Raw genomic sequence first — 72089 nt, 5'->3', positions numbered from 1 at the left:
ATGAGGCAATGCCCCAGTCAGCAGTTTATTTCGTGCACAGGGTCTCATTATATACTTTTCAGCCTGCAATGGCTGACGTCAAATCATTACAACAAAGGGGAACAGAACATTGCAAGCCTGGGGATCAAGATAAAACTAGTACATAAAGATTTATCCAAAAAATCATAAAACAAACAGATGACCTTTTCTACTTACAGGAATAAGATAACATTTTACAACTGTCAAAGCAAGCAATAAATCTTGAGGACAACAATTTCAAATGGCATGCGAATAATCACAAGCTTCAGTGAATACTTGGTAAACAAAGTGATAAAACTAGCCCAGTACAAAAACTTCAAGAAACACAACGTCTAATAAAACCACACAGCCTTCACCCAGCCATAATATTAGGTCAATGAACCAGAAATAAACTTCTGCAAAACAAATCTCCTTCAGCTCCTTCTTTCCCTTAGCTCGACTGCTCCCAGTGGGGAGAAACATGTCTGGGCTCAAACTCCATTATGGCGGAGACACTTAGGGGTCTCAACGCTGGAGTGATCCCCACACTATTTATTCTTTTTTATGATGTATGTTGAATTTCTGATTCAGATCATGATGTTTTTTCTTACTTTTTTGTATTGCTTATCTGTGTTCTTTTGTATCTCACTCAGGTTCTTTCAGAGCATTCTTTTGAATTCTTTTTCAGGCATTTTATATATTTTCTTTTCTTTGGGGTCTTTTACTGGAGATTTATTGTCTTCCTTTGTAGGTGTCATGTTTCCTTGCTTTTTTTGTGTGTTTCCTTTATCCCTATGTTGGTATCTGTGCATCTCATTTAACAGACACTTCTTCTATTTTTATGGAGTAGCTTCTGTAAGGAAATACTTTTTCTTATTACACGTGTGTCTTCAATTTTGGTTGGGTAGGTTGCTTTGGCTTTGGTTCTTGGTATGCACCATATTGTAGCCACTGTATGATTTCTTCTGCTATTATCAGTGTCCGTATTTTCTGTGAGTTCCTTAGTGGCTTAGGCTGCAGTTGTTTGCAGATGCTGTGACTAGCCTTTGCTGAACATGGGAACACAAGGCTGACTGGTGCTTAGGCCTTTTGGTGGTGTGTGCAAGTGCTAGCAGCAGTGGCAGTGAACCCTCAGTAGGCCAGTCTTTGGGCCTCTGAGTAGGGCACACAGATGCTAGCTGTAGAAGCAGCATGCGAGGCAGGTTGGCCCTCAGGCTCCTGGGTGAGGTGTGTAGGTTGCAGTGGGCTGGACATACCACTCCTCAGCCTCTGGACAGTGTGTGCAGGTGCCTACATGTGTACTTATGTGGATCTCTCATTTAACACATGAGAAGGGAAGTACTTCCTGGCTTCTAGCCCATCCAACTGGCTGCTTTACTTCCTTTTCCATGCTGCCATCTTGAGTTTCCATACCTTGAAGGGTTCCTTTCACTTCCCTCCTAGACGTGGTTCTGGGTCAACCAGAACCAGCATTGATTACAACCAGCATTCTCTCCTAGACAGTGTAGTCAACATTTAGTTATTTACTTACTATTTCAGTCCTTCTGTGTGGAATAGGTGACTACTGGGCACTTCTAGTTAGCCATCTTAATGACAGCTGTCCAAATTATATCAGTGCCCTATTTTTCTGTAATATATTTTAATTACCAAGGAAAAACTGATCAAAAACCAGTATGTTTAGAAGACTGGCAGCAGTAAATTTTTAAGAAATAATAGAATTAGAAAATTCACTATATTAATCATCTATATTGGAATTGATTCGGGCAAGAATCAGCCATGGATGATAAAACCACTGGAAGAAGAGTTGTAAGAAAATGAGATATCGTCATAATGACAAGATTTTAACCTCAAATTATCTATTCTGTATTTACAATAAAATGAATTGATGGTAGCCTCCCTAATCTAAGTGATCAAAATTGGTATCAATAATAGTAAAATAAGTTATGTGCCTCCCGACATGTTGCAATATGTAGACTACATCATCCTTGAAATATTCTCTTTAAAATATTTAAACTGGAGTTTAATCAAGCCTCAGAGCTAACTTCCAGTTTTCAGAAAAACAGAAGATAGAATAACAAATAATACCACATGAAAAAACACTGAACAAATAATATGAGACATTCTATAAGAGACTGAAGAGACTGCTCAAAAAGTCAAAGTTTGGGGGCAAAATGACCAAGAGAGAGTCCTAGATTAAAAGAAACTAAAGATGCATTACATAGTCACAAGAACATTGAAAAGTATATGGTATCCAACAACAACTCTCATCAAAGGGGAAAAATAACTTTTGGAGAATATAATTTTTTAAGTTACTTAAGGGTATAAGCAAAATGAAAGTAGTTGGACTATATACTGTGTACAGAGATCAGAAGACTCAGTAAAGGTGTTCATTCTCCATAAGTAACTATTAATGTTTTATTTGAAGTCTTAAAATAGTTCAAAAAGGAACTTCAGTTTTCAAAAAATTCATATATACAACTGAACAGCCATGAAAATTAAAACAATTTTTAAGATGAAAAAGTAAGTAGAGTAATGGCTTCTGAGATAGAAACATTTCTATAACATTATAGTCATTGAAACAGTAGGGCTGTTTGGAGATAGAACATGGACCAAAGGAAGAAAACTTAATCCATTCATGAATGGTGACCAAAATATGACAGAGGATAAATCATATGTCACTAGAAAAGAAAGGACTAGAAAGGAAAATGATGTAGAAAAAAATAGAATTAAATATTTTTAAAACCCACCTTACACTACGCATACAAAAAAATAAAATTCAAATGAATTACAAACCTAAATATGCCAAAGTTCACATCCTGACTGACAAACGTTTAACTTTTATCTTTTTCATAGTAGCCATTCTAACAGGTATGAGGTGATATCTCATTGTAGTTTTAATTTGCATTTCCCTTATCTTCAGGGATGCTGAGCACTTTTTCATATATTTGTTGACCATATGCCTTCTTTTAAGAAATAGCTATTCAGGCCGTTGCCCATTTTTAAATTAGGTTATTTGTTTTCTTGCTATTGAGTTTAGTATCTTATATAATTTGGATATTAACTCTGTATCAGACATATGGTTTGCAAAACTTTTCCCCTAATTCAGTTTGTCTCTTCATTTGTTAATTATTTCTTTTGCTGGGCAGAAGCTTTTTAGTTTGATGCAATCCCATTTGTCTAATGCTTTTGTTGCCAATGTTTTGGGGTTCCTATCCAAGAAATCATTGCCGAGACCAAAGTCATGGAACTTTAATTCATTTTGCATTGATTTTTGTATATTGTGTAAGACAGTGTCCAATTTCATTCTTCTGCATATAGTTATCCAGTTTTTCCAAAGTACTCAGCATGCCACGCTGTCATACTTTGAGGTATCATTTTCTGAGCCCAAACATAAGCATTACTGGTGTTACTGTAGAAGATATTTTTATATTTTTCACATGAATAAATAAACTAAACATATTAAATATAAACAGCAGAGAGAAATTCTATTACTTCTTTTCTATCTCTTAAATTGCTTTGCACAGTCATTTATTCTCAGTGATTTTCTAAAAAACTCCTTATCAATGTGTCAGGACTTAGAATACAACTGCAAAATATGACTGTAGGAGATCAGAACATGTGACCTCAAAGTACACTTCTTGGGCAAATTTCTAGCAGGTTACTTTGAGAAACTGCACACATAGCTACTTTTCTATTGTTTTTAAGAAGTATATCTATAGAGAAAATCTATGTTAGTAAAAGTATCTGTATCAGGAAGAAGGCTGCTGAAAGGCAAATTTCATTATCTGATATAGTTTTCATCTACATAACAAGACAAGATGTATGCACAACACATTGTCTCCCCTCATGCTCCCATAACCTGTCAATGCTATGCTCCAGAAATCCTACCCACTAATCTAATCTATAGCTAAGCATGTTATATAATCCACAATCATATGGCCCTTCTTTGAATATCATATTTTGTGGGACTCCTGTGTATATGAACATTATTAAATATAGTTTTTCTCCTGTTAATCTATCTTGTGGGAATTTAATTTGTAGCCCTGTCAAACAACCTAGAAGAGTGAAGGAAAGCTATTATCCCTCCCCTACAAGTACATAGATGGTAATACACCATAAATTAAAATGTAATTGTATAGAACAATTACAAGTTTGCAAGTGAATTTTCTAGAATTCAGAGAAATATTTCTATAGAAGAATCATGGCATGTATTTTCACTCTTCTAGTTTTACCTGAGCTCAATCAGCCTAAGTCTTCTAGAAGCATCCTTATAGTCTAGCAGTCAGGTTTACTGACTCATGGACGTGAAGAAGGATGCAAACCACAAGGATCACAGGGTGTCTCATTAAATAATGTAAAAGACAATTATTTTAAATTTGGGAAAGGGTAAAGTTAAGGTGAAATTTAAAAGAAGGAGTGATTTTACAGGCTGAAATCAAAGAAAGCTGCTTGTGAAGGGTCAACATCTGATCTGGACTCAGATGTTCTTTTTCCTTAGAAACTATAAAATTAAGATACATGAGAAATTTTGTGTTCAGAAACTTTTTATCTGAAGCTCTGCTCCTGGAATAGAATAAGAGGTTGTATGTCTCTGTCAGCGTGAATTAGGTACTCCCAGAAAGGGTGCCATATTTTATTCTTAGCCATATAATTAAAAACAACAAATTTTCTGATATTGAAGATTTTAAATAAGAAAGTTTCTCACTCAGTGAGAAAACAGTTCTCACTCAAAGAAGGGAGTCATTATGACAATGTACAACTGCAACATGTCCTTGGGTAAAATTATTTTCTGATATATTTATAACTGGCTTTCTGTTCCCTTGCTATTTTAGTCTGATGAACAGCCAGGCAGATTTCTTTTTTTAATTCAGAGATAATTTTAAACTTCTAGTTATATCATGCTTCATTTTGCTTAATTATATTTTTAGTTAAGGTCATTTCTCCAATTTTATTCTGTTTGATTTGTTTTAAAGAGCTTTTCACAAATTTGCTGAACTTACTAAATAGCTGTATTTGCTAAAAGCTCTCCACAAAACAAAATACTCAGATTAGCAAATGTAAAGCCTAAAGAAATATCCTTTTCCTGTTCTAGTAACTTTACAATTTAGTTGTTTAAATTAAATAACTGAAAAGATTCAGAGGTCATCCATTTGGAAAGATTTAGTACCTTTTTGGACTAGCCCTAGGTACCTGAGAGAGACTTCATCTCCCAGAAGATTCATCCATTCACAAGCAATTATTTAAAAGCAAGTAGTTTCCAGTGTGGAGCCAATTATGATGAAAAGAAGTAGAAAAAACATAAAACACCAAAAGGAAAGTGGAATAAAACTAGGACAGAGTGGGATCAGAGTATAAGAACAAAGGGAAACAGAAAAAGACTGAGCTTAAGCTTCAAAGACTATGAAAGTTTGAGTTAATAAAAGAGTAATGGATGTCAACAGAAGGAAGCACACTATTAAGTTGCAAGAAAATCAAAGAAAAACAGAGAGATAGAGGGAATAATTGCAATCAAAATATATTATTTTTAAATACAGAAAATCATAATTAAAAAATGAGTAAAAGTAAGGTCAAGAGACAAAGCTTTTGGTGTTTATGGCAGAAAGACTTGCAACTGGGTAAGTAGAAAGGTTGATTATGCTTTTGATGTGGTCTGTCCAGTGTTTCATCATTGAGCAATTTTTTTTTTTTTTTTTTGAGACAGGGTCTCACTCTGTTGCCCAGGTTGGAGTACAGTGGCGTGATCCTGGCTCACTGCAACCTCTGCCTCCTGGGTTCAAATGATTCTCCTGCCTCAGGCTCCTGAGTAGCTGGGACTACAGGCGTGCACGACCACACCTGGCTAATTTTTGTATTTGTAGTAGACATGAGGTTTCACCATGTCTGCCAGGCTGGTCTTAAATCCCTGACCTCAAGTGATCCTCTGCCCTGGCCTCCCAAAGTGCTAGGATTAGAGGTGTGAGCCATCATGCCCTCTTGATGGGTAAATCTGTAATCACAAATTTGTGGTATATGATTGATCTGTTATAGCATTCAATCAATACTGGAAACCTCATGAAATTAAGAAACAATTTTAATATAGGCATTTTTTAATAAAATATTGCATATTTCTATAAAAATAATTATGTATTTAAAATCACTTTTCAGATGTAAGAAATTAAAATTACTTATACTCCTAAAATTATTAAAAACTCAATTTACTTACATAAGAAAGATTGTTAATTAATTTGAAAAATTAAAAGGTAATTTATTTGAACCTAATAAATCAAAGTTTTTCTCTGATTTTTCTTTTAAGCTCTTGTTAAGTCACATCCACAAATTTCACTTCGGCTATCATAGAAGTAAAACTAAAAACACTCAAGTCTAGAGCAATATATACAGGTTTTTTTTTTTTTTTTTTTAATTGCATTTTAGGTTTTGGGGTACATGTGAAAAACATGCAAGGTTGTTGCATAGGTGCATACATGGCAGTGTGATTTGCTGCCTTCCTCCCCTTCACCCATATCTGGCATTTCTCCCCATGCTATCCCTCCCCAATTCCCCACCCCCCCGCTGTCCCCCCCACTCCCCCACAACAGACCCCCGTGTATAGTGCTCCCCTCCCTGTGTCCATGTGTTCTCCTTGTTCAACACTCGCCTATGAGTGAGAACATGTGGTGTTTGATTTTGTGTTCTTGTGTCAGTTTGCTGAGAATGATGGTTTCCAGGTTCATCCATGTCCCTACAAAGGACGCGAATGTGGGGCATACTCATCATGTGATTCAAGTAAATATTAAGTCATGGTATCTGACAAATTCAGCAAAATAATTGAAAGTAAAATTTGAAAATGCCATTATATAATTTGGTTCTGGATATTTTCTAATTTTCAGTTATCAAAATGATTTTTGAATTTTGAATATAGAAAATTATGAGTATAATTCCCTTATTCACATTAATCATAAAAGTTGAGTTAAGATAGAATTATTTCATACTAGATTTTCAAAACAGCTTTGCCCAGTGATTTCTACCTGAACATAAATTAAAATATTTTTAAAATCTGTTAATCAGATACCAGAGGAACCCATAAAAAATGTCTGAAAGCCTCAAGTTCAAAGTGCTTTGGCTCTAGAATCAGACATCTGGGATTGACAGTTATGGCTCCACTTTGAATAAATTCTTCAGTTTATTTGTGTTTCAGTTTTCTCTTTGTAAAACAAGTAGGATAAAAGCAAGCTAATAGGATTTACAAAGATCATGTTAGCTAATAGTGACTGGCAATTTACCATCCACTATGTTAGTTACTTTTTGCTGTTTTTACAATGCTCCTTGATGACCTTTTAAGAAAAAACTGGATTATACCAAAAGACATTAACAATTGACCTTGGCACTTGAATTTGAAAACAGTTATTACATATACTGGTTGGCTATTAATAATATATATGCTGCAATATATTAGCTTTAAGAAATTTGCAAATTTATTATTTAGTATTTAGTGTTAAAGAGCATCTTTTCTTTGTGTTTCTTATTCTGTCTCACCCATCAGTATTTAGGGCATTTTTTTCCTGTATTAGAGTAATGAATTTATAATCTAGGCTCCTTTACTAGTTCAGAGGGGGGAAAAATATTTTTCTTTTTCACATCTTAGGTTCAGTGGATGGAATCCTGCAATTTAGACTGACAAAAGACATATAAGCAAGAAAAGAGCAGAGGTTTATTAACAAGTGCATCACATATACACACGGGAGAACTCAGGGATAAGTAACTCAAATAAGTGGTTAGAACTTGGGCTTATATAGTATTTTAAAAAATATATAATAAATTTGCAGAGAAGTGACAAGACAAAGGAAGGGGGTTCTCAGGGGCACGAATAGTGGGAAGGTAGATATATGAGGAGATTAATGGAAGATACGGGTTATTTAAGCAAGGTCTGTTGAGCAGATTCCTCTATTGCCTTCTCCGGGATGATAAGACCCTAGAGTGTTTCTTGTGTCTCTCTATTGTTTTTTGTTTTTGTTTTTGTTTTTTTACAATTGTCTTCAGCTCAAAATAATCCCATGCCAGAGGAGCACATTTTGTGGTGGCATACTCTGAACTTTTCATTATCCAATCAAGCAAACCTTCGGATTTATTATTTTTTTATATATATAAAATGAGAAAGATGCTAGAACCTTGCTTCTTAGTGTATGGTCCTGGCCAGTGACAGCTGGAAACATGTGAAATGAAAAATCACAGGCTCTATCCCAAGGGTGCATTAATCAGAATTTGCGAGCCGGGCGTGGTGGCTCACGCCTATAATCCCAGCACTTTGGGAGGCCGAGGCGGGTGGATCACGAGGTCAAGAGATCGAGACCATCCTGGTCAACATGGTGAAACCCCGTCTCTACTAAAAATACAGAAAATTAGCTGGGCACGGTGGCACGTGCCTGTAATCCCAGCTACTCAGGAGGCTGAGGCAGGAGAATTGCCTGAACCCAGGAGGTGGAGGTTGCGGTGAGCCGAGATCGCGCCATTGCACTCCAGCCTGGGTAACAAGCAAAACTCCGTCTCAAAAAAAAAAAAAAAAAAATCAGAATTTGCATTTTGGCAATACCCTTAGGTGATTCATGTGCCCATTAGAGCTTAAGAAGCACTGCTTGGAAGCCCCTTCTACCATAAATGAGGTAAACCCAATGTATGTACCCATTTACTTTGTAGACCCATTTTATAGTCTAAATGTGCTTAGTGACATTGGATACATGCAATAAATTTGAATTTATACAGGAAACAACATTTGGCGTTGGTGAATACAAGGGTATGACACATGACGATGGAGAGGGAACACTCCTATTCATAAGGGAATTCCTAGAGTGAAGCCACCAAAGTCTTCACTGTCTGTCTCCTAAATATAGGTTTTGGTCACCTGTACGTTTGACAGGAATAGCTTCCCAATTGATCTTTTAGTTTATAAACTCGATTCTCAAAAGTAGTACTTAGAAATAACTATGAGAATTTTTAAAAAATGTTTTCAAAATGATTTTTTGCCCTTCATGGGCTTTCAGTGGACTCACTTGCAAATGGGCATCAGGACTTCCTAGATTGTTACCTTCAATACATTGTTCGATATGAAAATATGTATTTTTGATGAGAAGTATCTATCATATAATGTTTAAACATGAATTCATTAAGGGAAGACAAAACTCATTTTGAAACTAATTTTAAGGTTAACTTTGATGACTTTTAAACATTATTTTTGTTATTTTTGAAGACGAATCTTATGAATTGATCGATTTAGAAGCTACAACTGTGAAATATGGATGTGACTAGAACCTAGGTTTAGTGGGCCAATTTCTAAACAAAGACAAAATAACACGTTTCAGTCAGGGGCCATGCAGAGTCTAGTTAAAAAGTAGTAAATTGAGTCAGCCCTTTGTGGGTTTAGATGTAATCAGGGACTAAGCTGGAGCATTGCTCAGAGTGGGATGAAGGCAGAAAGACTGGAGTTGAATTTTGGAGCTGAAGTGTGGCTGTTTCTGCAGTCTTTCTAGAATTGCTCACATTCTTTGCACATTCATTTTTCTAAACTGATAATTGGTTATAATAATACATATCTTCATTGTTTCATTAAAATGACTGATATTAACTACGCCTTCAAGCACAGAGCAGGCATTTAATTATTGGAGCTCTTTCATGAATCCAGTTCTTTTTATCTTTCTAGGACCGTGTAACTGGGTTAAAGGGCTCAATGCAGGGACTCTGTTTTCTGGTTTAAGTACCACAATGGACACAGGCAACAAAACTCTGACCCAGGACTTTCTCCTACTGGGCTTTCCTGGTTCTCAAACTCTTCAGCTCTCTCTCTTCATGCTTTTTCTGGTGATGTACATCCTCACAGTTGGTGGTAATGTGGCTATCTTGATGTTAGTGAGCACCTCCCATCAGTTGCATACCCCCATGTACTTCTTTCTGAGCAACCTCTCTTTCCTGGAGATTTGGTATACGACAGCTGCAGTCCCCAAAGCACTGGCCATCCTACTGGGGAGAAGTCAGACCATATCATTTACAAGCTGTCTTTTGCAGATGTACCTTGTTTTCTCATTAGGCTGCACAGAGTACTTCCTCCTGGCAGCCATGGCTTATGACTGCTATCTCGCCATCTGCTATCCTCTACACTACGGAGCCATCATGAGTAGCCTGCTCTCGGCGCAGCTGGCTCTGGGTTCCTGGGTGTGTGGTTTCATGGCCATTGCAGTGCTCACAGCCCTCATCAGTGGCCTGTCCTTCTGTGGCCCCCATGTCATCAACCACTTCTTCTGTGACATTGCACCCTGGATTGCCCTGGCCTGCACCAGCACAGAGGCAGTAGAGCTTGTGGCCTTTGTGATTGCTTTTGTGGTCATCCTGAGCTCGTGCCTCATCACCCTTGTCTCCTACGTCTACATCATCAGGACCATCCTCAGGATTCCCTCTGCCAGTGGCCGGAGCAAAGCCTTCTCCACATGCTCCTCGCATCTCACTGTGGTGCTCATTTGGTACGGGTCCACAATTTTCCTTCACGTCCGCACCTCTATCAAAGACGCCTTGGATCTGACCAAAGCTGTCCACGTCCTGAACACTGTGGTGACTCCAGTTTTAAACCCCTTCATCTATACACTTCGTAATAAGGAAGTAAGAGAAACTCTGCTGAAGAAATGGAAGGGAAAATAAATCTCCTCCACCACAACAGATGTCCTGTAAATGGTCTCTGCATCTATACAGAGGTTCCAAGTAAGAATGTGGAGAAGGCTGGGCGCGGTGGCTCACGCCTGTAATCCCAGCACTTTGGGAGGCCGAGGCGGGTGGATCACGAGGTCAAGAGATCGAGACCATCCTGGTCAACACGGTGAAACCCCGTCTCTACTAAAAATACAAAAAATTAGCTGGGCACGGTGGCGCGTGCCTGTAATCCCAGCTATTCAGGAGGCTGAGGCAGGAGAATTGCCTGAACTCAGGAGGCGGAGGTTGCGGTGAGCCGAGATCGCGCCATTGCACTCCAGCCTGGGTAACAAGAGCGAAACTGTCTCAAAAAAAAAAAAAAAAAGGAGGGGCTTATTGGAGGTCAGGTAATTAATGGAGTTTTACCTCAGTCTGACTTACAGTGGGTCCAGTGGGTCTCTGGACTCATTCTGTGGCCATTTCCCCAGTGTCAGAGTGCATAATTGGCATAGACACACTTAGCAGCTGGCAGAACCCTGACACTGGCTCCCTGACTGTAAGGTGAGGGCTATGATGGCGTGAAAGGCCAAATGGAAGCCATTAGAGCTGCCTCTAACTAGAAAAATAGTAAATTGAAAACAATATTTCATCCCTGGAGAGATTATAGAGATTATCAATGACCCAAAAGGCTGCTAGTTTTGAGTGGGGTCCAGAATAGGAGAAGGCTCTGTCACAAGTCCAGGCTTCTGTGCCAGCTTCTCTGCCACTTAGGTCATATGACCCACCAGATTCAATGATGCTTGAAGTGTTTGTGGCAGATAAGGATACTGTTTGGAGCCTTTGGCAGGCCCTCATTGGTGAATCAAGCAGAGGCCTCTAGGATTTTGGAGCAAGGCTCTGCCATCTTCTGCAGATAACTACTCTTCTTTTGAGAGAGAGCTCTTGGCCTGTTACTGGGCTTTGCTGGAAACTGAATGTTTGACTAGGTCAGCAAGTAACCATGCAATGTGAACTGCCTATCATGAACTGGGTGCTTTCTGACCCATCTAGCCATAAAGTGGGTTACGGGACCAGCAGCATTCCGTCATCAAAGGGAAGTGGTATATACATGATCGAGCTTGAGCAGGTCTTGAAGGCACAAGTAAGTTACATGAGGAAGTGGCTCAAATGCCCATGGTCCTCACTCCTGCCACCCTGCCTTCTCTCCCGCCAGCCTGCACCAAAGGCCTCATGGGGAGTTCCCTATGGTCAGTTGACAGAGGGAGAGAAGACTAGAGCCTGGTTCAAAGATGGCTTCGCACCATATGCAGGCGCCACCCGAAAGTGATCAGTTGCAGCACTACAGCCCCTTTCTAGGACATCCCTGAAGTACAACAGTGAAGCCTCTGGACACAGGTTTGCCATCCTGCATTCAAGGCTCCTGCCCAGACTACCATCCGTGAACTCACAGAACTCTTATTCACTGTCATGATACTCCACACCGTGTTGCCTCTGACCAAGGCATCCATTCACGGCTAAAGAAGTGCAGCAGTGGGCTTATACAAATTGGGCCAATTTTATGTAAATCAATTCACCAAAATCTAGTCATGACTAATTTGCTGAATGACCAAATTCAAAGCAAACTACTCAAAAGGTGAATTTACGAATTTCTTATTTTATTTTTAAAAGCTTCACTTACAGAAACAGTTAACTGAAAATCAACTTCATGAGGTCAAGTCAAAAAAAGCTGATTTGCCAAATGACAAGTCTGCCAACATTTCAACCTAAAAACAAATTGGATATTGTTATCAAATATCCTTAAGGTTTATAGAAAATGATATTGCTTGAGATGGGTCTAACAGTTTTTGATGGTTTATTGAAATATGTTACTTCAGTTTGAGGCCTTATGTTATTTTCGGTTTTAGTTTATTCTGCTATTATGTATGCTTTACTTTAGTTTTAGTTTCACTGTAGTAATTTGCCCAGACATAGGCATGTGAGTTGAATGTGAATTTTGAACTTGGTCCAGACTTTAGACACTAAAGTCTTTTCAAAAATAAATATTTTCATTTAAAGATGCTCAGTTGAGTCAGTTAACAATTTTTTATGGTAACAAAAGCAATGGATTTTTTTTTTTTTTTTTTTTTTTTTTTGCAGGGCAATGTTTTATTCTTTTTTAAAAAAACAAACTTGAAGGACTTGTGCCTGAACAGTCCCTCCCTCCCTCCCTCTGTCCCTCTCTTTCTTTCTTTTCTTTTTTTTTTTAATTGCATTTTAGGTTTTGGGGTACATGTGAAAAACATGCAAAGTTGTTGCATAGGTGCATTCATGGCAGTGTGATTTGCTGCCTCCCTCCCCCTCACCCATATCTGGCATTTCTCCCCATGCTATCCCTCCCCAACTCCCCCCCCGCTGTCCCCCCCACTCCCCCGCAACAGACCCCCGTGTATAGTGCTCCCCTCCCTGTGTCCATGTGTTCTCCTTGTTCAACACCCTCCTATGAGTGAGAACATGTGGTGTTTGGTTTTGTGTTCTTGTGTCAGTTTGCTGAGAATGATGGTTTCCAGGTTCATCCATGTCCCTACAAAGGACGCGAACTCCTCATTTTTAATGGCTACATAATATTCCATGGTGTATATGTGCCACATTTTTCCTGTCCAGTCTATCATCGATGGGCATTTGGGCTGGTTCCAGGTCTTTGCTATTGTAAACTGTGCTGCAATGAACATTCGTGTGCATGTGTCCTTATAGTAGAACGATTTATAATCCTTTGGATATATGCCCAGTAATGGGATTGCTGGGTCAAATGGAATTTCTATTTCTAGGTCCTTGAGGAATCGCCACACTGTTTTCCACAGTGGTTGAACTAATTTACACTCCCACCAACAGTGTAAAAGTGTTCCTATTTCTCCACATCCTCTCCAGCATCTATTTTCTCCAGATTTTTTAATGATCGCCATTCTAACTGGCGTGAGATGGTATCTCAATGTAGTTTTGATTTGCATTTCTCTAATGACCAGTGATGATGAGCATTTTTTCATGTGTTTGTTGGCCTCTTGTATGTCTTCTTTTGTAAAGTATCTGTTCATATCCTTCGCCCATTTTTGAATGGGCTTGTTTGTTTTTTTCTTGTAAATTTTTTTAGCTCGTTGTAAATTCTGGATATCAGCCCTTTGTCAGATGGGTAGGCTGCAAAAATTTTTTCCCATTCTGTTGGTTGCCGATTCACTCTATTGACTGTTTCTTTTGCCGTGCAGAAGCTGTGGAGTTTGATTAGGTCCCATTTGTCTATTTTGGCTTTTGTTGCCAATGCTTTTGGTGTTTTGGTCATAAAGTCCTTGCCTACGCCTATGTCCTGAATGGTTTTGCCTAGGTTTCCTTCTAGTGTTTTTATGGTGTTAGGCCTTATGTTTAAGTCTTTAATCCATCTGGAGTCAATTTTAGTGTAAGGTGTCAGGAAGGGGTCGAGTTTCTGCTTTCTGCATATGGTTAGCCAGTTTTCCCAACACCACTTATTGAACAGGGAATCCTTTCCCCATTGCTTGTTTTTATCAGGTTTGTCAAAGATCAGGTGGTTGTAGATATGTTGTGTCGCCTCCGACGCCTCTGTTCTGTTCCATTGGTCTATATCTCTGTTTTGGTACCAGTACCATGCTGTTTTGATTACCGTAGCCTTGTAGTAGAGTTTGAAGTCAGATAGTGTGATGCCTCCTGCTTTGTTCTTTTTGCTTAGAATTGACTTGGCTATGCGGGCTCTCTTTTGGTTCCATATGAAGTTTAAGGTGGTTTTTTCCAGTTCTGTGAAGAAGGTCATTGGTAGCTTGATGGGGATAGCGTTGAATCTGTAAATTACTTTGGGCAGTATGGCCATTTTCACGATATTAATTCTTCCTAACCATGAACATGGAATGTTTCTCCATCTGTTTGTGTCCTCTCTTATTTCGTTGAGCAGTGGTTTGTAGTTCTCCTTGAAGAGGTCCTTTACGTTCCTTGTTAGTTGTATTCCTAGGTATTTTATTCTCTTTGTAGCAATTGTGAATGGCAGTTCGTTCTTGATTTGGCTCTCTTTAAGGCTGGTTCAATATACGCAAGTCTATAAATGTAATTCACCACATAAACAGAACCAAAGACAAAAACCACATGATTATCTCAATTGATGCAGAGAAGGCCTTCGACAAAATTCAACAGCCCTTTATGCTAAAAACTCTCAATAAACTAGGTATCGACGGAACGTACCTCAAAATAATAAAAGCTATTTATGACAAACCAACAGCCAATATCATACTGAATGGGCAAAAACTGGAAGCATTCCCTTTGAAATCGGGCACTAGACAAGGATGCCCTCTCTCACCACTCCTGTTCAATATAGTACTGGAAGTTCTAGCCAGAGCAATCAGACAAGAAAAAGAAATAAAGGGTATTCAATTAGGAAAGGAGGAAGTCAAATTGTCTCTATTTGCAGACGACATGATTGTATATCTAGAAGACCCTATCATCTCAGCCCAAAATCTCCTGAAACTGATAAGCAACTTCAGCAAAGTCTCAGGATACAAAATCAATGTGCAAAAATCACAAGCATTCCTATACACCAATAATAGACTTAAAGAGAGCAATGGATTTTTTGAAAATTTGTTTTAAAAATGAAAACTTCCCTTATCAATGATGTTTCAGACATGCAATTATAATAAGCAGAATAATGAGCTCTGAACAATGTCCACGTTCTAATCCCTAGAACATGAGAATGTGTTAGGTTGCATAGGGAAAGAGAATTAAGGTTTCAGATGGAATTAAGGTTGCTTATCAACTGACCTAAAAATATGGAGATTATCCTGGATGATTCAGGTGGGCTTGATATAATCACAACACTCCTTAAAAGTAGAAGGGGAGGCACATGTAAGAGAAAGAGAAAGCTGGCAGGAAGGACTTGGTGGAACATTCCTAGCTCTCACGTGAAGGAAGCTTATAATAGGCAAAGAAAACGAATGGCCTCTAGAAACTGAAAAACGTAAGGAAATCAATTCTATCCTATATTCTCCAGAAGTAAATATAATTCTGCTGACAGCTCAAATTTAACCCAGTGAAACCAATCTTGGACTTCTAAATTATATAAATGTATGTTAATAAATTTGTTTCATTGTTATTTTAAGCCACTAAATTAATTGTAATATTAATACAGTATTGAATTTAGTTTGTCATATATATCCTAGTCTTTTTCAATATAAATATTTTTATATTTTTTAATTTACAATATAAATATTTTTATATTGTATTTCTTTACAATAATTTCTATAATAAATGTGAATTTTTTGTTAGCCATGTTTTATTATATTGGCTTTTGTGTTCAGACAAGAATGTAAATCCTCAGATTGAAGTGATAATCTTAAAAATTCTGGTAGCTTCTGTAGTTTTATTTACTTTGCTATTTGAAATCATATTTGTTTCATAATTAATTTTGGTTTAGAGAGTGTGGTTTTGAACTAGAGTTATCATGTCCCAAAGGACTAATTAATTACTCCACAATTTCTTTCTAGATAGCTTACTTCTTTACTGATTTTAAATGCCAAAATTATTAAATACCAAAACATCATGTATGCTAGAGTCAATTTCTAAGCTTAAGTTTCTGTTTTATTTCATTTTCTCACTCACTATTAACAACGTTTTTATAACTGCACATTTGAACTGTATTTTAATACTGTCACACAGTGCAACAAATCTGTTCTTTACAAATGAGTATCATCAAGTTTTTCCCCATTGTTTTAATATGATCTTTCTGTTTTTAACTTTTTAAATTTTATTCATTGCAGTATTTTTATCAAAGCATAACTGAACATCTTCAGAGGGTTCATATGGCTATGGCACTTTGATACATGCATATAATGTGTGATTATCAAATCAGGATAATTAGAATATACATCACCTCAAACATTAATCATTTCTCTATGTTGGAAACATTTAAATCTTCACTTCAAGCTATTTTGAAATATACAATTAATTTTTGCTAACTATACTGTGCTACAAACAGCAGAAGATATTCTATCTAACTGTATTTTTGTATCCATTAAGCAACTTCTCTTCACCCTCTCCACCCTTCCCACCTTCTGGTAAAATATTAATATTATTAGATCTGCAAATACTAGTACATATAAAGGAATAGATAAACTGCCATACAATAAGAGCAGGGGACTTCTGTATTCCCTTTTAACAATGGACACATTATCCATCAAGAAAATTAATAAGAAAACATTGGACATGAACTACAATTTAGATTAAATGGCCATAACACACTTATACAGAATGTATATTATGTATTCAATAGCAGCAGAATACAAATTCTTCTGAAGCACACATGAAACCCTTTACAAGAATATCATATGTTTAGCCACAACAGAAGCCTTAACACATTTTAAAAGACTGAAATAATATCAAGTATTTTTCATGAGTAAATAATATAAAACTAGAAATCAAAAAGAGAATATATATCAAAAAATTCACAAATATATGGAAATTCAACAATATGTTTTGAAACAATCAGTAGTTCAAAAAGAAAATAAAAGGGAAATTAAAAATATCTTGAGACAAACAAAATGAATATACAAGATGCCAAATGTATGCAATTAAAAATGTACTAATAAGATGAATGTTTATAGCAAAAAATAAAAAATAAATTTAAAAAAAACCTATGTCAAAAAAAAAAAAAGGATCCCCAATTAAAAATATATAAAATTCCACTTTGAAGAACTGGAAAAATTAGGCCTAGAGTTAGCAGAAGAAAAAAAAAAAGAGGAGGGGGGAGAGAAAAGAAAAGAATAAGATTCAGAGCAGATTTAAATAAAATAAAGACAAAAAAATGGCAAAGTGCAACAAAATTAAGAGTCACTGTTTTGAAAAGATAAACAAATTTATAAACTTAGCCTAACAAAAGAGAAGACTCAAATAAAATAGAAATAAAAATGAGACATAGAAATAGAAATGAGACATTACTACTGATACTACAGAAATACAGAGGACGTAACAGACATGAACAAGGAAACATCAACAAATTCAATAAGCTAGGAGAAATGAAGAAATTCCTAGATACATACAACCTACCAGAACTAAACTGCACTCTAGAGCAGACATTTATAGAACATTTCATACAACAGCTGCAGAATATACATGCTTCTCAACTGCACATGGAACTTTCTCTAGACTAGATAATACATCAAGCCACATAACAAGTCTTAACAGATTTAACAAGATTAAAATTGTATAGTGTCTTTTAGTATATAAAACTATAAATCAACAAGAGGAGGAACTTCAGAAAGTTCACTAATACACAGAAACTGAACAAAATGCTTCTGAACAACCAATGGGTAAATGAGGAAATTAAAAGGCAAATTAAAAAAAAATTGAGACAAATGAAAAAAAAGTATAACATATCAAAATCTTTGGCATATAGTAAAAGCAGTTCTAAAAATTAATTTATGCCAATAAACACCTACATCAAAAAAGTAAAACCTCAAATAAACAACCTAACATTGCACCACAAGTAAATAGAAAAGTAAGAACACATTTAATTGAAAATTATTAAAAGAAAAGAAATAATAAAGATCAGGGCAGAAATAAGCAAAATAGAGACAAAAAATTATAAAAGATCAATGAAACAAATAATTGTTTTTTGAAAAAATAGACAAAATAGCTTAGAAACAAAAGACAAGACTCAAATAAATAAAATAAAAGCTTAAAGAAGACCTTACACAACTGAGGCCACACAAATATGAAGGATCATAAAATAATATTATAAACTATTATGTCAACTAATTGGAAAACCTACAGGAAATAAAATATTAAACATATACACCTACCATAACTGTATTACTTAAAAAATTGAAAATCTGGGCCAGGCGTGGTGGATCACGCCTGTAATCCCAGCACTTTGGGAGGCCAAGGCAGGTGGATCACAAGGTCAAGAGATCGAGACCATCCTGGCCAACGTGGTGAAACCCCGTCTCTACTAAAAACTACAAAAATTAGCTGGGTATGGTTGCGCGTGCCTGTAGTCCCAGTTACTCGGGAGGCTGAGGCAGGAGAATTACTTGAACCCAGGAGATGGAGGTTGCAGTGAGCCAAAATCATGCCACTGCACTCCAGCCTGGTGCCTGGTGACAGAGCAAGACTCTGTCTCAAAAAAAAAAAAAAAAAAAAATTGAAAATCTGAATACAGAAACAGTGAATTTAAAAAAAAAAAATCTCCCATCAAAAAAAGAATGTCAAGATCAAATGGCTTCAATGCTGAATTCTACCAAACATTTAAGGAAAACATTGATAACACTTATTCTCAAATGATTTCAAAATTGGAATAGAAAAAAATTATTGTAAATTCATTTTACAAGGCCAGTATTACTCTGATATCTCCTACAAAGCTATAGTCATCCAAACAACAACTTACTGACATAAAAACAAACACATAGACCAATGGAGCAGAATAGAGAGCCCAGCAACAAATACATATATTTATAGCCAATTGATTTTTGACAAAGACGTCAAAAACACACAATGGGGAAAGGGAAGTCTCTTCAACAAATGTTGCTGAGGAAGCTAGATATCCATATGCAAAAGAATCAGGTTAGAGCCTTATCTTACACTGTAAGCAAAAACGTATTCAAAATAGATTATACTCGCAAAGGTAAAAGTTAAAACTGTAAAACTACAAAAAGAAAACATAAGAGAAAGCTCCATGACATTGGTCTGGGCAATGACTTTTTTGGATTTGACCCTAAAATTTTACGCAGACAACAGAAACAAAAATAAATGTGATCACATCAAGCTACAGAGCTTGTAAACAGCAGAGAAAAAAATCAGCAGTGAAAAGACAACCTACGAAATGGAAAAAACTATTTTAAAATCATATATCTGATAAGAGGTTAAAACCTAAAATATTTAAGAAACTCAACTCAATAGCAATAAAGAAAAAAAAAACAAATAACTCAGTTAAAAAATGGTCCAAGGATCTGAATAAATATCACTCAAAACTAATCATACATATGGCCAACAGATATATGAAAAGCTGTTCAACATTATTAAGCAACAAGGGGAATGGAAATTAAAACCACAATGATACCACCTTCACATCTGTTAGAATGGCTGTTATCAAGAATATGAAAGACAAGGTAAAAATATGGTAAAAAGGGATCTCTTGCACACTATTTTTATAAATATAAAATTAGTAAAGCCAATATGGAGGTTCCTCAAAAAATTAAAAATAAAACTACCATATGATTCTGCTATCATACTACTGAGTGTGCATAAAAGGAAATGGAATCACTAAGTCAAAAACATATCTGCACTTCTGTATTCACTGCAGCATTATTCAGTATAATCAAGATACAGAATCAACCTAAGTGTCCATCACAGATGAATGGATAAGAAAATATGGTATATGTACATAATAGAATATCATTCAGCCATTAAAGGATCCTGTCATTTGCAACAGAATGGATGAACCTGGAGAGCATTACATTAAGTGAGAAAAGCCAAGCACATAGAGACAAATAGTGTATGACTTCACTTGTATGTAGAGTGTAAAAAAGTCAAATTCATAGAAAAAGAGAGTAACATGTTGATTGCTAGAGGCTAAGACAGTGTTGGTGCTGCGGTGGGGAGGCAGCTGGGGAGATATTTGGCAAAAGATGCAAAATTCCAGTTGGATAGAAGGAATGAATTAAATATATTGTAGAACATGCTGACTATAGTTAATCACAATGTCTTGTGTTCTTGAAAAACGTGGAAAAAAGCCACTAAATGTATATAAAAGCATTTGTTCTTCAGTGCCCTCTCCAACCATAAACTTGTAAACTTGCATACTAAGTGTCTATTGTAAATATGTCCCTATAAAAAGACACAAAGTGTGTAGGGGTGTGTGTGTGTGTCTATGTGTGTTGAGGGAATAAGAGATTGGGAAATGGGAAAGAAAATTTGAAAATGGGAAAAAAAAGACCTAGAGATCTAGCAGCAGGTACCTTGAATAACTGTGCCATTGAAGGAACTACCCCAAATTCCCTTTTTACAATACAGTAAGTTTTATTTAGTAAAAGTTTGATGAATCACCCACCAAAAATTGTAATACATAAGAAAAGAGAGAATTTCTTGTCAGCAAACCCATAGGTTTGCATTTAAAAAAGTTATTCAGGAACAAGAAAAAGGTCCTATGTGGGAAAAATGGGCAGAAGTGGAAGAACAATTAAAAAATCAATATAAGGGCACATGCAAAGGAATACAGACTGATTAAACAATAAAATTTACAAGTGGTGGGGTTTGAGATGTGCATTTAATTATAATACATTATAAAAATAATACAAAGAAGAGACTAAAGTAGTTAGTGTTTTAAAAGCACAGTATTTCTAGAAAGTGGTACAATAAATCATTTCTACTTGACTGTAATAAGTCAAAAATGCATAAACACTCAAAATGGTGTAGAAAAGCATGACTACTCAGCTCATCGATGGAAATGTGGAATAAAATAAAGTAAAATAAAACAGGGAGAAGAAAGGAACATAGATGAGCCAAGTAACAATACCATATACATAAAACAAACACAATGTGTCTGAAATTAAGTTAAATGCATACAAACTGGTGAAATTAAAGTACTAAGACTGACTGATTTTCTTAAAAAACAAAACTGTATTGCACTTACATATTTGGCTCAAGTATTTTAGCTTTTTTGTTTGATCAAATACCTCCTCTCAGCCCATTTACAAATACATTTAATTCCAGGTTATTCCGATTCATTGTCCAGTCATCACATCTTAAATTGTACTGTATTATTTTAATGTACTTGTTCAGAGTGATAAAACAATAATGTTTTGTCCTTGTGGAAATGAGTAGGTTATTTTACCTGTAAAAAATATTACTAAAGCAAGACAAATTATGTCAACTGGCTCAACAGCAAACACTCTTTAAAGGCAAATGATTTAATGTCTATTTGGCCGTGTGATTAAAACTACGTATCATTTCTGCCCTTTACTTCCTCTCATATTGACAGTTTTATATACTTAACTAATATTTATTAATACTATGCTTATAGTAAATGTGAAATAAGCATTTAGATCGCTGTCTGGAAGCTTTAAAAAGCTGTTAAAATGATCTGATATTTACCCAAGTAACCTTACTTTAAGATAAACAAATAGAAGAAAGAAATATATGGTAAACATAAAAATGTGTGTTTGAATTCTAATGAACATTTCAAACTACAAGGCTATTCAGGAAGAGAGATAGAGACTGTTAGGGTCACAGCAAGGCAAGCTCAGAGACCCCCTCCTAATTCTCCCCTGCTAAGCCAAGCTCACAACAAAAACAGCCTCAAGCCTTGTAAACAGGGCACCTAGGTTCCAGGATGTGGTCGCACCCAGCTCTCGAACCCAGGATGGTGACCCAATTAAGCAGAATGCTAGCACCTAAGAACTAAGATGCACTTTTTCTTAGAATAGCACCCGGCTACCTGCAAACCCCCTATATAACTCCCACAGTCTATAAGCCAGGCTGCTGCGTTCACTGCCTGTGGTGAGGCAGCCAGCCTGGCAGGTTGAAATAAACTTGCTAAACCTGACCCTGGGTCTGCCTCTCCATCCTTTTGGTCAACCTCACAGAGACAATGTTATTTTATTATGAGTACATCATGCAGATGAGATGCATTTGTGTTTGAGTATGCATAAACACCAAAAGGATGTAGAGAACAGGTTTTCAAACAATACAGAAAGAAATTTAGCTGAAGGGTTTATGTGGTACATTAAGCAAATGAAACAAAATTGTATTGCATAGTTTATTTGCAAGATCCTCCAATCCTGCAGAGTAGAGGACTAAATAAACTACAAACTTTGTTTTAACCTTCATCTTGGAATTCATTTCCTACCACTTTGCCTCTTATTAAACGGAACTGTTGGTCCTAAATCTGCCTGTGCACACAGTGAACTATAATCGAACTTAATGTATAAACAACCTGCAACCTAACTTCAGAGCATATACTATAACAAGTAGCAAAGTCTCAGCGAATCATAGCAGCCTAAGCTTCAGTCAACTGTAAGCCAAAACCTGAAAAAACATTCAAATAAGGCAAACATAGAACTATAGTCAATCAGATTATTTCTGCATGCCATTTCCATATCTCTGGCTATAAATATTGCCTGCACATGTTGTGGGATGAAGCTCTCTATGCTGCTTTTGGTCCTGAATGTTATCTGGTTCATAAATTTTTTTATTTTCTCTGCTCAATTAAACTCTGTTAAATTTAACTTGTCTAAGGTTTTTCTTTTAACACTCTCTAAGTTTATATTGGGAGAAGATCTCCCAAGCAGATGTAATTGCTTTTATAATAGTGTCCATTCATTTATTCTTTAAATCTCCCACCAGGATTTCCATTGTGTCTCATTATTCAGGTTTCCTACTCCATGAAGACATTATGTTGGGATACCTTTTGGTGTTCATAGAAAAAGGTTGACACACAAAGACCAAGTGATTGTACATCATAATTAGTAATTAGTTCAGGGTTTTAAAAACTGTTCCTCTGGGATACATTTTAATGTAACTAATAGCAAAGCAGTTCAAGATGCTCTTCCCTGGGGCCCCTTGTCATTGGGTCAGGAACCATGCTTTTCATTGATCTTAAGTATAAATAAACCATTACTTAAGCAAGTATGAAAGAGCTACTTTGATAGAAAACTGGCAAGGGCTCTTGTACTTTTAGTTTTTTCCAGTGATTTAATACAGGTCACCATTTGAACATGGCAATACTCTACAAAAAACTACAGTGAGTATTTGTGCACATACTGTCTAATTCTTAAGTTTACCATAAAATCATGGCCTGAGTTGAGATATTTTTGAGCCAGGTAACATATTTAATTCCTTTTTAGTCATAGCATTAAAAAAAATCCATCCATGGACTGTAGTTTAATTTAAAACAGGAGATTTTATGCTATGAATATATCAAAACATTGATGATGCATATATTTATATTGTCTGCCTTTCAAAATTTTTCCTTTCATATCAAATATGCAAAAGCTGAGGTTAATATACTTTACCAAGTTATGGGAATACTTAACGTGTGAGAAATTGTTTTAGAATATCTCCTTTCTTTAATTAGCATAAAGAGTTAGCTAAATGGTTTAAGAATTAGCTTGGAAAATTTCTCACTGTATCAGAATGTTCTAAGCTGCTTGAAACACCTCTCAAAAATAGGGCCTTACGAGGATTTTATTTATTCATTTGGTGTTCATAGTCTACCTATTATAAGAATCTATGACAGACTCTGTAAAAATGTGAGTGTACATTCAGAGTTGAATTAAAAAAAAAAATGATCTCTTTGAAAACTTAGAAAACAATGCAAATTTGAAAAATTATGTCTTCCCAAACATAGAAAATAAAATGCTTTCAGACAGGAATTGCACTGGCCTCGGATGTCCTAGGGTGACCAGCTTTCCCAGTTTGCCTAAGACTGAGAGGCCTCCTAGGATGTGCCAAAGCCTGGACAATCCCTGGCTAAGCAAGTGGTTGATTATCCTTTGTAGGACAGGGCCATGATTTGCATGCAGGTACTGACTCTCCTTAATCTCAACCACCTTTTATCTTTTTACCATTTATTATACTTCCTGTACACTGACCTTCCTTTCCTGCCTCTTTCAAAATTAAGAAATAGCTACTTTCACTTCTTTTCCAGTACTTCAACTGTGAAGCTAAGCTGAAGAGAATGTAACATTCTCCTTGAACAATGCTTGAATTAGAATCACCTCTGACTTAGCCCTACCTAATAGAAACTCGCCTAGAATGAAATTGTCTGACAGAAATCATTCAGGAATATGAGAGTACGGAGTAATTTGTATCACTCTGTTCCCATAGAACACAGTGGCTGCTGCAGTGAGTTCTTAGCATCTTGCCTTATACAACATAGGCCTTTAAATGTGTGCCAGTACTCTTTATTATGACAATGAAGATGAAAATATTTGAAAACAGAGATGATGATAATGATGTAATTGATACAGAAGAATAAACTGTGCTCTTGGAGTTGACATAAATATAACATTGGCTTAAAACACACCACGAGTGAATTTTGTCATTAGACTCCCTGGATTCAGATTTCCATGTGGCCAGTGTCTGACTGTGTGACAATGAGCACATTTGATAATTTCAACAACTACCTCATATGTAAAATAGTGACATGAATATTATTAATTCTTAAATGTATTCTCATGATTAAACAAAATAGCATGGTGAATGGCCCATAAATAAAGCATCAGTGTGAACTATTAGTAAATGTTTGCTGTTCTAGAGTAAGTAAACATAACGTGACCTCAATTCACTCTTTCCAGGAAATGGTTGCCAATGTTCATTTGCCAGTGCAATGCATCCTGCCAAAAAAAATGGTTTAGGTTTTTTCTGTATGTAGTTTTATATTTTGTACCACTTTTATCTTATTCTGGCAATTAATTATTACAAATAAACCCTATTGTTAAACATAAACTGATAATGTTCTACAGACCAATTGTGCTTGTAAACACTGTCTCAGTTTAAGATAGGCAAATAATGTCTCCCTCTGAATTCATCCTATATGATGCCTTCGGGGCTGGCTTTCTAATCACATACTACTTCCTCTGTCAGAAATCTAAAATTTCTCCCTTATTGACTACTTAATAACAAAATAATTCCTTACCTTTGAATATAATAATCTCAAGTAGTTCTATCTTCTCCTATTTTTATTTCATTAAGACAGGGTCTGGCTCTGTCACCCAGGCAGTAGTACAGTGGCACAATCTCAGCTCACAGCAACCTCCACCTCCCAGGCTCTGGTGATTCTCCTGCCTCAGCATCTTGAGTACCTAGGATTTCAGGCCAGCGAATTTTAAATTATTTGTAGAAACAGGGTCTTGCTATGCTGCCCAGGCTGATCTCAAACTCCTGGCCTCAAGTGATCCTCCCACCTTAGCCTCCCAAAATGCTGGGACTACAGGTGTGAACCACACACCAGGCTAGTTTTATTGGAAATTATCTTCTCTTTCCTTTTCCCTTTCCATTCACACTCCCCAAAACCTGTTTACTTTTGGAGACAATACCACATTTGTGTGGACTAAAAGCAGAGTTACTGATGAGAATAAAAATGCTCCCATATAAGAAAAGATATGCAGGAGACAAAAGAACAGTATAAATGGTAAATACAATGGTAAATATAAAGGAATATTGACTAAGCAATGAAAATCACGGGTGCTAGGGTTTCAGATATCACACTCATGTCTTTAGTTAGCCTTTCCATTACTTTATCCAAGACCAAATTAAGTGTGCTATGTTACTATAAAAAATTATTTTATACTTCTAATAATGTTCTTATGGTCTCAAAGCATATTAGTTTACTGTTCATTGTTTTATCACTGATGCTGAAATAACTGAGAATGTATATTACATTTTCTACATCATCATAATCTAATAGCATAACAATTAGCATAAAGTGTGACCTTTACATATTTATTGAATAAAGTCATCTTTATTATAATTATTATAGAATTAATTGAATTATACTTTATTGTCCTACTCCAATGTGGTTATTCTTTAATTATTATAATATTTATTCAATCTTTTCAAATATTTATGGAAATTTCTTCCATTAAATAGTAAAAAACTGCCTCATTATTAATGACTGAATACTCACACACTAAAATATGATTTTTCAAAATTATATATTTGGAACTCTAAATAATATTTTTTACCTTTGATTGGTAGCTCAGTAAGTCCCCAGAATAGGGTTAAAGATTCACATTCATTATTTAATCCTCAAAGAATCTTTGTGAGTTTACTACTGTTATTCCCATTTAATCAATGGGGATGAACAGGCTTGAAGAATGTATGTTAAAAATGCAAGGTCACAGACAGGGTCAAGATTAGGCCATATGTATTACCATGATTCGAACTAAATTTCACTGATTTTTCTTGCCTCCAGATTTTGGTCAATAGAAAATCTAAGCTAGATTAAACATAATTACTAAAGCTGAGTTGATAATTTCAGAGGAGATGACCAGAGAGGGACATGACCAGGAACAAATGGCTTTTTGATTTCCAACAAATAAAAGTAGGCTTTCTATTTCTGGAGAAATACACTTTCCTGCTGATGCAGGCAGGCCCTCTTCTTCTGGCTACTGTGGCTTTTCTGGAGCCTACCATAGCATCAAGTCAGACTAATATCAGTTGCAGAATTTCAAGAGAAACTATTGACCACTGTTTGGACACCTAAGTGTAGAAGACGGTATATCTCCACCTAAGCCAGTGGTGAACATCCTGTACAAGTTTTTCAGTCAGCAGACACCCCCTCCTCACAGTGAACTTGTCATAGTGTCATTCCAGGTTCAGCATCCTTCACATACAATAACCAGTCAAACCAAGGAACCAGCACTAAGAACGAAGTCAAACAAACCACTGTCATAACTCCAGTGAAGGAGGTGAGGGTATTACAAGAAGATAAGAGAAACAGAATCCTCAGGTTCCTTCACCTTTTTTCTTAACTTAGAGATGGTGGAACAGGGGTGTACTTTTCTGTCTCCTATAAACTTTAAGAATTGTGTGAAACTTGCCTTTGTGTACTTGGGACTGGGATCTCCTTCTCCATACCCTGCTTTAGGAAAATTGATCAGTAACAGTTACATGGATAAATAACGTTGATAAATTGCAGTACTTACATTAATAAGTAACAGTTCTCCAAGAACATATTCAATGTATAGTATTTTTTAAATTAGTTAATATCACTTCAGTATCAGATCTTTCAAATATTCAAATTCAATACTTTCAAAAACATTTGATTTTAAGAATCTATCTCGTCTATATTTTCCTCTTCAAAATCATCTCTATTTCAAAATAAAAATCCATATTCTTTCAGATCTCTCTTATACTTTTTAGTTGTGTACATTTGCCGCATTATTTGGTGTTTTGTCTGAAGGTATATAGCAGAGAGGTTAATAGCAAATTATTTGGAGTCAGATGATCTAGGTGTTAATCCTGGCTTTTCCACTTATGAGACATATAATCTACCTACTATTATTTCAACTCCCATGCATTGTTTGCGTATCAACTATATAAAGATAAAAATATTAAAGACTCAATATGCTTGTGTGGACAAAATTATATCACCTCTGCAGAGAACCTAACATAGAGCCTGTCACATGCCAAAGACCCAAATAATGGTGACTGTAACATTCCTTCTGTCTGGGTAAACTAATACAAAGAGATTCTGAAATAGATTATGGATTAAACAAAAGCTCTATTTTTTCTTCTAGTCTAAAGAGTTAAAGAAGAATATGTCAGTAGCTAAAATTTATTTAACAAATTCTTGAGTGTACAAGGCCTGAGAAAGAAAAACAGACTAAATTTGTGGACCCACATTCAAAAATTGTTTTTATTTATGTCTCTGTTTAGATATCAGAGGTACAACATGATCTCTGAAAACTTAAGAACATTAATAAACATAAATTTATGAATAAATTCACAACTACTTTGAATACTTTCACTAGATTCATCCAGTCATAATAGTTCTCAAAGCCATTAATTCATGTAACTGTCTGTGCACAAAAATGTACCAAAATAAATAAGCATGAAAGAAAACAGACAGCAAGCAGGTGCAGTGGTTCACGCCTGTAATCCCTGCAGTTTGGGAGGCCAAGGCAGGAGGATCTCTGGAGACCAGGAGTTTGAGACCAGCCTGGGAAAGAGATGAGGATCTCTTTTAGAAAAGAAAGTAAAAGAAAACAGAAAACAGAATGCTATAGAAGTTTTGGGGGGAAATAACATAGGACACACATTTCTCTTGCGTCCTAGCAATTATTTTCCAGAAAACTTTCCAGTTGCCATTTATCCTTGCGTATGCTTTAGAAATAGTGGCTCCGTCTAACATCTAATATTTACATCAATTTATTCAATTTTTAGAAATAATAAATTTAAATCTCATGGAGCTTAAATGGCCAGTTTATAGCTATAATGAAATGAAGACGCAACACTACATTTTATATTTTTAAATCCAATTACCTTGACATTATATAACAATAAAATAAATAGCTGGTTCAGTCCATTTTGGCAATGTGCTTCTCAAACTGATGAAAAACTATAGCACAGATATTTGGTTAAATTGTTTAGTATTTGGATTAGATACACTAGTCAATGTTCCCATTAATATATAGCCTCAAAATATAGCTTGGGCATTTTTCATCTGAAATATCCCCACTATAATTAGCCCTGTCAGCTTGTATTATTTCAAGTATCTTCACTCATATATACCTCAAGGACATTTAAATGTACCATGCAATTAACTAAATTACTGAGGTATCCAATAATTTGTATTATAGCTCCATTAAATATATATGTATATCCAGAATATATACGTGGGTGTGTATATATGTATGTATGTATGTATGTATGTATTTAGACAAGTTTCAAGTGAAGATATAAAAATATTTAAAGGTATTTTTAAAATATTTTTCTTCTCAACCACTGGCTTCAGTTTATCTGAGTCATCCATGGAGGAACATACATCAGAGAATGGGATTTGTCTGGAAAACAGAGGATATTGCCTGGAATACAGAACTCCATCACAGGGGAATTCATGCTGCAAAGTTGTGTCCAATCGAGAATTAAGTCCCTAAATACACATGCCTCTCATGTTATCTCCTAATAACAACACACAGATTCTTTCAATTTTCGGTTGTTCACTCTGTGCAAGTACTGCCATTCAGTCACCCAAGCAGGATGAATCACAGTATTGTAACTGAGTTCATTATTCTGGGCTTCACCAAAAAGCCTGAACTCCAGGGAATTATCTTCCTCATTTTTCTCATTATCTATCTTGTGGCTTTTCTTGGCAACATGCTCATCATCATTGCCATAATCTATAACAACACCTTGCATACACCCATGTATATTTTCCTTCTGACACTGGCTACTGTGGACATCAGCTGCACAACAAGCATCATACCGAAGATGCTGGGGACCATGCTAAAATCAGAAAACACCATTTCATATGCAGGCTGCATGTCCCAGCTCTTTTTCTTCACCTGGTCTCTGGGAGCCGAGATGGTTCTCTTCACCACCATGGCCTATGACCGCTACGTGGCCATTTGTTTCCCTCTTCATTATAGCACTATTATGAACCACCATATGTGTGTGGCCTTGCTCAGCATGGTCATGGCTATCGCAGTCATCAATTCTTGGGTGCACACAGCTCTCATCGTGAGGTTGACTTTCTGTGGGCCAAACACAATTGACCACTTCTTCTGTGAGATACCCCCATTGCTGGCTTTGTCCTGCAGCCCTGTAAGAATCAATGAGGTGATGGTGTATGTGGCTGATGTTACCCTGGCCGTAGGGGACTTTATTCTGACCTGCATCTCCTATGGTTTTATCATTGCTGCTATTCTCCGTATCCGCACATTAGAAGGCAAGAGGAAGGCCTTCTCAACATGCTCATCCCATGTCATAGTTGCATCCCTTTACTATTCCCCTTTGATCTACACCTATATCCGCCCTGCTTCCAGCTACACATTTGAAAGAGACAAGGTGGTAGCTGCACTCTATACTCTTGTGACTCCCACATTAAACCCAATGGTGTACAGCTTCCAGAATAGGGAGATGCAGGCAGGGATTAGGAAGGTGTTTGCATTTCTGAAACACTAGTAGTTTCGACATGGGACATCACCTCTCTACTCTAGAACCATTTTCTAGAGCATCTCAGATTTTACTGATCTTTCATAGTTACCTCCATTCCAAATTTCCTCTTATTCCTGCCTTCTTCCTAGCAGTCGTATTGTCTCCAAAATTCTGTACTCTTTATGTGAAGAATATTCATAAAGTGATATATGCAATACACTCACATATATATCATAATGTATATTCCAACATTTTCCAAAAATGTGTACATAACTTCTAATATTTATATATGCATATACACAAATATTTGCCTATAAGGGCATGAGCACATCATACATGCAAATATCACAAAACATTTTGTGTATTTTGTGCCGTTTATTTGTTGGTATGTGACTGTGAGAGGGAGAAAAGTAGTGTGTGTGATAAATTTCCCTTCCTGAATAGGCTGGGTTAATTTACTTAGAGCATTGTAATAATGAGGCATCTACTCTGGGATTCAACCTCATTAAGTTATTTAGATTTCATTGGAAAAAGTGTGGCACATATATACCATGGAATACTATGCAACCATAAAAAATGAGTTCACGTTCTTTGCAGGGACATGGATGAAGCTAGAAACCACCATTCTCAGCAAACTAACACAGGAACAGAAAACCAACCACCACAAGTTCTCACTCACAAGTGGGAGTTAAACAATGAGAACACATGGGCACAGGAAGGGAAACATCACACATCAGGGCCTGTCAGGGGGTGGGGGTATAGGGGAGGGATAGCATTAGGAGAAATACCTAATGTAGATGATGGGTTGATGGGTACAGCAAACCACCATGGCATGTGTATACCTATGTAACAAACCTGCATATTCTGCACACAGGTATACATGTGCCATGGTGGTTTGCTGCACCCATCAACCTGTCATCTACATTAGATATTTCTCACAGATATACGCATATATGTAATGTTTTGTTATATGATATATACAACAAACTGTAATATAAGCAAATATTATATGTCACTTTCTGCATTATACTTTTTTTTACTTAACAATCTAGAGATAACTTCATAATGGTCTTACAAATGTGCACTCACACACATAATATACCTATGTGTACAGATACACATATATGCACATGTGCATACATATATTACACATTCCACAATACTTGTAATTTTTTGACTCTTTGGAATTTATTGAGACTCATTTTTAGGGTGAAATAAATGGTCAATTTTTAAGTTGTTTTCTATGTGCTGGTAATAGTCTCCACTCTCTTACTGGGCGAGTATAACATACAGTATTAGTTTAATGTATGCATTTTCAAGTTTATTAAAGTATTTACATATTTGATATCTCTGCAAATAGAATACTATTGGTTTATTATTTAGGCTATTTTGTTAGGTTTATAAAATTTGTTGATCTTGTATTCTCATTTTATTTATTCTTTATGACATCTTTTTGTGATCAATTTGCATTCATTTCTTTTTATAATTAAAAAAACTGACATAAAATTTATGTGTTATTGTTTACAGCCTAACGTTTTGAAGCATAGATGCATTGTGGAGTGACTAAATTTAGTTAATTAACATTTGTATTACCTCACATAATTAACATTTTTATGGTAGAAACACTGTATACCCACTCTTTTAGTATTTCTAAGAGTACCATATATATGGTTTTCTACAGAGCTAGGAAAGTCACAGTGTAGGTCAGACAAGTAAGAAAGTTTTTTCCCTGAAAAAAAAAAAACAGCAAAGAAATACTGAAAATAATAAAATGTAAGGTATCTCATGGATCTGTGGGGAAATAACATAAGAAAAAGATCTACCATTCATATATTCAAAGCCCAAAAGAAAATGAATGTGAAACAGAAAAAGTATTGGAAGAAATCTTGGCCATGACTATCCAAGATTTGGTGGAAGGCATAAAATCTACAAATTCAATAAGATTAGAAAACCCCAAATAAGATAAACATAAATAAATCTGCAACAAACCACATCATAAGCAAATGTTTGAAAAGTAAAGACAAAGAAGGAACCCTGATGACCAACCAGAGAGAAAAGAGACATTACCTATAAGAGAAACACCAACTGATTTATTGATAGATTAAGGTTAAGGAATGTATTTTGTTTTGGTTTTGCTCCTGACAGCTTTTATTTTATATTATTTTTAAAATTTTGACATACTTTCAGGCTTATAAGAACCTCACAAAAAATTTTGAAGTATTTCTAAATACCCTTTATCCAGATTCAAAAGGATAGCTCTTGGTATTTTTCACCATGAAACACAAAGTTTAATGTAGGAATTTTTTCATAGATGCTGTTAATTAGATTAAGAACATATTATTATATTACTTCTTTCTAACTTTTATTTTAGGCTCAGAAATACATGTACAGGTTTGATCTATAGGTGAACTGCACGTCACAAGGGATTGGTGTGCACATTCTTTTGTCACCCAAATAATAAGCATAGTAGCTGACAGGTAGTTTTTCAGTCCTCACACTCCTCTCTCTCTCTACTCTCAAGTAGTTTCTGTTGTTATTTTCTTTGTGTCTATATTTACTCAATGTTTAGCTCCCACATGTAAGTGAGAACAGTCGGTACTTAGCCCTCCATTGTTATTCTGCTTAGAATAATGACCTCCAGCTCCATCTATGTTCCTGCAAAGGACATGATCTCATCCACTTTTACTGCTGCATGGTGTTCTATGGGGTATATGTAACCACATTTTCTTTATCCAGTCCAACACTGATGGACATTTAGGTTGACTTCATGTCTTTGCTATGATGAATAGTGCTGAAAAAAAAAAAAAAAGATGAACAAACAATAAAACATACCAGCAAAGAAACAGAAGTTATGAAGAGAACCAAATGAAAATAATATAACTGAAAATAATCAAATATATCAATAAATAAATCAAATAAACAAATGACCATACATTTTCATGTGCCTTTATGGTAGGAACAAGTTATATTCCTTTGGATATATACTCAATAATGAGATTTCTGGGTCAAATGATACTTCTATTTTAAGTTATTTGAGAAATTGCTAAATTACTTTCCACAGTGGCTGAACTAACTTTCATTCCCACCCTCAGTGTCTTCGCATTCCCTTTTCTCTGCAACCTTGCCACCATCTGTTATTTCCTGACTTTTTAATAATAGGCATTCTGATGGGTGTGCCAATAATAATGGCATCTCATTGTGTTTTTGACTTTCATTTCTCTAATAAAGAGTGATGCTGAGAATTTTTTCATATGCTTGTTGCCAGTCTACATACTTTCTTTTTAAAAGTGTCTGTTCACATCCTTTGCCTACTTTTTAATTGGGTTGTTTGTTTTACACTAGTTAATTTGTTCAACTTCCTTATTGACCCTGGCTATTATAACTTCATCAGGTGCATACTTGGCAAAGATTTTCTCCCATTCTGTACATTATCTGCTTACACTGTTGATAATAACTTTTGCTGTGAAGAAGCTTTTGCTATTTTAATTGGGTCCCATTTCTCAATTTTTGGTTTTGTTGCAATTGTTTTTGGTGTCTTCATCATAAAATCTTTGCCAGGATCTATGTCCAGAATGGTATTATTTCCTAGGTTATCTTCCAGAGTTTTTAAAGTTTTAGGTTTTACATTTAAGTATTTATCTATCCTGAGTTGATTTTTTATATGGTATAAAGAAGAGATCCAGTTTCAATCTTCTGCATATGCCTGGCCAGTTATCCCAGAACCATTTATTGAATAGGGATTCCTTTCCCCACTGCTTGTTTTTGTCAGATTTGTCAAAGATGATGGTGTAGTTGGGTGACATTACTTTGGGGGCTTTCTATTCTGTCCCATTGTTCTATGTGTCCGTTTTTGTACCAGTACTATGCTGTTTTGGTTACTAAAATCTTGCATAGTTTGATGTCGGGTAATATGATACCTCCATTTTTGTTCCTTTTGCTTAGGATTGCCTTGGCTATTAGGGCTCTTTTTTGGTTTTATGTAAATTTTAAAATAGTTCTTTTTAAATTCTATGAAGAATTTCATTGAGAGTTTGATAAGAATAGCATTGGATCTGTAAATTGCTTTGGGCACTATAGCCATTTTAACAGTACTGATTCTGCCATGAACATGGAGTTTTTTTTCCATTTGTTTATGTCATCTTTGATTTCTTTGAGGAGTATTTTGTAATTCTCCTTGTAGAGATCTTTCACCTCTGTGATAGCTGTATTCCTAGGTATTTTATTCTTTTTTCTTTTGCATATTGTGAATGGGATTTTGTTCCCATTTGGCTCTCAGCTTGGATATTTTTGGTGAATAGGAATGCTATGGATTTTTTTGTTTTTGAGACTGAGTCTCACTCTGCTGCCTAGGCTGGAGTGTAGTGGTGAGATCTTGGGTCACTGCAACCGCCACCTCTCATGTTCAAGCTATTCTCCTGCCTAAGCCTCCCAAGTAGCTGGGACTACAGGTGTAAACCACCACGCCCAGCTAATTTTTGTATTTTTAGTAGGAATGGGGTTTCACCATGTTAGCCAGGCTGGTCTTAGAACTCCTGACCTCAGGTGATCCACCATATATGAAAAACCCACTGTTAACTTTCTGCTGAATGAGGCCAAGTTGAAAGCTTTTCCCCTAAGATATAGAACAAGAAAAGAGTGTCCACTTTTGGCACTCATATTCAACATAGTACTGGAAGTTTTAGCCAGAACAATTAAGCAAAATAAATAAATAAATAAAAGGCATCCAAATTGGAAAGGAGGAAGTTAAATTGTCACTGCTTAAAGGTGACATGCTATCATATATAGAAAACTCCAAAGATTCTACCAAAAGCTTGTAGAACTGATTAACAAATTTAGAAGAGTTGCAGGATATAAAATCAACATACAAATCAATAGCATTTCTGTATATTAATTCTTCAGCTATAAAAATAAGTCAAGAAAAGAATTTCATTCTTAATAGGTAAAAATATAAAATAAAATACAATAATTAGGAATAAATTTAACTAAGGAGGTTAATGATTTCTGTACTGAAAACTATAAATCATTGATGTAAAAAATTGAAGTAAAACACAAATAAATGGAAATATATCCTGAGTTCATTTTGGAAGAATGAAAATGTCTATACTCCCTAAAGCAATCTACAGATTTTATGCAATCCCTATCAAAATACCAATGACATCCCTCATATACACAGAAAAAAAAATCTACAATTCTTATGACACCACAAAAAAATACCAAATAGCCATAGCAATTTTGAGTAAAAAGAACAAACCCGAAGACATTATATCACAGGCTTCATAATACACTACTACAAAGCTATAGTAAACAAAACAGTATGGTACTGGCATAGAAATAGACATAGAGGCCAATGGAATATAATAGAGATACCAGAATTAAATCTATAAATTTACAGTTAAGTGATTTTCAACAAAGATGCCAAGATCATACAATGGGGAAAGGACAGCTACTTCAAGAAACGGTGTTGGGAAATTGGATATTCACATTTAGACGAATAAAATTAGACCCTTATCTCTCACCGTATATAAAATGCAGCTTAAAACAGATTACAGACTTAAATGTAAAACCTGAAACTATATAACAATTAGGAGAAAGCTTTATAACATTGGTCTGGGCAAGGATTATTTGGATAAGATCTCAAAAACGTAGACACTAAAAGCACAAATATACATATGGGATTACATCAAATTTAAGAGCTTCTACACAGCAAATAAAACAATCCACAAAGTAAAGTGACAATCTACAGAATAGGAGAACATTTGCAAATTATATAACTGATAAAATGTTAGTATCCAAAACATAAAGTCCTCAAGCAACTCAACAGTAACAAAACAAACAAACAAAACAAAACCACTGAGAACCTGATTTAAACATCGGCAAAAGACTTAAATAAACATTTCTCAAAAGAAGTCACATAAATGTCCAACAGGTGTATTTTTTAAAAAAAGATCAATGGCACTAATGTTCTGGGAAATGAAAAACAAAACCACAATGACATATCACCTCAATTCAGTTAGAATGGCTATAATTAAGAAGACAAAAAATAACAAGTTCTGGAGAGGATGTGGAGAAAAGGGAACCCATACACATTGGTGGTGGAAATGTAAATTTGCACAGCCACTTTATAAAACAATATTAAGGTTTCTCAAAAAATTAAAAATAGAACTCCAATATGATCCAACAATTCCACTACTGGGTAGGTACTCAAAGAAAATGAAATTGGTATGTTGAAGAGCTATCTGCACTCCCATGTTTATTGGAACCATATTCACAACTGTCAAGATACAGAATCAACCTAAATATCCATCAACAGATGAATGGATAAAGAAAATGTGGTATATACACACAATGGAATACTCTTTAGCCATGAAAAGAATAAAATCCTTTCATTAGGAACTACATGAATGTGCCACAGAAGACATTATGTTATGTGAAATAAGCCAGGCACAAAACACAAATACTGAAAGATCTCATTAATATGTAGAATCTCTAAAAATTGATCTCATAGAAGTAGAGACTAGAAAAGTGGTTTCCAGAAGCAAAGGAGAGTCGGGGAAAGGAGAGAATAGGAAAAAGCCTGTCAAAGGATACAAAATTACAGTTAGGAGAAATTAATTCAAGACATTTATTGTAAAGTGACTATAATTAATGAAGATTGGATTCTTAAAAAAATGCAAAGAGAGTGGATGTTAAGTGCTTTTCCCACTAAAATGGTAACTAGATGAGCTAATGCAATTGTTAATTAGCTAAACATCATCATCCACAATGCATATATACTTCAAAGCACATGATAAAAATATACAATGCTACCTGTAAAATTTTAAACAATAAATAGTAATTTTCAATAGAACATTATAAAAAGAAAAAATTTGAAACACACCAGTTACATTAGCATCCAAAATTAAAATACTGAGTTACAGATCTAATGAAATATGAGACATATATGAGAAAACTACAAAACTCTAATAAAAAAATCAAAGAAGAAATTAATAAATGAAGACATATTCCATGTTCATGCATAAGAAGACTCAATATCGTCAAGATGTTGGTTCTTCCAACTTGATCTACAGATTCAATGTAATCTCACTCAAAATCCCATCAAGTTATTTCATATTTATTAAGAAAAGTTTCCTAAAAGTTAAAGGAAGAAACAAAACACTCAATAGCTAGAACAATACTGAAAGAGAATAACCAAATTGGAGGACTCATACTACCTGACTTTGACACTTAGCATAAAGCGACAGTGATGAAGATAGTGTGGTGTTGGTAAAAGAATAGACAAACAGATCAACGGGACAGGCTAGAGCCCAGAAATAGTTCCAGGTACATATAGCCAACAGATCTTTGACAAAAAAGCAAAGGCAGTAAATCAGAGCAACAATCATCTTCAACAAACGGTGCTGAAACAACTAAATATCCACATGCAAAAAATAATAAAGTAGACATAAACCTTAGGTCCTTCACAAAAATTAACTTAAAATGAATCACAGACCTAAGTATAAAATGCAAAATTATAAAACCCTAAGACGACATAGGGAAAAACCTAGATGACGTTCGGTATGGCAATAACTTTTTAGATAAAACACAAAAGCCACAATTGATAAAATAAATTACTGAAATATCAAACTTTATTTTAAAGAAATCTGCTCTGTGAAACACAATGTCAAAAGGATGAGAAACTACAAACTGGAAGAAAATATTTGCCAAAAATACATCTGATAAAGAACTTCTCCATTGCCAGGTGCAGTAACTCCCACCTATAATCCTAGCACTTATAGAGGCTGAGATGGGAGGATTGTTTTAGGCCAGAAGGACCAGCCTGGGCAACATAGCAAGATTCCATTGCTAAATTAAAAAAAAAAAAAGTTTAAAATATGTAAAGAGCCCTTAAAAAAAAAAAAACTAACAACATAATTTAAAAATGGGCCAAGTACCTTACATGACACCTCACCTAAGAAGATATATAGATGGCAAATAAGCATATGAGAAGATGCTCCATATCATATGTTGTTAGGGAAATATAAATTAAAAGAATAAGTTACCACTACACACCTATTAGTATGACTGAAACACAAAACGCTGACATCACCAAGTTCTGGAGAGGATGCAGATTTTTAGGGCAGTGAAAATACCCTGTAAGACACTAGAATGATGGATACAGTTATTACACATTTGTCCAAACTCACAGAACATACACCACCAAGAGTGAACACTAAGACAAACTATGGACTTTGGGTGATGATGATGCATCAATGTAGGTTCATCAATTGTACAAAATGTACCACTGTGGTATGGAATGTTGACAAGAGGGAGGCTGTGTATGTGTGCAGGCAGGAGACATATGAGAAATCTCTTTACCTTCCTCTCTATTTTGCTATGAACCTCAAACTGCTGTGAAAAAATAAAGTGTTTTCTGGGTGAGGTGATGTGTGCCTGTAGTCACAGCTATTCAGGAGGCAGAGGCCGGAAGACTGCTTGAGGCCAGGAGTTTGAGGCTACTGTGCACTATGATGGTACCTGTGAATAGCCACTGCAGTTCAACCTGGGCAACACAGCAAGACTTCATCTCTTAAAAAAAAACTCAAAATGTAAAAAAGTCTTTAGAAGTCTTTAAAAATCAAAGTCAAATAGGACAGACATGCTATAAGGAAGATAAAACAGAGAGCATAGGTATATGCCTGTTTGCTGAACATGTATATGAGTAAGTCTCTCAACTGTCTCTTTTTAATACAACACTCATAATATAATAATAGGGGAAATTCAAAATATCATGTAAACAAAAATGAAGAATGTAAAAATTTGTGTGGAGGGGAAGTAGATACTGAAAATAATCATAATAAATAAGCAAATTACATAGCATTATGGAAGGTCATCGGCATCATAGTAAAAAGGAAAAAGAATAAAGTCAGGTAGATCAAGAACACTGGTGAGTAATAGCAGAAAGCTCAGACTGGGCCTTCAGTAAGTAACTTTTGAGCACAGATTGGAAAAGAAAAATAAGAGAGTGAGTCTCATAGATATTTTGGAGAAGAGAGTCTAATAAAAGAAACTTCCTAGCACACGAACTCTGAGGCAGAACCAGGGAGCACATATTCTAGAACAGCACAGATGCCTGTGTGGTTGGAATGGAGGATTGGAATATGAGATCAGTGAGAGATAATGACAAAATATAACTGGAAACTAGACTAAAAAGTAACCTGGAGCAGCCTTTTTGAGGCCTTTGACTTTTATTCTAAGGCAGATGGGAAGTCATTCTAGGGTCTTGCGCAGAGAAGAAGCACACATATTATTTTTGCTATTCTGTAGGGAGTAGGTTGCTGAGGGGCAGGAGTAGAAGCAGCAAGATTAGATAAACATTTCATAAATCCAAGCAAGAAGAAGTGGCCCAGAGCAGGTAAGTAGCAGTGAAGGTGGTGAGAAGTGGCCAGATTCTGGATGTCTTTGGAGGTAGAGCTAACATAAATATTGATAGACTGGCTGTAGAGTGTGTAGAGAAGACAGCACTCACGGGTTACTGCAAAGCTTTGGGGCAGAGGTATCAAAGGGTACCACTGTGATCAAAAGTAGTAGGCAAAGATGTGCCTGGAACAGATATGGGATAGGGAAATATCAGAACACAGTACATCTGAGATGTCTAAAAGCCCTTCAAGTGGAAAGGTCATGTGGGCAATTGGCTGTGAGACTGAATCAGTAAGTAAATAAATACACAATCTTTAGGAATCATTAAGACAAAGGAAAACAACCCAACAGAAAAAAAAAAAGTCTGCAAAAGGCCTGAACAGGTAGTTAATAGAGAAAAAAGTATGGATGATCAATAAACATATCAAATGGTAATGCATATAGATAGTAATCATGGAAATTAAAATAAAACCATCAGGTTGCTCTCCATACTTGCTATTTTTCAGCAACTATTTAAATGAGTGAACATACTATGTTGAATAAGGATATGGAGTGAAACAAACTCTGATGCATTAGCAATCGAAGTATGAATTTGTGTATCTCTTTGAAAAACAACCAGCATTTACCTAGTAAATATTCTAAGATCCATTTTTTTTCTGTCCTAGATACTCATCATAAAACAATTTCTTCTTAACAAAGAGGTTTTTCGAGATTCACACTCTTTTTTTGTAATAGGAAAAAACTGGACAAAAGAAAATACAAGTAATTATTTTTAAACAATGAAATACTACATAAGTTATATATTTTAAAAATGACAACCATCAGCACTTGCATGAATGAATCTCCCAAGCAAAATGTTAAGTGCAAAAAAATAAAATGCTTTTGATATGATTCTGTCAATATATTAAAGCTCAAAAGAGACATGTGCACACATATTTGAAGATATAGACATTTATAAGAGTGTAAAGATAAACAAATGATTTACAAAACAAAATTAAGAATGTTGTGGCTCTCCAGGGATGATGGAAGGAGACCACCAGGGGCTCAAATAAACTGATATATATTTATTCCATGTGTAGTAATTATATGTTATTTTAAATTTGTAAATATTAATTAGATGGATTTTATTGTGTACAATATATTTCATAATATGAATTAAAATAATTTCAATTTTAAAAGTGTCCAAAAATTAGCCCAAAGCCACAATGGAGATCTCATTTTGACGCTCTAGTGAATCACATTAATGAGTACACCACTGTCATCCCACTCCTGATACAGTTAGAAATACAGACATCCTTCTAATAAGTAAATGGTCTGTATATTGTGTATGAGAATTGCACCTCATCCCAGAGGTAACCTAAATATGGCAAATACTCCATAAAATATATATAAAATGAGATCAACTCATTGCTGTGAATTTTCTAATCACAGATGTCCAATGGCTGTATAAAGAGATGATTACATCCATAATGAATCCTGTATTCGTCTATTCTTGCATTGCTATAAAAAATACCTGGACAGGGTAATTTATAAAGAAAAGAAGTTTAATCGTCTCAGGTTCTGTTCTGTGTGCTGTGCAGGAAGCATGATGCTGGTATCTGCTAGGCTCCAGGGGAGGCCTCAAGAAGCTTCCAATCAGGGCAGAAAGCAAAGGAGGAGCAAGGCATCTCACATGGTGGGAGCAGCAGCAATATAGAGAGAACAGGGAGGGGCTACACCCTTTTAAACAAGCCGGTCTCGAGAGAACTCACTCAGTATTACAAGAACAACCCCAAGAGGATGATGGTTAAACCATTCATGAGGAATCCACCCCCATAATCAAATCACCTCCCTCCAGGCACCACTTCCAACACTGGGGATTACAATTGAAATGAAATTTGGGTGGGGACACAGATCCAAACAATATCAAACCCATAGACAGCTATCTAAAACAGCAATAAAATACAGCTTTATGATAATACATTCAATATCTCACTTGTGGGCTCCAAAACAAGCAAAAAGTTCAAAAGACACATTACTATAGGTGTCACAGGAAAACGGAAGTTATACATTGAGGTCTAGTTGCACCGGAATCACAGCTCCTTCTCTGGCCACATACCTAAGGCAAATAATGTTCTTCTCAAATCTATATGTATTTAGGTATTAATACAGAAGTTTCCTGTGACAGAAAACTCCAGGTGACTCTCTCTGCAGATCTGGAACAGGTAAAATATGACAAAGTAGGTGGACATGAGCTATCAATCTGCTGGCTGTGTCACTAGCGGCAGGTACAGTCCCATAAATAAAGGTGAGTAAAGAGGCCATGTGACAGACAGAGACTAAAGCAGGACCTCTGGGGTGAAGCCAGGGAAGATGATGGGCTTCTGGCCTATGTAAAGGTGGCTTAATACTGAGGAGTCTAACTGCTGTCTGGAGTTAATTTATTTTATTGTATTTTTAATTGAAAAGTAATTGTATATATTGATATAGTACAATGTTATATTTTAATACATGTTTACCTTGTGGAATGATTAAATCATGGTAATCAAAAAATCTATCACCTTATACTTCTATTTTATGTTGGAAACATTTAAAATCTATTTTCTTTAGCAATTTTGAAAAATACAATGCATACTTATTTATTATAGTCATCATTCACTGCAATAAATCACCAAAGGTTATTTTTCCTGTCTCACCGAAAGCTTATAATCGTTGATCAACATCTCCCCTTTACTATCCATACCCGAAAATCTAAATATTTAAATTATTATTAGCATCTGTTATGTATGATATAACAACAACAATATTTTAAACACGTACGGGAATGGAATAATCTTTTAAATCGGCACAAGGAAAAAAATGAGGTGAGAAGACTGTGGGAGGCCCACGATGTATTTCAATCCAAAAGATATCTTTAAGCAGTTGGCAAAGTGGGACACTGTAGAAAATGATAAAAAGTATTTGAGGATAGGAGTATATTCACTGAAGTATCAGGAAAGAAATATAGTGTAAGCCAGCAGGAAACAGAGGTAATGTAATGCACAAATAAAATTCTGAGTGCCCCAAGTGACTGAATGGGCCCTCCTCTTGACCCATTCCAAGAAACCTGAAAAAATAGTTCAGGCCATAATGGAAAAGGGGGGTCACACGCATCCTCCTCCCCATGGAGTTTAGGCACAGGGACCACCATAAACATTTGGGAGGCCAAGGAGGTGGATCACCTGAGGTCGGGAGTTTGAGGCTAGCCTGACCAACATAGTGAAACCCTGTCTCTACTAAAAATACAAAAAATTAGCCGGACTTGGTGGCGGCCGCCTGTAATCCCAGCTACTTAGGAGGGTGAAGCAGGAGAATCACTTAAAACTGGGAGGCAGAGGTTGCAGTGAGTGCCATTGCACTCCAGCCTGGGCAACAAGAGTGACATTCTGTCTCAAAAAACAAAAAAGTCAAAAAAAAAAAAACATTAAAACAGAGATCATAAGGCTGACAAAGTAGATTCTTTGTGGCAATAAGATACCCAACCCCAACCTGGCTCTGGTATAGCATCACATGATAGAGAGCAGGTCTTGAAGGAAATTAAAGTGTTTTGTCCCAAAATATACTCTTTGACATATTTTGAAATGTTCCTGCAAAGCCCCTCACTTGTAAGAGGAATTTATATTCTGTAGAGAATTCTTTTCCCTTACCAGTTCTTTTCCAGACCTTTTAAGATCAGATAAGATACATTTACCATCCATTCTCTCTAAAGCCTGTTACTTAGAGGCTTCACAGACATAACAAGAACCTTGGCTTCCACAATCCCCGTTATCTTAACTCAAGCATTTCTTTATGCTGACTTAAACTCTTCTCAGGCAAAATTTAACTTTTTCAACCTACTGCCAATCAGGAAATCTCTGAATTCACCTAGGACCTAAAAAGCCCTCTCCCACACCCTACCTTCTAGATGTCTTACCTTTCAGGGCAGAACCAATGTATACTTTACATGTATTGATTTATGTCTGCCTGTAACTTCTGTCTCTCTAAAACGTATACAAGTAAGCTGTAACTCAACTACCTTGGGGAACATGTTCTCAGGACCTCCTGAGGCTGTGTCATGGACCATGGTCATTCATATTTGACTCAGAATAAACCTCTTCAAATATTTTAGAGTTTAACTTTCTGCATCAACAAAACTAACAGTTTGTGTTACTCAAGAAGCTTTCTTGTTTTAATCAATACTTTTCTCTACATAAGGGCTGAAATTAAAACACCTTAACTGATAAAAAGAATTTGATAGATTAAAATAACTGAAATGAATTCAATCTGTTCTAGGATTTTTATATTTTTCACTGACTTGACTGAATGTTTTACCAAATTGAAAACATTTTGTTAAGAATCTGGCCCTAGCTCTTGAGCTTTATAAATACGTAAAACTTATGAGCTAACTTTAAATAACCACATAGCTTCTTTTGAAGAGGGCTGAATATCATGTCTTTCCACACTTAATGAAATAATGGTATTTTTAGGCAGTGACAATTTTATTATAAATGCTGTGATACAGCCACAATACTAAAAGAAAGATGCTAGTTATGGATTTGCATTGTTTTCCAAATACTGAAATTGGTAGTCATGTGAAGGAAATAGGATTACCCTTGGAATGATCAATTTATTCCAGTGAATAATAATCATATACAGATAAACCTTATGGAACATAAGCATAGTTGTTAAATGAGCCCGAAGCTATCAAGGGCGGTTCATTTTCCTGTTCTACCTCAAATTAATGAAACACACTATTGTCTTCCTACTTATAAATACAGATACAATGTATTTAGTAATAAGCAAATGGTCCAGCACTGTGTATGAGAATTGCATCTGGTCCCAGGTGAAACCTAAAACTTTTTGTTAAAGTTTCTTTGATTTCACTGTTGCCAAGATGCCTTTAAATGAACCTGGGGGTTCATTACTGTCCAGAATGCCAGGGAGAGCTACATTAGAAACCCAAAGGATATTATAACAAGATCTCCTCGTCCTGGGATCCCACTTGCAGGTGCAAGTGCTTGTCATTTCCTCTATTTAATTAAAACTTTTTAGCTGGTATACTGTAGCACTCTAACAAGTCCCCTGGCACACCCAGAGCAGAGGTTTAACTGGCAGGGATCCAAGCTCCAGGAAGTGGCCAAGTAAAGAAAACAAAGCTGCTTTCAAATCCTCCTTCCCCTGTCTTTCGTATTCTGTGAGAGACTATTTAAAACTATTACTCAGTCCCTGTGCCTTTCGCATAGCCCCAATTTAATTTCTAAAAACTCTCATTGGGAGGCCAAGTGATTGTCCAATTAGAGAAACTAGACTACCTTAAGAGAGTATCTCTGGCAACTGTATCTATCAGAATAAAGCAATCACATTTTTAGTTAAAATTGTTGGGTAATAACTAATGCTTTTTCTTTGTTCTCCCACCAAAAAGTTGTTTTGTTATTGCTGTTTTTCATATACATCTTAACTCACCTTTATGAAACAAAACTGAATAGAACACAAAGTCCTCTATTAATGGACAAACTTCAGGGAAAAAAGATACATTTATCAAACCCACCCCAGCTAGAAAATCAATTTTGATTTTATAAACTAATTTGAAGACTCGTACTGCCTTTCATCATCTTCCTCCCCATGCCCTCAAACAAAGATTGGTTACTAGACACAAACTAATCTACTTGAATAACTGATCACTGGTCATAGCCTGAATAAAACTGGGATTTAATAATTATATATACTATATATTATTTAATAGAAAAAATCTATACATAGATGGCTAAACACAGATTTAGAAATTGATATAAATACTTATAAATATAGATGATATAGATACAGGTGAGTAGAGGCATAGTTATGAATATGACCATGGATATAGGGAAGGTGGCCATAGATCCAAGGTTACTTAAGACAGGCTCCATTTGTACGTCTCACAGTGGTGTTATTATTAACAGGTCTTCATTGATAATCAATGGTATCTATTTTTGGATGATAAACTTTAAGTTCCCAGTAAGTGGAAAATAATATATATATATATGTGTGTGTATAATTAAGTTATATCTATTTTTGAGTACAGATAAATTTATATATAGATATTCTATCTTTGGAAAATTATTCTTTTTGTGAATTCTTATGAATTTATTCTAAGTGTAGTGCTGAGTCATTCTGTTTCAATATTATGCTTGCTGTAAACGTGTTCTATAACACAAAACGTTTCTAAGCACTCCTCTCACTTCTGTGATTCTCAGGGTACAAGTGATAGGGTTTAATATCAGAGTAATAATTCTGTATATCATAGAGATGAATCTATCTCTGGCAGAGAACTGCTGACTGGAGGAGGTGCACATGTAGGTAAATATTGCTGTGCCATAAAACAGCAACTATAAGCAGATGGAAAGAGCTCATGGAAAAGGGCTTTGCTCTTGTCTTCCACAGACTGGATCTTTGGGAGGGTAGAAATGACGTATCTTAAGAGATAAAGGTGATCATGAAAGTACTGATCCCCAAGATACCTGATCCCACTAAAACAAGCGTTTTTCCCATGTACGTTGATGTGCAGGACAGAATCACCACTGCTAAGACGTTACAAGAGTAGTGGGTAACTCCACCTGGTTTGCAGAAAGACAGGTGGGAGTGACCACCGTGTGTAGGGAATTGAGAAATCAGCTATTTGCCCGGGTCCCTCCCAGACACCAATTGGAAACAGCAAAGCTTGGTCATAATCAGGGTGTAATGAAGTGGGAGGGTAGGTGGCCACATACAGGTTGTAAGCCATGGTGGCAAAAATAAAGACTTCAGTTTCCAGGGCCACAGAAAATACAACTGCAAAGCACACCCAACAAAATAAATGCTGTTTCTCAGTCAAGAGATTCCCTGGCATCTTGGGAACAGCAGCTGATGGGTAGAATATGTCTAAAAGGGACACATTTACCAAAAGGTGATAACATAGAAGTTCACAACTTCACCTCAGTCCCAATGGCTAAGAGAATGACTCCATTTCCCACCAAAGGGATGTGATAATGGCAAAGACCACAAAAAGAGGACAGTGCACCTCGGGGAGATCTGAGAGCCTCATGAGGATAAACTGAGTCACTGCCATAAACTGTCTCCTCTCTCCACAGCGCATTTCTGGAAGGAATAAAACCAGGAAACACAGATTAGGGTAACAAACCAGGGAGCTTAGTAACGGGAAATTCTTGGAAAGTAGTTGATGTATGGCTGACAATGAATTGTGCTAGCTCTACTTTAATTAGAGATTTCAATTACATAACTGTTTTATATTAATGTATAAAAAGTCTCCTGCACTCACATTTTTTAAAATGTTCATCCTCAGTTCCTTCTCAAGAGAAACACCTTGGCCTCCCAAACTACTGGAATTACAGGTATGAGCGACTACTCCTGACCCTAGTGACAGGTTTTTACGGGTACTTTTAGATGGTCCAAAAAACATATGCATATATTTTTCAGATTGTGTTTTACTTAGGGAAAATGAAGGTTTCTACAACATATTGTTTCACTGTTAAAATAAACTGAAGGAATCAACATCGCATTTGAACTATATCGTTCCTAGTGGGTTAGTGTGAAAAAGAGTTTGGCTGATTCCTAGTATTCTACCAGCCCTTAAATAATCTCCAGGGCATGTTATTGTTCAAACATTCCATGGTGATTACTGGGAAGGAAGCTTGGCTGCTCAGTTTCTGAGTCTGGGGTGAGATGATGTTCTGTGAAGGGGGATCTATTATTCTTTGGTGTAATATCTTTTGGTGAAATCTTCTCTGTACACCAGACAATTGCCTTGCTACCAAGTTTCACACCAAATATTTGAAAGGATGATATTGAAACTAAAACCAAATCTTAGTTTTTATTAAATTAATGGAAAGGCTAATATATTCCAACATAAATTATTACATATGGTTAAATAATTGCATGTTAATTTATTTTAATGTAAATTTTATTTATTTATTTTTTTTGAGACAGAGTTTCGCTCTTGTTACCCAGGCTGGAGTGCAATGGCGCGATCTCGGCTCACCGCAACCTCCGCCTCCTGGGTTCAGGCAATTCTCCTGCCTCAGCCTCCTGAGTAGCTGGGATTACAGGCACGCGCCACCACGCCCAGCTAATTTTTTCTATTTTTAGTAGAGATGGAGTTTCACCATGTTGACCAGGATGGTCTCAATCTCTTGACCTCGTGATCCACCCGCCTTGGCCTCCCAAAGTGCTGGGATTACAGGCGTGAGCCACCGCGCCCGGCCTGTAAATATTTTTATGTTACTATTCTGAACCAAATTCTAAAGAAAAAATACATTTCCTTGTTGAAGAAAATGTACCTCCTTAGTAAAAATGTTGTTGACCTTTCAGTATTGTTTGAGATTTTAAACTCAGTGACAGCTGATAGTGCATTTTTCACAGCTGCTTAAGCACTTGCTTTAGTCTCCCTTGAATTGTGTCAGTGAGCATAATATTATGCACTATCCCAAACCTAAATATCATGGAGAAGCTGTGTATTATTCCTTACTATATAAATTGTGATAAAAAATTTGGCAATTAGTAGATATATCGAAAATGTAGATAAAAAATGGAATGAAGGAATGAGTAAATGCTTCTCTGCTATGACAAAGTACCTCTAGTGAGAAGAAATAAATATGCTTCTATAAGTTTAATATCATAATCATTAAAATATAAACATGAACAGGTCATTTCTGGAAAGTATTCCTTAATAAAACCCAAATAAATTTAGCCTGTAAAATGTAAATACAATATAACTGATAGGGTCAATGTCACCCAAAAAAGTAACAAATATATTCACACATATATTCAACTTCTTTCCTCTTAAAATATGTGGATTTGACCACATGTCTGAGAATGTTTAATGAAATATGGGTTATCAAAAATCACACATGCTAGACAGAGTGACTTTATCTACTCTCATTTAATTTTTAAATTGTGTTTGTGTATACCTTAATAGCCCACATAACACAATGTTTAAGAATGTTGAAAAAACACTTCAATTAAAAGTCTCCAATACTTGTAACATGTTTCTGTCACTTTGAAAACTAATTTATTTTCTTTTATATTACATGTACATGAAAGAAAATTCAAAGAGAGAAGATAGTTAAAAAATAAAATGCAAAAGTTACTTTCTATGCTCCTCCTCTACCCATTTATTTTGCCTGGTAGAAACTATTAATGCTTTCCTTTCTCAGATAAAATACATAGAAAAATGATACATAATAATTTGTTTACACAAATAGGAGTAAATTATTTTGTCCCCATTTTTTTTCCTATAAGATTTTAATAAAAACGCTGCACAATTGAGAGATGGTTTTTTTTTTTTCCCAAAAACACTGGGTCTGTACCATACTTCAGAGAAAATAAACTTTGATTGGCTATCTCTTCAAATCATGAAATTAGGAAAGAAAATTACTATAATAATCACAAAGTGCTTGGACATCATTCAGTCAATGAAGGATGTTTAACACGTCAATTAAAGTGAATGAAACATAAAACAAGTGCCATGTCAATTTTCAGGTTTTCAAATGTTTACAGTTCTATAGAGCTATGCAAATTGCCTATCCACATCTTAATATTTTAATATTTTGAAAATATAATAGCAAATTTAAGAAATTAAAGCAGTTTTAATTACAAGAAGAGTAATATCTTGAGGCAGTAGATATTGATTTCCATATCAAATACTCATTTTCCTTTTTACTCACACTTACTAATTTGACTCTTAAAAAAAAAAAAGCTGCCAGGTGTGGTGACTCATGCCTATAAACCCAGCACCTTGGGAGGCCAAGGCAAGTGGATCACTTGAGATTAGGAGTTTGAGACCAGCCTGGCCAACAACCCAGTCACTACTAAAAATACAAAAGTTAGCTGGGCTTGGTGGTGTGTGCTTATAGTCCCAGCTACACAGAAGGCTGAGGCAGAAGAATCACTTAAACCTGGGAGATGGAGGTTGTAGTGAGCCAAGATTGCAGCACCTGTACTCCAGCCCCGGGATGGAGTGAGACTCTTTCTCAATAAAGTAAAATCAATAAAGGATTATTTTAAAAAGTTAGTAACATCCTGATTTAAACACATAGCCTGGTTCTTCACAAAGTTACATAATCAATACGTATCCTTCAAAAAATAAAAATACATTTTCCCTAAATCTTGCACTTGACTGTTTAAATTTGTTAAATCAAATTATGAAACTTTTGGTCTTGATCTACAGAATGCAGAACTTGTTCATGTGGGAACATAACTTGTATTTAATCTTTTTTAAAAACAAACGTAACTAAATCCTATGTGTTGGCTATCAAATTAGAGAAATAAGAATGATCATGTCAATAACATACTGCTGAGGAAGAAGTTCTATAATCTTCCTTATTAACCATATGGATTGACTGCTCATATATTAGAGAATCAGAGAAGTTCTTGTTTAGTGCAATCTCTTTACTTGTTCTGTGCAGTTACATGGTATAAATGTCAGTCTATACACACATAAAGAATACACATTGAAGTTAGATGTGATGGTATTATAAGCAGATAAACATAATGAGAATCAGCTCAAGGGATGTGTGCCTATAATTAGCATTCTATTGATAATTTCCCAGAAATTAAACTATCTTATTATTTCTGTACTTATTATTTCCCATGTTTGCATATGATCAAATCTAAATGTACCACATATAAAGTTTTTCTCTTTAGGAAATAGTTATTTCAAGCTTTCACTACATAGAGAAAAATAAAATTAGCTGATCAAGTAAAAACATCTCGGGTATATTTTAGATTTTAAGGTTTCTTTTGTATATCAATATTATGTCATTTAAATATCTTTAAAAAGTTAGAGGTTATATCATCAATACAAAATTTAAGTTTAAGAAGAAAACAAGCTGAATCAGTCAACAAATTGCATCAGCAAATAAAGGCAAACTCCTCGCTTACATATATAGGTCTCATATTAGAATTTGGTCTAACCCAGAATTTCATATCCTGCCAAAGAAAGCTTTATAAGTGAAGGAGAAATAAAAATTGCTTTCAGATACGCAAATATTAAGCTACTTCATTACTAGACCTGCTTTACAGGAGACCTATATGGGAGTGGTAAACATGGATAACAAGAAAGATATCTGCTACCACAAAAATACACTTAAGTACACAGCCCACTGGAACTATAAAGCAAGTACAAAATCAAGTGTGCAAAACAACTAGCTAATAACACAACAGGATCAAAACCTCATATATCAATATCACCCTTGAATGTAAGTGGAGTAAATACCCAACTTACAAAGCACAGAGTGGCAAATTGGATAAAGAGGCAAGACCTAATTGTCTGCTGTCTTCAAAGGCCCAATCTCACATGTAAGGATACAAGCAAAGATACATAGATTCAAAGTAAAAGGATGGAGAAGGATCTATAACACAAATGGAAAATAAAAATGAGCAAGGGATGCTATTCTTCTTTAAAAAATAGACATTAAACAACAGACAAGAAAGACAAAAAGAAGTATTACCTAATGATAAAGAATTTAATTCAAAATGAAGAATTAACTATCCTAAATATATATGCACCCAACATTGGAGCACCCAGATTCATAGAACAAGACTTTACGGTCCTATTAAGAGACTTACATAACCACAAAGTAGCAATGGGATACTTCAACACTCCATGGAATGTTCTACCTCTATCATGGAGGTAGAAAATTAACAAAGATATTCTGAATTTAAACTAAACACATGGCCAATGAGACCTGGTAGACATTTACAGAATACAAGAAGAAACAACTGCAGAATATACATTCTTCTCACCGCACATGTACATACTCTAAGACTGACCACATGCTAGATCATAGGCAAGTCTCAATAGATTTAATGAAGTCAAAATCATACTAAGCACATTCTTGGACCACACTACAATAAAAATACAAATAAACGCCAAGATCTCTCATAACCATTCAACTAAATAAAAACTAAACAACTAGCTCCTGGATGACTTTTGAGTAAAGAACAAAATTAAGGCAGAAATCAAGATTTTTTTGAAACTAATGAAAACAGACACCTTAATCTTTGAGACACCACTAAGGTAGTGTTAAGAGAAAAGTTTATGGCACTAAATGCCCACAGCAACATGCTAGAAAGATAGCTAATTAACAACCTAATATTGCATGTGGAGGAACTAAAAAAACAAGAGCAAACCAATCCCAACACTAGCAGGAGAAATGAAATAACCAATTCTGAGCAGGAATGAACAAAACTCAAATACAAAAAAACACACAAAGGATCAATAAAAATAAAATGTACCTCTTGGAAAGAATAAACAAGATTAACAGACTACTAGTTAGATTAACAAAGAAAGGAGAGAGAAGGTCCAAATAAGCATGAACAGATATGAAGAGTGATATTCCAACTGACCCCACAGAAATATAAAAAAAATTCAAAGACTGTTACAAACACCTCTATGCACACATAAAAAAAGTAAAAGAAATTGATAAATTCCTGGAAACAATCTCCCAAGATTAAATCAGGAAGAAACTGAAAACTTGAACAGACCAAGAACAAGTTCCAAATGTAATCAGTAATAAAAATGATAACACCCCAAAAAAAGCTATGGATCAGACATTCACAGATAAAGTCTACCAGATGTACAAAGGAGAGTCATTCTATTTCTACTGAAATTATTCCAAAAATTGGAGAAGGATTGACTCCTTCTTAACTCATTCTATGAAGCAAGCATCATTCTGATGTTAAAACCTGGCTGAGACACAACAAAATAGGAAAATGTCCAGCCAATATCACCGGTGAACACAGATGCAAACATCCTGTCAAAACATTAGCAAACTAAATCCAGCAGCTCATTAAAAAGAAAATTCACCATGATCAGGAAAGCTTTATTCCTGGTATGCAAGGTTGTTTCAATATACATAAATCAGTAAGTGTGATTACACACATAAACAGAATTAAAAACAAAAACCATATAATCATTTAAATCAGGACACCTTATACCTTATACAAAAACTAACTCAAGATGGATAAAAGATTTAAAGGTAAGACCTAACACCATAAAAACCCAATAAGAAAACCTAGGCAATACCATTCAGGACATAGGCATAGGCAAGGACTTCATGACTAAAACACCAAAAGCAATGGCAACAAAAGCCAAAATAGACAAATGGGATCTAATTAAACTAAAGAGCTTCTGCACAGCAAAAGAAAATATCATTAGAGTGAACCAGCAACTAACAGAATAGGAAAAATTTTTTTCAATCTACCTATCTGACAAAGGGCTAATATCCAGAATCTACAGAAAAGTTAAATTTACAAGAAAAAAAACCCTATCAAAAAGTGGGTGAAGGCTATCAACAGACACATCTCAAAAGGCGACATTTATGCAGCCAACAAACACATGAAAAAAAGCTCATCATCACTGGTCATTAGAGAAATGCAAATCAAAACCACATTGAGGTACCATCTCATGACAGATTGAATGGCGATAATTTAAAAATCAGGAAACAACATATGCTAGAGAGGATGTGAAGAAATAGGAACGCTTTTACACTGCTGGTGGGAGTATAAATTAGTTCAACCATTGGGGAAGACAGTGTGGTGATTCCTCAAGGATCTAGAGCTAGAAATACCACTTGACCCAGTAATCCCCTTACTGGGTATATACCCAAAGGATTATAAATCATTCTATTATAAAGACACGTGCACATGTATGTTTATTGTGGCACTGTTCACAATAGCAAAGACTTAGAACCAACCCAAATGTCCATCAAGGATAGACTGGATAAAGAAAATATGGCGAGAGACAGAGAGATCCAAGATGGCTGACCACTAGCAGCTCGGGCACGTAGCTCCCAGTGAAAGCGCAGAGAACGAGAGGACGCCACACTTTCAGACGAATATTTGTAGCTCACGGACCAGGAGATTCCCAGCGGAGGAGCTCCACGGGTCGCCAGAGCGACTCTTGTGGCCAGCGCGGCGGTTTTGCTGGCGCCTTAAAGCGGCAGTTCTTGGTGCAGAGTCCAGAGATTCCTGGGCAGAAAGGCACCATCAATCTTAACACCGCTGTTTTGGCCGGCGCAGTGGATTGCTCAGATTTCGGCGCTGGGAATCAAAAAGTTGGACGTCCGCTCAGAGACCTAGTTAGAAAGTCGGTAATTACAAAGACAACAGACGGATACATATATAATGAAGGGAAGAAACCAGCCTAAAAAGGCAGAGAATACTCAAAATCAGAATGCCTCTCCCTCTACAGGGGATCGCAATTCCTCATCAGTAACGGAACAAGACTTAATGGAGAACGAGTGTGTTCCAATAACAGCAGCAGGTTTCAAAATGTGGGTGATGAGAAACTTCTGTGAATTAAAAGAACTTGTTCTAACCCAGTGCAAAGAAACTAAGAACCTTAAAAAAAGGTTTGACGAAATGCTAACGAGAATGGACAATTTAGAGAGGAATATAAGTGAATTGATGGAGCTGAAAAGCACAACACAAGAACTTCGCAAAGCATGCACAAGCTTAAACAGTCGAATTGATCAAGCAGAAGAAAGGATATCAGAAGTCGAGGACCAGCTCAGTGAAATGAAACGAGAAGACAAGATTGGAGAAAAAAGGATAAAAAGGAATGAGCAAAGTCTCCAGGAAATATGGGACTATGTGAAAAGACCTAATCTACGTTTGATAGGTGTACCTGAATGTGATGAAGAGAATGAATCCAAGTTGGAAAATACTCTTCAGGATATCATTCAGGAAAACTTTCCCAACTTAGCAAGGCAAGGTAATATTCAACTCCAGGTAATACAGAGAACACCACAAAGATATTCTTCAAGAAGACCAACCCCAAGGCACATAATTGCCAGATTTATTAGGGTTGAAATGAAGGAGAAAATACTAAGGGCAGCCAGAGAGAAAGGTCAGGTTACCCACAAAGGGAAATCTATCAGACTCACAACAGATCTCTCAGCAGAAACCCTACAAGCCAGAAAAGAGTGGGGACCAATATTTAACATCCTTAAAGAAAAGAACTTTCAACCCAGAATTTCCTATCCAGCCAAACTAAGCTTTATGAGCGAAGGAAAAATTAAATCTTTTGCGAACAAACAAGTACTTAGAGAGTTCACCACCACCAGACCTGCTTTACAAGAGCTTCTGAAAGAAGCACTATACATATAAAGGAACAACCAATATCAGCCTTTCCAAAAATATATTAAAAAGCAAAGAACATTAATACAATGAAAAATTTACATCAACTAATGGGCAAAACAGCCAGCTAGCATCAAACGCCAGTATTAAACTTATATATATTTCAATTGGATAAAAAGCCAAAACCCATCGGTATGCTGCATCCAGACCCATCTTACATGCAACAATACACAAAGACTCAAAGAGAAGGAGGAAGATTTACCAACCAGAGAGTAAAAATAAACAAATAAACAAAAAGCAGGAGATGCAATTCTCGCCTCTGATAAAGTAGACTTTAAAGCAACAAAGATCAAAAGAGGCAAAGAAGGACATTACATAATGGTAAAAGGATCAATGTAACAAGAATAGCTAATGATTCTATAGATCAACGAGACAGAAAATTAACAAGGATATTCAGGACTTGAACTCAGACCCGGAACAAGTAAACTTAATAAACATTTATAGAACTCTCCACTTCAAATACACAAAACATACATTACCACCTCACACCTATTCCAAAAGTGACTATATAATTGGAAGTAAATCACTCCTCAGTAATCGCATAGCATTTCATAGGTTTAAATGAAATATTGGTTGGCTGTTTGTTTGTTATCTTCTTCCCTTATTCCTTCCTGACTACATCATTAAGTATAATTATCAGTATACAAGAGGTTTTCAATACCCATTACTAAATTGCATTCTAGCCTGGGCAAGAAAGCAATACTCCCATTCTCTCTCCCTCTTTCTTTAAAAAAAAAATAAAATAAAATATGGCACATATACACCATGGAATACTATACAGCCATAAAAAAGAATAAGTTCATGTCCTTTGCAGGGACACGGATGAAGCTGGAAACCATCATTCTTAGCAAACTGACACAAGAACAGAAAACCAAACACCGCATGTTCTCACTCATAAATGGCTGCTGAACAATGAGAACACATGGACACATGGAGGGAAACATAACACACCAGGGCTTGTCGGGGGGTGGGGGACTAGGGGAGGGATAGCAGGGGGGTGGGGGCTAGGGGAGGGATAGCATTAGGAGAAATACCTAATGTAGATGATGGGGCAATGGATGCAGCAAACCACCACCATGGCACGTGTATGCCTATGTAACAAACCTGCTTATTCTGCACATGTACCCCAGAACTTAAAGTGTAATAAAAAAATAAAATAATGAGTAAATAAGTGGAAATTATATCTGTTCAGAAAATAAGAATAGGCCAGGCAAAGTGGCTCACGCCTGTAATTCCTGCACTTCGGGAGATTGAGAGGGGTGGATCACCAGAGGTCAGGAATTCAGGACCAGCCTGGCCAACATGATGAAAAACCAACTCTACTAAAAGTATAAAAAATTAGCCAGATGTGGTGGTGGGCGCCTATAATCCCAGCTATTCAAGAGACTGAGGCAGGAGAATCACTTTAACCCAGGAGGCAGAGGTTGCAGTGAGCCGAGATCGTGCCACCGCACTCCAGCCTTGGCAACAAAAGTGAAACTCCATTTCCAAAAAACAAACAAACAAAAAAATCGCAAAATCAAACTCTGAAAACAAACCCCACCTTATCTTGTCCCTGAAGAAGACCCTGCCAAGTTTTGTTTTGATGTTGCTTCCAAGAGAAGCCTCAACTCATATCATGCTCATGAGGATGCCACTGGCATCACTTGAGAATGAAACAGATGCCAGAAATTCAGTGCTCTTGGGAGCTATGTACCAGGCATCACTAGTCATTAATGAGAATCTGAAGAAAAGTTATATTCACTGGAGGCTGGCTTAAATCCAGAGAGAGAGGAAAACAAAGATCCAAGGTAAGTGTGATGGCTCAAGGACTTCAATAAAATCCGTTACAGACCCCAAAGTCAGAGGACTGTTTTAATGTTCCTCTCATTTGAAACTGGACTGAGATTATTAAAGATTATGTGTATGCAAACTTAAATTTAAGTTGTTACATGCTTTAGGAGCAAATGAATGTCTAGGATCTAATAGTCACATAGATACAATAAATAAAGGCTGGCTGGAGAGCTAATTCTCATGAGACCTAGAAAGATCTCTTCTGTCTCACTGGAAAAAAGGGCAGTGACATCAGCTTTCAGATCTGAGCTGGGAGTGAAGGGCTGTGTCTCCAGGGCTTTAAAATCGAATAAATAAAATATAAGCACAGCTAAAAGTGTCACCTTCAGGAGAATATTAGTCAATAAGAGTCTATTTGAAACTGCTTTAAAAGTCTTGCCCCTTCTTATAGAAAGAATTGCCTGATATACAGAACGTCAAGCTCACTTTATTTTTCTCTAAAACTTGGAGAAATGCAATTCAAAACCACACTGGAGACTGCGCAAAAGAAACAAATACTGATATATAGAGGACAAAAGTGCTCAATTGAAATCATTGTCAGTTTGAATCTGGGGAGGTGGGAGACTTGAAACAAGAATCAGTAAGCATATAGAAAAATAGTTACAGCGTCCACTAGCTCTTCCTAAGACTTGAAAACTAAAGCTCTTCTTTATTCAACAAAATGTACAAAAAAGAAGTTCTAAATTACTTAGACATTTCATTTTTATTTTCTTTGCTTCAGAAATTATTTTGAAATAAATCTGGAACCATTTGGGAAAGCATTCTCAGCAGTGTTTTTCTATAAATGTTGCTCCTATTGACCTTACTCCAGAATGGAAACATTTTCAACTGAAGACTCAGTCTAGGCATCTCCTCTCCCTTCCCTCCACTCCTCTTCCCTCTTCCTCTCCCCTCCCTCCCTGTCTCCTCTCCCTCTCCCTCTCCTCTCCTCTGCCCTCCTCTTCTCTGCTCTTCCTCTTTTCTTTCTCTTCATATTCCTGGCCAAAATAACAGAACTTGTTTTTAATATAGTATAGAAATAATTGAGAAACATATAAATCTGAACTTACCCAATCTTCCCAGCCTCCTTAGATACCCCTTGATTTTAGAGCTATTTCATGCATTATAAATATTTTCCCAGTTTTAGATTGATTGGGATTCAGTTGCATATTTTTATTTAATTATTTGGAATTGATCTGGACCAAATAATTGTATCAGTATCATGAGGCAAACTTTATTATATCATGAGGCAAACTTTATTGTTATCTTTAAAAAAAAAAAAAGAAAAAAGCACACATACAGACCTTTAATGCTATCACTATTGTTACTTCATATGTAAGCATATAAAATAAGGTGAAATACAAATAAAAAATAAGTTCGAAGGGATAAAAGTCTAGTATAAAAATCAAACATTGTTGCAGTGGCAGGAACTCAAAAGGACACTCACTCACTGATCTATCCTGGCGATCTCTAAAACACACAGGTTGATGGAACAGAAACCATGATGGACGGTTTCCTGGTTTGAAAGTAGCTCTCAGGGTATGCAAACACTGCTCCAGTTTTTACTCTCTCCAGCAGGTCAAACAGAGGAAGTTTTAAGTTTGAGGCTTCCATGATCTAGCTCATATTGAGTTGAGTCAGGCTCTCCACTGCAGGTGTATTTTTCTAAAGCTAGGGCCAGTGCTTTCTCCAACAAGAAGACCCAAAGTTTGCAACATAGCATAAAATTTTTATTTGCTTATAAATTTTTTCAACTTAAGAAATTCTTTTATTTTTATCCACACAGAGGGTTTGCACAATGTTGCCCAGGCTTTTCTCACACTCCTGGCCTCAAGTGATCCTCCCACCTTATCCTCGCAGGATGCTTGAATTACAGGTATGAGCCACCATGCTTGGTCCCTTTCAGCTTTAAATAACTTATTTAGTCCTAAGAATATCACCTGTACCGAAATGAATGTGTTCTATAAAGGTTAGATGTATGACTGTTCATCTTGGAAAAGCTCTCTGTTCATTCTTGCTCACCCTCTTGGTGTGTGTGTGTGTGTGTGTGTGTGTGTGTGTAATGGATGGTGGAGTAGAGGTGTTACCAGTGGAGGGTCTTAACTATGAGTTGTCCAGGCTCTTGTCATTTCAAATAAAGAATTTGATAAAATATACAGACATAGCAATGAAAGAATGAAGCAATCAAAGCAGATGATTTATTTAAATAAAAGTACACTCCAGAGAGTAGGAGTGGGCTTGAGCAAGTGGCTGGTTACGGAATTTCCTGGGGTTTTATTTAAACCCCTTTAGAAGTTTCCCATTGGTTATTCGGTTTACACACTATATAAATGAAGGAGTGGCCAGTGCCCAGTCTAATTGGTTGTGGAAGCTGACCAGAGGCTGAAGCAAAGTTACAAAGTTACACCCTATGCAAATGTCAGATTGGCTGTGAGAGGGGACCAATCAGAAGCTGAAGGTGAAGTTACAAATTTATACTCCTTTGCAAATGGATACTAGGCCCATAACCAGTCTGATTGGTTGTGGGAGGACACCAATGAGTGGTACTTTTAATTATTCCATCTGCCATGCAGAAAACAGGGGAGAGTTGAAAAGGGAGTAGCTTCTTGTCCTTTTGTTACTTGGGCATGGAAAGCTGGGGCTTTCCTTTTGATTTAGTTCTAGGAAGTCTATGTGGCCTTAGGTTCCCTGCCTTCAGGCCATATACTCCAGCCTCATTTCCCCCTGAGAGACCTGATACCCACAAATCTTTATGGGAGGCAGAGGGACCAATGGTATTTCTTCTGTAACTGCTTCATGCCGACTTGGAGTGCAGTCCCTACCATTGGGGATCACGGAACTCTCACCCTGCTCTGTCTACTGAAAACAGGGTAGTTTCTTGATGGCCTGGAGTGGTGTCTTCCCCCAAAACTGGCTGAAAACGTCACATGATCATCTGAAGCTTAATGGTCTCTATGTGACAGGAAATGAATTTGGTTAAAAGATTTAACAAACATGCTCCAAAAACCAAGAAAAGTATAATCATTAATAATGGGCCAGCCAGAGGAAGGAACCATGATCCCCAACTTAGCGTTTTTGACCAAGACCCCCATGACTCAGACAGCTGTTATCATATGCTAGAGGCTCAATCAGCTAGCTTTTGGGCAGCATCCCTTACTATTCCTGACTGATTGACATAAAAACAGCATTCTTCCTCTAGGAAAAGACATAAGCCCTCCCCCTTTCAGCAGTTAGATTAGTCCCCTTCTATTTTGTAAAACTACTGCTGCCAAGTAATCTCTCTGATTTTGTATGGTAATGATACTTTGGGCAATGTCATCCAAGCCTTCCATAAAATCCTTGGACAGCATTGGTAATAGGGAAGTTGCAAGCCTGCTAACTCCTGTTCAACTCCTGTTCCTACTCCCGCTGTTATTCCTAGCCCTACCAAAAGGGGTACTGAGTTGGATAGCTCATTTGTGCCTGGCGGTTGCAGTTAAAGGTACAATAAGGGATTGGTTTTTGGGAGCTATATTAATTTTGAGGGCTAAATAAAAAAGTATACAGACTCCAATACAATTGGCTGGTAAATATAAGTAGGAACCGGTCCTGTACAGGAAAAGGCTCCTTGTTTTTCAAGATAAAAAGTGTTTTCTATGGTGAACATATGGGTTAACTTGTTCTTTCTCTTTCCCAGGTGGTCAGTGTACCTGCTAAGGTGGCCCTGGTTAAGGCTGGGAAGGATCTTGAAAAGTACCCTGAGTAGCCCCAGCAGTTCTGCTTTCCCAATACAGGTAGTTACCCTTAGTGTCCACCAGCAATCACTCAGAGGTATGTTCGTACTGGGGAACCAAACGGCAACTACATTTCTCAGAATTAGTAGTCTTCCCAAGGGAAAATGTGACAGTGAACTTCTATAGTCCGTGGTTCTATATGCCAGATGATGATTAATCAATATGATGATAAAATAGAGAATTAAGAAGTTGGCTTCCAGAACTAAGTTATTAAACATGGCACCATTAAACACATGAGTTTTGTGTACTTAGAAATATGATTAGTATAACAAAGGAGCTAAATTAATATATTTATTAATTTTTATTTAAAGAATTGACACCTGATTTATTTATTGGAACATTTTTAAGTATGTTTGAAGCAATCAGAATATGAAAATCTATTTTTTTCACTTCAAATTTTAAAACATCTGAATACAAATTATTTTCAGTGAATGTTTAGTGCTCCACTTCCAGCCCACAGAGCCCCCCACTGGAACACCTCTTGACTGCAGTGTCTCTCACCAGAGTGCCCCCTACCAAAGCACCATCTGCCCATGGCACCCCTTGCTGGAGGGACCTCACCTGCAGCACACTATGCCAGAGCACCTCCGACCTCTGATGTCCTCACTGCCCCCATGAGAGCATCTATACCTATGGCCCCTAGTTATCTCCTACAGAGTGCTGTTGACACTGGTCCAAGAGCACCTTGACCCCTCCAGCCCAGCCAGAGATTGGCCTCAAGAGACCAGAGGACAAAGCCACTGACCCGATCCCAGTGCCCCTGGATTAGAGCATGCCACCCACGAGTCTGGAGCCGAGCTTTGCCTTTTAAAATCATCTGGAAATGAAGCTATTTACCAATTTACACCACAGTCAAATCCTCAAGGGCAATAAAGATCATTAAAAAAAAAAAAAGGCCTATCCAAAGTACAGCAACTTCAAAGGATAAAGAAATATCAACCTTCACAGATAAAAAAGAACCAGTGCAAAACCTCTGGTAACTCTAAAGGCCAGAGCATCTTTTTACCTCCAAACAATCACACTAGTTCCCAGCAAAGAATCCTAACAAGAATAAAGTGACTGAAATATCAGTCATTCAGAATCAGGATTACAAGGAAGCTAATAGAGAGACAAAAGAAGGAAGGGACAAATGAGGCTTCCCATCTCTGAGCTGCTTTGGTCTATAACTTCCCTGAAATGACTTTCCAGAAAAAGACCCTGATGTCTGCTTTCATTTGGAGATTTTTCTGTTTCACATAAAGGCAGGGTAGCACATGTATTACTGTGATCCACAGGAGCAGTGCAATCGAGTGCCTTTTTTAAAAACTATGGTCACAATAAACCAGATCAGCCTTCTCACATCAGGGCCCATTCCTGTGTGTTCCTATGGAGTGACCACTTACAGGCTAACAGTCTGCAGAACATGACTCAAAAGCTCATCTGAAGACCACTTTTCTAACCTACACTTCCTTGACAGGGTGTGAAGGACATCCTTCACCATTCCAAAAATTCAACATTTCCAACTACCACCCAACTTACACTGATCCCCTCCAAGTTTGGCTTCCCTTCTAATACTTATCTCTGATATCTATTCTGTATCTCATTTAATAGTATCACCATCTACCTAGGCACTTCAGCTGGAAAGCATGGGGAAAATGTCTGTCTGTCTCTCTCTCTCAGCCACATGTGCCATTAACCTCTAGGCCCCAGCATGTCCATCCTCCAATCTCCCTCAAATCTAACTTGGTCTTCTCCATTTCCAATTATTCCCAACATCTCCTAGCTTTATAACAACCTCTCATCTGGTCTCCTTGCCTTCTCTACATCATCTTCATTCTAGCTTCACTTCTGAATCACTCATCTGAGCACGCTGTTACAGTTCTTTTTCACGTGCATATTCCCACTAAACCTTAATCCAAGCCTGTTAGAACTAGTTGATGCCTTGCACAGGTGCTTCAGCAAACATAGATAAGAAGATTCGTATGGGGACTGTTGCTCACAACAAAAATTTAGAAACAACCCAAATTATGTGACATAATAAAGTAGAATACAGCAGCAAGGAAAAACAAACTGCACACTCAGTTTGATATTAATAACACACTACTGAGTGAAATAAACTACCTCCATGTTGCTACATACAGAATAAGCTTCTTTTTTTTTTTTTTTTCGGAGTCTGCTCTGTCGCCAGGCTGCTTCTTATTAAGTTCATAAATAACTGAAAGTAAATAGAATATTGTTTAGGTGCTATATTTAGGCTACACATACATGTACACATATATACACAAACAACACATATACATATATAGAGACATATAAACACGAGCACACTAATAAAACTATGAAAACTACAAAAAAGGCAATAGAACAATCAGCACACAGAGGTAAGAGAGACGGGCATACAGACTGCAGAGAAAACGCACAGAGGTAAATACGGACAATGTTGTTCTCTAGTTGGATGATACCATCATAGATGATCATGCTATTGTTTAGCTATTTAATTATTAAAAGAAAGCTATGCTTGAGCTAAGGATTATATGCCCAATTCAGTATAGCTAATGTATAGTGAAAGGAAGGGAGGCAGGAAGAGAGTGAGAAAAGAACTGTGTAATTCAGGAAGAAGTTTCCATGTTTAAAAGAGGACTTGAAAAGGAAGAAGACACAGAGCAAAACCATGTTAGTGGAAACCAGCTATGTGGGTTGACAGTCACTGCTTTCGGTACACTGTAACCTGTGGCCTATCTACAGGGAAGTGATTCTCCACAGGAGCATTCAAGCAGCACAGACCACCCCAGCAGTGCTATCTGCTCCCTCCTCCTGAGCTTGCCAAGATTTGGGGGTTTACTTAGGCTTCCCTATTCCTGCATCCTGAAGCACTCCAAGCAAAGTAATGTTGGTACTGTTCATGCCTACATGCAATATGCCACATGAAATCTTGAAAGATTATAATCATCCTTAAAAGGATGATTATAAAATAATGTGAACATCTGGATCTCTGGCCAAGTCAGCCTCAACCTCCCTTATAAACCTCAAGATGCTTATCTTCACTTACTAAGAAGCAATAACTCTCTCCAAATTCTTAAGCAAACAATACAATATTAATTGCAGTCTTGATATCCTAACATGTCTTCCTTTGATCAGCTGTCAAGAACATTAAGGAAATGCTCAAGACTCCTTAAGTCGGGGGCATGTGTGTAAGCGGAGAGATTTGTGACCAATTAAAACGCAGAAAAAGTCAAATAATATTTCCAACTTCCTTGTTTGAGGCTCAAACACATTTGGTGTGGAAAGAAAAGGATTAGGAAGGAGCAAAGCTATAATTTATAGCTTCAGTATGGTCATGGGATGGAAGGTAATGTGTGGTGCTTACAAATTCCACTTCCAGGCCAGGAAAAGCAAAATGGAAACAAAGATCAAGAGGGTGGTAGGTAACCTAGAAAGACGGAGGACTAAGTAAGTCCCTACTGTTGACCAAGTTCATACCAAGCAAAACCAGCAAGTGACAAGCAGTTGTTGACAGCTTTGGCTTCCTGCCTACCCTGGGATACTCTTCCCAATCATTCAAATCTAAATTGTTCCTAGCAGCATGGGAATTAAAAAAGAAAAGAAAATCCCACTTCTGTGAAAGAGTGGCTTATATACAGGTGACCATTTGGACGGCACACCTTAGCATTACTAAGTTAATGCATCAGAAAGGTCACAAACCCATCCTCTGTAAATCAGGACAGAACCCTGCCCTCTACTTGTTTTCTGCCCAAGCTTTATCCTTGACCTCTGAAGTTAATCTTAATGGTTTAAGCCCTTCCTCTCTGTTTCCAAGAGTTTTGTTTAACTTTCTTTTATCCCCAATTCACACCCTGACAGATTATGGCATAAAATAATGAAAGTTCATAGACTTTGAAATCAGATAGGCCTGGGTTTAAATCAGATAGACCTGATGCTTCAACTCTGAATCTTAGCTGTAAAGTTCTGCAAAACGGACTAGTTAATAACTACTCCTGAAGTTCTTCTGCGTGTTAAATGAGACAATGTATGGAAACATATCATGTCTGTTGTAGTAGGTATGCTACAGTGCCACAGCACATCTGCGCTAGGACAAACCCTTCACGCCTAGAATAGTATCTGGAACAGTTAGTTCTCCAACTGTAATCATCTTTTCAACACATTTACCAAAACACAGAAATGTGCTATGCATCAGTTACTTTTGAAAATTCTCTCTCCAGACCTGACCTCTCTCCCTTGAATTAGAGACCTGGATTTGCAGCTGCTTACTGAATATCACTATCTCCTAGAGACTTTAGAATTTGCTAGAACTCATTTTATGCCATTCCTATTAGAAATAGGAAAGCAGACCCCAACACATGAATTCATTTGGGCTCTGTTATATATACATAGACAGGATAGGAAGTAGGACTTAAGTCACCCACTTTTCTATTTCCTGTATTTTCCTAAATGCTTCTTAATGTCTATCAGCTGAACCATATAGAAAAGCAAACTTAACACCACACTTTGTCCAAAATTAGCTCCCCCTCTGGACTTATCTCTGTTAACTGAACCTTAATTTTCCTGGACTGATTCAAGACTTACAATGTCCTTGGCAAGATTTTCTGCCTTCTTCTCCACCCATCCACCAGCCCCTGCATCCATTTGGTACCAAACTACCATAATTTTGTCTTTTACAAAGTCTCCTGTCTAAACTTTCCTTTCAGTTTCACCTTGACAGCACATTCTAGAACCTCATTATCTCACACCAGCCCAAAGCGCTCCTACCTAGACACCCTTCCACCTGCCCATCTAATCCCAAACACTCTACGCACACTGCCACTTTCACCATCCCATATCCATGCTTCGCAGAGACACCTGCAAAACACTTGTAATGCAAGACTCAGCCACAACTGAGCCTCTGAGTGCGACATATAGAGGACACGTTGACAAAGAACCACAGAAGGAACCAAAGAGGTGGGTAAAGAACCAGAAGAGGAGACTCCAGAGGAAGGTCAAGGGGGGTAGACACCGAAAACTAGATGACAACGGCAAACTTTGCTCCTTTGCAGCCTAAAGTTCTCCGAGTAAATGTCAGAAGTCAGGAAATGCCTTGGGGAGCTCACAGCGAGCCCTGAACCATCTCTGGAGGAGCAGGAAAAGAGATTAATCAGAAATCCGTGCCACGAGAACAAAAGGCCAGAAGACTGATCCACCCAAGGGAAGCCAAGGTGACACTGAGGGACTGACTCACAGGTGCCGAGGACTCAGCGGGGTCTGCTCGGCGCCTGCGGAACCCAGCACCGAAACGCCGTTCCGCGAGGCTCAAGCGCTGCGTGGACACGCGCTGGGCTCGCACATCCTGATGTTCTTTATCCTGGGAAGTTGTTTATCAGAAGAGAAATTTCAAAAGGAATACGTCACTTTTCAGTAAATGTCTTCAGTTAAACTCCCGCTTTAAGGCAACTGCTGAACCTTCCCCAGTGCTGGAGGGTACATATGAAGACATGAAATGTTCTATTGTCCAATGTTCATCTGCCAAGTCGTTCACGTGCGGTTTAGCACCGTTAATACGTTTACTCCTCAAAGTAATAGGTTCTATATTAAATTATGGCCAAAGAGTCTTCATCCTAAATTTCTGATTCAAAAATGGGAAAAACTTCCAACATATAAAAGATAAAGCTATTTACCAGAATTCCAGTTAAATGTGTAACATGAATAGAAAAGTCTGAGTAACCACGAAGTCACCTTGTCCAGCTGTCTCAGAGACCTTCTCCGACTAGAACACCGTGGAAATCATCCTAATTCCAGAAGGTGCGGGCTGAGGGCGAGTCACGGAAGATCACTGTGGTAGCCGGCGCCGGCCTCAGTCCCCTCGGGAGGGCGCGCTCGATGTGTGGAACGCGAAGGGGCCTCCGGGACGAGGGCGGGTGGTCCCTGCGACACCGGCGTCCGCCCAGCGCGCCCTCCCGGCGGGCCTGGTCCCAGCCCGGCCCGGAGTCCCCGGCCCCAGTCGCGGGCGTCGTGAGGCTGCCACGTACCCCAAACACCCGCGCCTCGTCAGGGCCGCCCAGTTTCTCCCGGGAGGCTCCGGGCTGCTCAAGGGCGGGATCCTCACGGCGCAGGCGCAAAGCCAGGGGCGGAGCGTGGCCGCAGCGGCGACCGGTAACCATTAGCGGAGGAGCCCCGCCCCGCGCCCGCCGCGCCTCTCCTCACACTCAGCCTCTAAGCCCGAAGCGGGGGGCTCTGGGCTCCGCCTTCCGAGCCTGTCCGGAGCCTGGCAAGTCCCTTTCGCAGAACACTAGATCCTCAGCCCGGCGGGCCTGTGGCCCCGGTGGGATTTCCAGGACAGGCCCGCCACCAAGAAGCCAGACGACCGGCTGCCCTTGTCTTCGCGCTAAGGTAGACGCAATTGCTGCACTGTTATTTTTAGTGACATTACACATGCTCTGGGAAGTGACGTCCTGTTTCCGGGTTAGCAGTCCCGCCTTTTCCTCCCGCCTTCTCCGCGTCCAAACAGGGCGTCTCAGTTCCCTAGAGGGCGACCACGTTAGGGTGAAGGAAGGTTGTAGGACTCACAGCACGCTTCTGAATCTCTTGGAAATTTTAGTGAGAGTTTGCGGCTTGATGGCCAGAATTCCTGGCTCGTTCAAAGAAAGCTTTACCGAAGGAGAATTGCCTGGAGGAGGGTTACACACTGTCACACGTCAAGTGACAAATGCGAGGGGACTTTGCATAGAAAAGAAAAACAGGCGCAGGCGTTTGATGCTGTCAAGGTGACACACCGTGAGCTGTATTGGCCACTCCAGGAAGTATCAAAAACATGTGGTTTCTGAATTCTTACATTTTTGACCACCTTTGATTAAACATCCTGGCTTGCAACATTTTATATAATATCTGGAAATGGAGTGAGCTGGCTATAGCGGTATGTGCATTAAAATGAATCTAACGCATGCTAATAATTACTGTATTTTTATGAAAACTCTAGACATAATAGTAGGAAACTTATGATGTAAACCTGTGAAACATTCCATCATAAACTGATTAAGCTGAAAAAAGGAAGTAGTATAAAAAGGAGATAGAATAAAAAGTGCCAAATACACTCTGATGCACTCGTCCCATTTATTTTTCCAGTCAGTTAATTTCTCCTCTGCCTTTCCTTCATTTTCCTGAGTTGTTCTTCCCTTTCTGCCCCTCTCCTTCCACTTTTCCCTATGGCAGTGAATCAGCTGTGTGACCCCAGCTCTCACACCTGCTGCTGGGAGGGTGTGGGTAAGTCAGAGCTCCCAGCTCACATTCTCACCTGTACAGCTGGACTGACCACACCATCCTCCCTGGTGATTGTAGGGTGGAACAAGTCACCAATCTGGGAGGTGCTCATTTATTTATTTATTTTTTATTTATTTTTTTTTTTGAAACGGAGTTTCGCTGTTGTTGCCCAGGCTGGAGTGCAATGGCACGATTTCAGCTCATTGCAACCTTGCCCTCCTGGGTTCAAGTGATTCTCCTGCCTCAGCCCCCTGAGTAGCTGGGATTACAGACACCTGCCACCACGTCCAGCTATTTTTTATATTTTTAATAGAGACGGGGTTTTGCCATGTTGGCCAGGTGCTCCTTTATTCTTATAATAAAATGGGAAACCCCCACTATGGGCTGGACACTGGTATCAGGATCCAGGAGCACAGTTTCTGTGCTCAGGGATCACATAACCTTATGGGAACAGCAACCAGAGAAGAAGTTCCTGAAGATGAGCTCCATGTTTTATCCTCACTCCAGGCCTCTTCCTTTTCCTTCTCTTGCTTTGCATCTGAATGCTCAAGGCCAATGCCAGATAAAAGGTGAAGTGAGCGAAGGGTGTCTAGAGCATCTCAAACTTCTTTATCTCAATTTTACCTCCCTCTCCTGAGGGGCTCTGCTCTTTTCTCCATCCCACTCCAGTTCTGTGGGGTTCAGCAAACGTTAACTGCACGGTCCCTGTGCAGGCACTCTACCAGGTGCTGAGAAATCAGATAATATCCATGCCATCACCAAAGCCACCCAAACTGCAAACTAGGAAATCCACTGGACTGCCACCTGCCACAGTCATCCTCATTCTAACTTTGAAAGATGCTTTGAGCCCAACATCTAGAAATCTTGACTGGCTGCCCGGGGTTTAAATACTACTCCACCGATTATTCTTTCTCTCTCTCTTTCTCTCTCTCTCTCTCTCTCTCTCATTTTTTTTAGAGACAGGGTCTTACTGTATGACCCAGGATGGAGTGCAGTGGCACAATCATAGCTCAATCTAACCTTGAAATGCTAGTCTCAAGTGATCCTCCCTCATTAGCCTCCCAAAGTACTGGGATTACACAGGCAAACCACCATACTTGGCCTGTTTATATTTTATAAAATGTATGATTTCGTGAACCATCTAGCAAATATGCTCTACTGCCAAGTCGAGCATGGCTCAGCTGGTTCTTAATGAACAAAAGGCAACCAAATGAGAAACGGAGAGACAAATGTCTGTAACTTTCTCTTTAAGCAAACTTTAGACAGCGTCTCTGTGCTCTCTTTTCGACTAGGCCTTGTCCTTGGGCCCTGTCTTTGACCTGCCCCTGGTACAATTGAAGCATGCATCCTTCTAAGTCAGTTTAATGAGAATCCCAGAGCTCTTGGTATCCAGTTGCCCTCCATAGTTAATCAGGTTCCTCATCCCCTCATTCACGCCTGATCGTCCTGCCAAGTCACCTTAGCGGGAGTCCCACTGCCTTTAATGTCCCCCCTTAGTCATTTTCCCTCCACTGAACCCCTCCCTCTGCTTGTTGGCTATAAATCCCCAGCATACTTTGTGGTGTTTCTGTTGAGCCCATCCTCTCTCTCTCAATAGTCCTGACATGTATCAAAATAGTCCTGAATAAATCTTCCTTACTGTTTTAACAACTCGGAATATTTTTTCTTTCATAAACCCTGTGATTAGAGCAAGTCCTGTGTCCTCAGTTTTCTCATTCTTCAAATGAAACCCACTTAGAAATATCTAAGATCTAAGAGATCCTCTTTTAGATATTTCCACCAGCCTGAGTCAACCCAATCTTTGCAAGATTTCCCTGGAATGAGAATTAAACTAATATAACATGGAAGATTAAACTATGAGGATTCATATCAAAGAAAGAGAATTATTTTGCGGTCTCATATCTCTGTTTAATTTTCTAAAAGCCTAACGTTATTATAGACTCCTCTCTCTTATTGAGGCCTAGATAGAGCTAGGAATAGTTAAAAACACTTTATTAACTACTGTAAAAAAGCTGTAAGTGCAACCAAGTGATAACAAAAATATAGTTCTACTTTTCTAATGATTTTTATGAATTAGAAAAACTTCTAAATTCTCATTTAATCTTCCCAAAGAGTATATGATACTAAAACTGTTATTATCCTCAAGTTACATATAGATGGAAAAGTTTGTAGAGTGACAACATAAAATTTCTGAAAATATAATTCTGAAAAACAGGACATCTTAGGTAAAAGAGAAACAAAAACAGAAGAGAATAGCCTATACGTGAGAAAAAAATAGCAGTCAGTGTTGTCATTGTTAGGCAGGAAAACACGTTCAAGAAGTTATAATATTAAGTTAAATCAATGTTACAATATTGTCAAATAAGAAGGTATATATGTCAGTGGGAATCAATGTTCTTGTTTACTTGACTTTTAAACTTATCTTTCTGACCTCTAGAAAGACATGGTTGCCTGGTTGTACCGTTTATTTTCAGTTTATTCGGAAAGATTTATTTTTGTCAAGATCTTATACATTGTGAAATGTACGTTGTCTCACCAAGTAAACTTACATAAATAATTTGAATTTGTGCAGAAAGGACTAGAAAGCCCATTTAGTCTGTATACGAAGCCATTATCCTTGGGCAACAAACTGAATATTCATCCCACCTCAACACATTTGTATATTTAAACCCTAACCCCAATGGATGGTATATGGAGATGCAGGTCTTTGAGAGGTAATTAGAATATGAAGGTGAGGCCAGGCGCGGTGGCGCAAGCCTGTAATCCCAGCACTTTGGGAGGCCGAGGTGGGTGGATCACGAGGTCAAGAGATTGAGACCATCCTGGTCAACATGGTGAAACCCCGTCTCTACTAAAAATACAAAAAATTAGCTGGGCATGGTGGCGCGTGCCTGTAATCCCAGCTACTCGGGAGGCTGAGGCAGGAGAATTGCCTGAACCCAGGAGGCGGAGGTTGCAGTGAGCCAAGATCGCGCCATTGCACTCCAGCCTGGGTAAAAAGAGCGAAACTATGTCTCAAAAAAAAAAAAAAAAAAAGAATATGAAGGTGAAACCCTCATCAATTGGATTCGTGCTCTTATAATGAAGCCAAATAGCTAGTTAGCCCTCTTCCTGACATGTGAAAATCCAATGAGAAGTAGGTAGTTTGCAGTCCAGAAAAGGGGCCTCACCAGTATTTAGCCATGCCAGCACGTTGATCTCATCCTTCTAGTCTTTAGAACTATGGGCAATAAATTCTTTAGATTTATTTCATTTAAGTTCAGAGGTACATGTGTAGGATATGCAGTTTGTTACATAGATAAACATGCATCATGGGGGGTTGAAGCAGAGGCAGCAAGAAGCAAACCTCTCAAACACTGGACTGAGAAAGGAAGTGTCTTTTTATTCGGCCAGTAGCTGCAGGGGGCTACAGCCTTATTCACAGAGCTCCCTAAGAAGTAGCTACTCAGTGTTGCTCATAGTAGTATGCTCTTACCAAAAGTAGGATGTCATGACACCTAGGGAAAGTACGTAGCTTTTTGACAGCTGTTCAGGATGAAGTGATATTAAGCTTGATGAGGTGCAAATATAATGTAAGAACAAAACCTGTAAACTATTTAAATGAGTAAATAATTCAAAAGTTGTCTAGATATCTAGATGATGGCTAGATAGCTTTTAGGAATACACCCTATTGAGCATGGACTTCAGTGTTTAGTGATTTCTTCGCTACATGTTGGTGTTTGCCTGGGAGAAATTAAGAACCCACAGTTTGCTTTTCACTCATTTGTAACATCATTGACCTTGTATATGACCAGTGATGGTAGAGACACCTTGGCATCTATATGATTTAATAAGCCTGGCATTGGCAGTAACAGTTAAGCAATTCAAGACAAACATGAGTATAATCATAACATTCTCTTCCAATCAAGTAGTGATATGTAGTGTTACCAGGCACCTCAGTCCACTGTGTTAACTGCTAAAATCAGGATATTCTCATTTAAATATTATGAAGTAGTGTATAAAAATCTGGATCAAAAAATCAACTTATAGGCATTATATATTGAAATCTTTTCTATCACTTGAAATATACAAGTACTTTTAATTAGAATCAAATAGGAAAATAATTTTAACATTTTTATACACCTGTTGGCATTTGTATGTCTTCTTTTGAGAAATGTCAGTTCAGGTCCTTTACTCATTTTTGATATTTTTTGCTTTTTTGCTGTTGAACTATTTGAGTTTCTTATATGCTGAATCTATCCCGCAGACTCTGGCCAAGCAACGGATGAAAGAAGTATGCAGACGCGGGTATTTTGCCTGAGAGCGCAGCTAGGGGACTGCATAGGTTAGCACCACTGATGAGACTGCAGCCCCAATAAGCCGAAGACACTTTGTATTTATTTTAGTACAGATTTAATGGCAGAGGCCTGGAGCAAACACAATTTGTGGGTAATTAACATTGTTGGG

At 37.1% G+C, this 72089-nt stretch overlaps 2 protein-coding genes and 1 long non-coding RNA gene across 3 annotated transcripts; 2 read left to right on the top strand and 1 right to left on the bottom strand.

Moving 5' to 3' along the window:
• The first annotated feature begins 5297 nt into the window (after positions 1–5297).
• LOC105731126 (olfactory receptor 6F1) lies at positions 5298–10730 on the top strand. Its single transcript, XM_012472742.2, has 3 exons — positions 5298–5612; positions 8570–8633; positions 9668–10730. The coding sequence occupies exon 3, from the start codon at positions 9730–9732 to the stop codon at positions 10654–10656; it is 927 nt and encodes a 308-aa protein (XP_012328165.2). The 5' UTR covers positions 5298–5612; positions 8570–8633; positions 9668–9729; the 3' UTR covers positions 10657–10730.
• An 18637-nt stretch (positions 10731–29367) lies between these two features.
• On the top strand, positions 29368–30291 carry LOC105731072 (olfactory receptor 13G1). Its single transcript, XM_012472650.3, has one exon. The coding sequence runs from the start codon at positions 29368–29370 to the stop codon at positions 30289–30291; it is 924 nt and encodes a 307-aa protein (XP_012328073.1).
• Positions 30292–31026: 735 nt separating this feature from the next.
• On the bottom strand, positions 31027–66241 carry LOC135277712 (uncharacterized). The gene is made up of 3 exons (XR_010345310.1): positions 65629–66241; positions 31212–33055; positions 31027–31052 (listed from the first exon to the last, which is right to left on the bottom strand). It is a non-coding gene; the product is annotated as an uncharacterized LOC135277712 (long non-coding RNA).
• Positions 66242–72089: the final 5848 nt, after the last annotated feature.

This window comes from Aotus nancymaae, unplaced genomic scaffold (genome assembly GCF_030222135.1).
Source record: "Aotus nancymaae isolate 86718 unplaced genomic scaffold, 86718_ANA_hifiasm-v0.15.2.pri h1tg000032l_1, whole genome shotgun sequence".
NCBI lineage: Eukaryota > Metazoa > Chordata > Mammalia > Primates > Aotidae > Aotus > Aotus nancymaae.
This window is presented reverse-complemented; position numbering and strand designations above follow the sequence as displayed.

What these genes read in the sequence shown, in the direction of transcription:
- LOC105731072 (XM_012472650.3), top strand. Translation starts at nt 29,368, where the DNA reads ATGAATCACAGTATTGTAACTGAGTTCATTATTCTGGGCTTCACCAAA.
- LOC105731126 (XM_012472742.2), top strand. Translation starts at nt 9,730, where the DNA reads ATGGACACAGGCAACAAAACTCTGACCCAGGACTTTCTCCTACTGGGC.